This window comes from Zonotrichia leucophrys, chromosome 2, assembly GCF_028769735.1.
Source record: "Zonotrichia leucophrys gambelii isolate GWCS_2022_RI chromosome 2, RI_Zleu_2.0, whole genome shotgun sequence".
NCBI classification, from domain to species: domain Eukaryota; kingdom Metazoa; phylum Chordata; class Aves; order Passeriformes; family Passerellidae; genus Zonotrichia; species Zonotrichia leucophrys.
In genome coordinates this window covers 149,606,100-149,676,778 of record NC_088171.1, presented here as the reverse complement: position 1 = coordinate 149,676,778, position 70,679 = coordinate 149,606,100, and the positions used below count along the sequence as shown (strand labels likewise).

General features: G+C 49.0%; 1 protein-coding gene across 3 annotated transcripts; it reads left to right on the top strand.

Moving 5' to 3' along the window:
- Nucleotides 1-28,528: 28,528 nt before the first annotated feature.
- Nucleotides 28,529-70,320, top strand: PTP4A3 (protein tyrosine phosphatase 4A3). 3 transcript variants are annotated; one of them, XM_064706748.1, is made up of 6 exons: nucleotides 28,529-28,658; nucleotides 59,437-60,252; nucleotides 61,528-61,620; nucleotides 64,836-64,966; nucleotides 65,322-65,396; nucleotides 65,725-70,320. In XM_064706748.1, exons 2-6 carry the CDS (start codon nucleotides 60,148-60,150, stop codon nucleotides 65,840-65,842), a joined length of 522 nt encoding a protein of 173 aa, XP_064562818.1. In that variant the 5' UTR covers nucleotides 28,529-28,658; nucleotides 59,437-60,147; the 3' UTR covers nucleotides 65,843-70,320. The 3 variants fall into 3 exon arrangements, with proteins under 3 accessions (XP_064562818.1, XP_064562819.1, XP_064562820.1); XM_064706749.1 differs by lacking the exon at nucleotides 28,529-28,658 and adding an exon at nucleotides 32,360-32,521; XM_064706750.1 differs by lacking the exon at nucleotides 28,529-28,658 and adding an exon at nucleotides 32,360-32,548.
- Nucleotides 70,321-70,679: the final 359 nt, after the last annotated feature.

Genomic DNA, 70,679 nt, shown 5'->3' with positions numbered 1-70,679 from the left:
TGTTGAAGAAATATTAAGCAGAATTCTGCTCACTCCTACAAGGAGGACAAGGACACAGGGATCTGAGCCATTCCTGTTACAGGGAATTCCTGTGCCTGGCAAAGCAGAGCCTCTGTGAAGGCTAAATAAATCCTGAAGTACATGAAGAAAGCAGGACTAAGAGGTGGTTTTAACTTCTGTGATCTCATGCACAGTCTGGGATCAACTGGGCTGAAAAATATTTACAGGCCTAAATTAAACACTACTCACATTGCTAAAGAACTAAAGAAAGATACTTTGGGGAAGGTTTTGAGGAGCTGAGCACACAGAGGATGAGGCTGATTTGGTTCTTACAGAGCAAACTGAAGATATTATTTCACAAAGCACAGAAAGAAATGGCAACAAGCTGGTTTGTCAGTCAATGTGCCATTTCCTCTTCAACCCTGCCTCTAGAATTCAAGGAGAATCACTATCCAAGGAACCTGTGTACCTCCATTTAAAAATTAAAACTAATCCTCTACTGTATTTTCACCAGCAAAAAATATGATTAAACCACCATTCTTCTGATCCTGGGGAGCATTCAGAGCTCTGATAGGACAGAAATAACTGCAGAGCAAGTGATGGAGAGTCAGGACCCTCGAGGGGAAGGGTTTGGAAAATACCTCTGGGATTCAGAAGGGTGAGCAGCTCTTGAGCATGTGGCTGAAGTAATTGCTCTCACTTCCTTGCTTCACAGAGCAGTTCAGGATAACCCAGCATGGCTCCCAGCACAGGGGGGGAGAAGTCAGAACATAAAAACCATATTTCTCTTCTATCTTAGTAAAGAAGAGCACGTGATTTGCAAATTCAGCATCAAATGGGCATCAGTGACATGAAAACCAGGTTATTGGCAGGATATGCTGGAGGTTAAGGTGAACTTGAGGGAATGCTGGATGATGGACATAAAAAAAAAACAACTTGAAATCTAATGTCTGGTATTGTTGAATTTCTCTATCTTGGGAAAAAACAGTTCCTGGCAGGAAAAAGTTTTCCAATGTATAACCCCTCCCTCTGGAAATCATTTTGTCTTATAAGTGAAAAATTATCAGTTCTATGGCTGTAGTGATGCCAAAATCCACTTTAATGACAGGTAAAAAAATTAGCAGGAAAAAAATATCTCCATCATATACAGAGGAAAATGGTGGCAAGGAAAGGGACTGCTGGGAGCACAGAGGGGCAGGAGCTGGAGCCCAGGGCTTTGTGGCAGCTTTTCTGCCTGCCTGTGAATCCCTCATGGCCCAGAAACTTATGGTATATTCTACACTTCCAATAAAAAGAAGAAAAGCAGTTAAGAATCTTTCATCAAAAAGCTCAAGAAGGGGACAGAGCCCAGAGATCTGAGCCAATAAAAAAAACAAAAAAGCCATCTATAAAAGTTGAATCTTCAGAGATGACCCCACAACTCCCCATGGATCTGCTGAAATGTGGCAATTTTTATTTTTTTTTTTTTATAGAGGAGGTGGGAACCACAGAGAAGAGGGAGAAGGGAAATTCCTGACTGTGAGTCTCTCACTAATGCCAAGCAGTGCAGTGGGGTCACCCACCATCCCCCCTGAGCTGACTCCCCACTGCTCCACACTGGGAGGACAGCCCAGATCTCCAGGACATGAGCTCCAGCTCCCTTACATGGCAAAAAGAGCAATCACACTGACTAAACATTTGTATGATTTTTTATTGGATCATAGATCAGCTTTTTGGGTGTGGAAATCTATATCAAAGGTGGTTTGTGATTTCATTGCAAAGGTTTATTTGGCTAATTAAAAGAGGAAAAGGAGGGTACACTCCCTCTTACTGGGCAATTAATAGGTGGTAGTGAGTTAATAAAAAATAACTATCATGGGGGATAGAGATGGTATTTTTTCAGCTTTCCACATTCATCTCAGAAAAAGGCAAGACTATGCACTGCTGGGTAACCAGAATTCACCAAAGGATGATAGATGGCTATACACTTCCCATATTTCTTCTTTTGAACATGTCCAGTAAGCTTCACAAGAGAAACTTCAGCAAACATCCCCTGTATGCCACTCATCAAATCCATCCTACAGCTGCTGTGCCTTTCCCCATCCCTTCAATACTCTGAGCCATGACCACCAACACCTGGCAGAGGAGCAAAAGGAGCTGTGCCTGCAGTGAAACCTACTGGAAAACAGGTGAAAATGGAAATCAAACCAGCAGGCACCTCATGGATTCTTTGCTTCTTTCCTGCCAAGGTCAGGATTAAATCATGAGAAGGTGTTTCTTGCTTGGACTCAGATGTTCACCAGTTCCCATCCACGTCTCACAAGCTGTGAGCTCTACTTTAGCAAGGTAAAAAATGCCAATGTATCTCTATCTACAAGGTCTTTTAAAGATAAACTGTCCAACTAGGAAATGACACCTAAATTATTTTTACTTTTAACCCAATAACCAATCACCTGAGGCCCGAAATGTGGACTTTTCTACCCAATTACACAATAACATTCAAACCCATGAAGAAGGTGAAGAAGAAGGTGAAGAAGAAGAACCAATCTCCTCCCTAAAACCTCCATCTTGCTTTATATATTTTACTATATTTTAAAACCTTAAACTCTAATTTTTCCACCATGTGATATTACACAATTCTGTTCAAGCTCCACACTCATAATCCCAGTTCTATCATTCCATTTTGGAAGCCTTCTCCATGGCCTCAGGTCGAATGCAGTGTTCTCTTGGGGGTCAGTGCCTGGCAGCACAGAAAATATAAAATTCTCAGCATCCAAGGTTCCAACAGGCACCCACACAGTGCTGTGAAGCTGAAGGGGCAAATATCCTCCTGAGGAGGGCAGAGGCTGTGCAGGACCACCTGAGAGCCCCCGTGCCCCAGAGAGGTTCTCAATCAAAGCCCTAAAACAGCTCTGCCCATGCTCTGTGGGGTGACAACCCCACACCCCGGGCACCAGCAGCTCTCCCTGCCCAGAGCAGGCTCCCAGGGGAGGATGTAAATCCCAGGCAGGGCACGGGTGAGGCTCTGCCCTTGGCTCCAGGTCCTTGGCTTCGGCCGCAGACGGCAGCCAGGGTGGGCAGAGCAGTTTCACACGACCTTCCTCCCTGAACCAAAGCTGCTGACGTCCACCCAGCCCCAGTCCTGGGCACGGGGCCAGGGCCTGCCTGCCAAGGGCTGTCCCCCTTCCAAAACACATCAGCTGGAATTGCTGAACCTGCTCCGGGAACAGCCCCGGGCTGTGGTTTCATCTACACATGAGCACAGCCTGGTGCACAGTGCTCCAGCAATAACCTGCAAACCTCCTCTACACCTCTGAAATAGGGCTGTGGAGACAAAAAAATCACCTTGCAGATTCACTAGGGCAATCCATAAATGAGACTTAAAATTAAGTACTGGCAACCTCATTTTATAGCCCAAACTCTGTCTGTCCTACAGAGTTGGGTTTTTATCTTTATTTTTTTTTTCTTCTGTTATTCTTATTTTTCCCCTAAAATAAATAAGGAAATTATTTATTTGAGAGTTGTCCTTATCTCTAACAAGATACCTGGATTTCCATATCAGGGATTGTTTCTCATTTCTTGGAGATAACAAAAAAAAATGTGCTCTGGGGAATTCTGATTTACATTCAGCAGCTTGTGAGAAACCTATTGATAAAAATATTCAAGGAAGAATTGAACAGATTGTGTCTGAGGATTATCTCTACACCCAAATGTATGTGTAAAAAATAAATAAAAGCAATAAAAGCCATTCCATCTGCACAGAGATAGAAGCAGGCTTCTCTTGCAGTAAGAAAAGCCATTATTTAAGTTATTATTTACAGAATCAGACAGGTTTGTGTTGGAAGGGACCTTAAAGGTCATCTCATTCCAATCTTCTGCCATGGGCAGGGACACCTTCCACTAGACCAGGTTGCTGTCTCTGGGACAGTGGAGGAGAAAAATAAACAAATAGTGAATTGCAGAATAACTTTGCAAAATAACATTAAAAAAAAAAAAAAGTGGTTTAGCCTCTCTCTGCTTATGGGCTGGAAGGAAATGAGTTTAAAGAAACCTGATCAGCTGATAACTGCATTATGCCAATTCATTCCTCCCTCCAGCACAGGTCCTTTGATGAGACGTTTTTGCATTGCAGCTGCCATCCCTTGGCTGACAGGCCAAACCCTCTTCTCAGTGAGGTGTTCAGTCCCAGATCATCTCCCTTATAGAGCTGCAAGATTAAACAATTTCTGGGGGAGATTTTCTGAGAGAAACTAATTTTCTTGGACCATAATTTGTCCTTGGGAAGATCAGCCTAGTCTGGGGGCCTTTCCAGTGGAGAGGGCAGAGACAAAGATATCCCAGTGGAGAAGGCCTGAAGAGCAGCATTCAAATGGCTGAAGTACTTATTGAAAGTCATAGAATCAAAGAATGGCTTGGGTTGGACGGGACCTTCAAACACCATCTCATGCCAATCTGCTCCCTTGGACAGGGATACCTTCCACTATCCCAGGTTGTTCCAAGTCCTGTCCAACTTGGCTTTGAGCTCTTCCAGGGATGGCACAGCCTTAGCTTCTCTGGGAAACCTGTGCCAGGGCCTCAAGACCCTCACAGGAAAGAATTTCTTCCTAACATCCAATCTAAATCTCTCCTCTTTCAGTTTAAAACCATTCCCCTTGTTCTATCAATAACTGCCCTTGTAAATACACGTCTGCACTGACAGCCTTGGAAACCCGCAACCTCTGGTCATGCACCAGAAAAGAAAGCATTTAATTGATATCTTCCCCCATCAGCCCTGCAGCTCAGCCCTGGGAGTAGGAAAAGATTCAGAGAACAGATTTTCCCAGGTGTTCATGCACTGCAGAGCATCCCAGCAGCAGCAGCAGCTCCTTCCAGTCCTCCTGCTCAGCAGATGAGCGGTGGCTGAACCCATCAGGACCGTGGTCCTAAAAAGTGGCATCAGCAATGAGAATCCATCAGCAAGGAGAAAAGGTCTTGGAAATCTGGGAAGACACAGAGGGAGGCATGTCCAGAGAGGCCTGCTGGCACTCCAGAGGGGTACAGGGGTGGTGTTGAGTGAGGATGAAGGCAGACAGGATTCATAACATCACAGCCACGAGCTGTGACCTCTTCCCCTGAACAGGCAAATACCAAAGCACTTGGGACAAACTGGGAAAATTACCTCAACTCCAGCCAGAAGCTTGAATGGGAGAGGGAGGAGAAGGAGCAAAAGATGCAGGATGTTTTCAAGGCTGGAGAAGCCCCATCTCTTGAGGAGCCAGGGGCATGCCAGCTCTCCAGTGGGACAGCTCTGCATCTTCCTTGTTTTCCCTGGATTTTACCAGCACAAACCTTCCAACCCCTCTATGATGTCAACTGAGAGGATTCAGGACTAAAGTCATGATTTGGGGCTGCACCATGAAGATGTTCAAGTCTAAAAAGAGATGGATCTTTTACCTGAAATGGAAAATGAAACAACTGTCTCCCTGCTTGGCCTTGGAGTTCCTCAGGGAGGCAGATGTTTGATTCCAGGATTTTGGCAGACGTTAGTGCACCCGAGACATGAAGACCACAGAAGGGAGTGAGCAGAAAGACAGACATTTACACTGAATCCCAAGTATATTTGCCTGATGGGGGTGTAAGACATACAAGAATTTCAGCAAAATGCCGTTAATTAACTGAAAAACTAATTTTATAGAAAATATTTCATACTTTTGGAAATCAGTAGCAGCCCTATTTAAGGTTGCCTGTTCATAAACAAACCCATGTCAGTGGAAAATTTTCAGATTTACATAAATCCTAGCATATTCATGTTTTATTAATGATCAGTAATGTCATATTTATCAACCTATGGGCCAAGAAAGAAATTATCTAATGGAAGCTAAAGCCTGTGTTCGGTTGTGCTGACTGCTCCCACTGTGGTGGCTGGCATTCCAGTCAGCCCCAGACACTGAAAAATCCTGAGTCAGGCCTTAAAACCCACATGCCCCACTTGAAAACCACAAGAGAATTTGACATTTATGAATAATAACAACAAAAACAGCAGCAGCAACAACCTTGGTATCTCACCCTTGGCATTCTGCTGTATTTCCAGCTTGTATTTCTCAGCTAGAACTTATTTTTGATCATGAAGCCTGAGAATATAATGGGTTAGAAGGTCCTAGAAGTTGGATGCATCAGAAAAAAACCTCATCTATTGCAAAACAAACAGTAAAATTACACAACAGCATTGTACTTGGCATCTTTACAAAGCAGGAATATTCCTATTTTCTGCACTTACCTAGACAAATCTACCAGACATCTTTCCTTACCAGCATCTAAGGGACTTTATGGGACAGTAAAAACTGAATGAATAAACCCAGATAAGAAGTAATACATTATTGGCTTGGGAAAAAAAAAAGAACATGCTTGTCTTTCGAAATATTTGATCTGTTAAAACCATCAGGGAAGAATTAGGTAACTTTATTGCTGATTTCAGTCTGTGGGCATTGGGAGAACAGGGGCTTGCATCCCAATGACCTTCTGCACATGAAACATTTACAGACTCCTTTTTGTGTATGTGCATTTGGACATTTTTAGTTGTGTCCTTCTCTCAATTTATTCAGTTTTACATTGAAAAGACAGAATAAGAGAGCAGCAATGCAAAAGCCAAAAATACCCTTGATTTTCATTTTCCAAAAATGGCCAGTTTGGAGGGGAACAAAACAAAAAAAAAAAGAAGTTTTATTTGGTGGGTTAAGGCAAATGGCCCATTTTGAAATAAAAAAAAATGCTGTTTCCAATGCAAACAAACCTTCTGGCATTAGGAATTATGTGATTGGATTGTGCAAGTCAAATGGGTCTCAGTGGACTGAGGGGCAAAGGGAGCGGCTTTGGGCATGTTCAGGGTGCAGTCACAGTGCTGGCCTCTGTCCTCTTCTCCTTCCCTCCTTCAACAACCTTCAGAGTGCTGCCTCAGTTTCCCTCGGTGTAAAACACGCTAAAAATAGCAACTCTCCTCGTGGAAGAAGCTCTGAGGAGTAATTAACTAATGCTAGCAAAGTGCCAGCCAGCACTAATTGCTGTCATCATGCAGGAGAGGAGCAGTGGGGTTTGCTTTGGTCCTAGTGGTGCTTGTTTTCCTGGACTCGATGAGCCACAGCATCAATGAGCCACTGATGGGGCTCTGAGTGACTCCTCAAGGCACTGCAGCAGGTTCTGAAAATATAAACATCCACAAATTAATTTGGCTCTCCAACAGCCTCCGGGAAAGTGAAACCTCCCTCACAATGTGGAATGCTGAGGAAAAAGGAAAGAAAAGTTATTCCTGCTATTCCAGGCTGATGAAGTGCCTGGGTTGAGCTGTAGATCCCCATTCACCCTTTGATTTGGCCACACCAGCACTGTGGTGGCCCTGGTGCAGCACCTGGAGCCGTGCCCTGGGAGCAGGAAATTGGGAATGGGGCCAGGATGGTGCAGGAAGGACGGGGGAAAGCAGCTGGGTTTCAAAGCAGGGGAAGAGAAAGAAGAACTTAGCCTGAGGAGCAAGAGTCAAGGTGTTCCTTGCGCCTTCTGGTCAAAAATCTGACCAAAAACTGGGAATGGTTTGTGGAAGAATCAGAGATAGGGACAGTATCAAATTCATCTATGGAACAGGAACTTCTGGTGCAGACAGGCCTTTCATGAACATGGAGGTTTTACAAAATAGAGGATCCAAGCTATGATGTATCCACATAAACACTTCTCTGCCTGGGAACAGCCTGCAACAGCTTCTCTGCCATCCTCAGTTTTCACATCAGCAGAGGCTGCTGGGTCAATATCAACTAGAAATTGTTGATCCCATGGCAGGGGGAGGGGTTGTGACTAAATTATCTTTAAGGTCTCTTCCAGCCCAAACTATTCTATGATTCTATGAAATTACAGGAGGGTCCAGAACAAAGCTGTTGTTTGCAATCTGCAGAGATCAAATCTCTGCAGGGACTTTCCCAAAGGATGCTCCAGGGATGGGCATCCCCCATGGCCATGGCACCACCAGAGCCTGCAGACTGAGAAGAGACTTTCTTCAGGTTTGAAAGAGGAATAACCAAGTGCAGAGGTCAAATTTAATTGCACTCCCCCATTTACACAATTGAAGGGAAATAGTTTTGCTGACTGCTGTCCATCTGTGAAGATCTAACAAAGCAGGGAGATGGGAATAGTCCTAGGTCTGGACATGTTCCAAGGTGGTAGCAGCAAAAACAAGGAGCTATTCCCACAGGAAGAAACAGTGTGAAGGAATCTTCTTTCACAGTTCTTTGGTCTCTGGCAACAGTTTCTCAAGTTAAATATTTATATAATGTATATATGCATTCATGTACATACACTAACAAAGCAAGGCAAGAAGTCGAATCTTACTGTCTGAAAAGTGGATCTAATCAAGTAAACAATCTTCAGTCTTGAAATTCCTCTTACAAGACTCTAAAATGTTTTATTTCAAAGTATAACCTCAGCTTTCCAAGTACAGAGTCATTTATAGATTAACATTTTAAGCAAAAAGCCTTTGAAGTCCCTTTTAAACTTCCCAAAATTCTTTGAAGATGGAATGGTTCAAACTTACAAACCTCTGGGAAAGAAGGTGCCCCTTTAGAGCCAGGTGGGCCTGATCATCCCGTTCACTCCAAAACCCCTACAATTGGTAGGATAATTTGGAAAACCCAGCATGTGTTACCCCAATATGACATTAGGTGTCACCCATGCACTGCATTTACTGCCTGTCCCCCTCTCCGGTCCCCACCTGGGAAAGCAGCAGCTCATTCCCCCCTCACCCCAGGGCTGGTGATTCACGCTGGGGGGATTTCAGGATATCACACCAGGGAGGCCCATGGAGGGCCAGGAGAAATGCCCACAGCCTGGACCTCATACCTCAGCCTGGAAGAGGTGGGATCGGAGCAGTATCCATGTCCCCATGCCTTGCAGGACAGGAGTGGGTCCTTGGACTCAGAAAAAGGTTCAAGATGCAGATGTTTAACTCTGTACTGTCCCTGACCCGTGACAGCCAGCCCTGCCCATGTCTGGGCAGCTTTGAGGGGCTGAAGGGCTTGGAGATAAGTCTCCACTGGGATGCTCCCCTAATTTAGCAAGAGCTGTGTGGAATTTAGATGCTCTGTGTCACACACATGTCCATGGCAGGAAATGGGTCCCCAGAGGAGCCAGGATGGCACAGAGGTACAGGGAACATGTAAGGCAGCCAGGGTGCTCTGCAGCCCCCATTCCCCTGGCTCAAGGTCTCCTTCACACACCCTCTCCTCCAAGGACTGCTTCGCTCCTGTTCCCTTGCTAAAGGAGGGGAACCAGAGCCCTGCGAAGGTGGAACCAGGCTGGAAAGCTGGGAGGGAGCCAGCTGAGCAGCCCCACGCTGGGAGCCACCCCTGGTGCCATTTGGGCACTGTCCCAGCCCTCCACCAAGTGGGGCAGGATCTCCCTGAGGGCTGACAGGAGCCGGCAGGAGGAATCCCATGGACTGGAGAAGGAGGCCGACCTCATTAAAGCCATGGAAATCCCCTTCCACATTCCCGGCTGCGGTGTTTCCTCTCTTGCAAGAGCGTGAGGCGGTGGCAGGAGGGGGGAGGCACTTTGGGGAACATGTTTACAGAACTCCTGCCAAACCACAGGAAGTCCCAGCTCCTGGAGATGGAGAATGGGCGGAGGAGGAGGCAGATGTGGCCAAGGCTCTGTCAACTCCTCTCCACTGCCACTGGCAAACAAAAGCCAGAGCACTGCAGCGCTGTTGTGCCTGGCCATGTGGGATGCAGGAGGGCCTGGAGTCGTCTCCCTTTGCTGTTTTATCTCAGAGCAGCTCAGCAAGTGAAGTCCTCCAGCAAAGGGGGAAAAAAGTACCTGAGAGATGGGTAATTTTTCTGCACACTAGAGTTAAGTACACCTCGCTGTGCTTCTGGCTGTGGCAACTGAGAACAGACTCAGAAATGGGATCCAACAGCTCACCGTGCAGAAAGCTGATACTCAGTTGTATTAATTTTTTTTTTATTATTTCTAAACAGCATTCATCTGCTGCACCCTGTTTACCCACCCAAGGAATGTCACCTTGTGGGGTTCTGGCTTCTCCTTGAAGGGCTGACAGCTGAGCTGTCCATGCATACCAGGAATCTAGAGGAAGGTTTTCCTTCCCATGGCACAAGATCTTGAACTTCACAATCTTCAATGGTCCCTTCCAATCCAAACCATTCCATGATTTTATGAATCTGCTGCCTCTGCCACCACTCACAGCTGTGACATGCCACTCGTCCAGTGAGGCTATCAAAGGTTTGGGCAACAGCCTGAAGATGCTCCTTGATCAGAAGGTCTTGGACACCCCTACAAATACATCCTAGAACGGCAATGAGCTCTTGAGTCTGGGGACCACGAGGGTCTCCTCTGCTGACACCAGCTGAGCAGGATTTGGGCAGCAGGTCCACAACTCAGCACATGTTCCACATTCCTTTTAATTTCATTAGGGTCAACAGCCTTACAGCAGTCAAGGATGTTTCTCCATCTCACACAATCTCACACTCCCGGTGGCTTTGGCTGCATCCTTGGTAAAGACCTTGCACTCATAATGGCTTTAACCTGAAGGTGGGTAGGTTTTGATTAAATATTAGGAAGAAATTCTTTACTGTGAGGGTGGTGAGACACTGGAACAGGTTTGCCCAGAGAAGCTGTGGCTGCCCCATCCCAGGAAGTGTTCAAGGCCAGAATGGATGTGGCTTGGAGTAACCTGGTCTAGTGGAAGGTGTCCCTGCCCATGGGAGGGCCTTGGAATGAGATGATTTTTAAGGAATCTTCTGACCCAAACCATTCTGGGATTCTATGATAGGTATCTACACAGAAGCCACCATTCCCCAAATTACTCAGCACAGCCCTGTCCTCACCATTTCACTTGTTTGATGAGGAGAGACACTCCACATCCTGATTTATCTATCAACACCTGCAGGGGTACAGACAGGCAGAAAAACAACCTACCTACCAAAACATTGCCTCATATTGCTCAAGCCAGTCAGAACTGCAAATTAATTCATAACAGACTGAATTTAAGACCTAAAGAAAAATACAAGTTCATTTATTGGACATGCTATTTCAAAATGAATAATATAGTTCTTGTTTAAAAGCCACTAAAGAGACAGATTTAATAAAAGAGCAAAGTTTCCAAGAGGTTTCATCTGACAGTGAATATCATATTGAACATAGTCAGGAAGAAAAGTAATTGTAGTCTATATAATTAGTCCTTCCCTCCACCCCTGTTTGGCAATCACTTTATCAAATTACAGATGTCCAGACTGGATTAAGTGTTGCTGAAATACCTTGCAGTCAAAATCTTTGCGCAGTGTTCATTATCATTAATTAAGTGTATGCGATCCCAGTTCCCAGAAGAATGTCCTTTTCTGTTAGCTGAGCTATATTTAAACTCAGGAGAATTCAGCATACATTTTTAATAGAAATTCAACAGACAGTATTGACATTTCTGTTTACAGCAGCCTTTTAACATCACAAAAAATATCACAATGACCCAGGGAGATTGTGCTTCTCCTTTTCAGCTAAAACCCCAGTTCTTTAAACCAATTTCTGAGATCTTTCCATCACCCTATTCTGGTCTTAGATCCAGAAATGCCTTGCCCCACTTCTAAGTAGTAAACTCTGAGTTTCCTGCTAGATGATGTGCTTGTTTACACCTCCCAGTGCTCTCTCTGCTCTCTCCAGAGGGTGGATTTCCTGACTCACAGTGCCTCTAACCCATTGCCCAAACCGGTTGCTCTCCATCCTGTTTTTGTGCAGCTGAATGTTCCTCCTTATTCCATCCCACATGCCTCCCAACTGAATCTCACCCTACTTTGGAAAGACCATTATTCCACAAACTGAGGGTCCCCCTCCTTCCCAATCTCATCCTCCAGTGCTTTTCTCAGTTCTTCCTGACTCTGCATGTACAGTGGATTGAATGATCCTCCTCAGGATTCATCCACCCATCCTGCAGACCCATGTTCACCATCACCATCCTTCTCAGAAGCCCTGTTAAAAAGCATCTGAGTTGTGCTTCAGCTGTATTAGAAGATTGCTGATGAAAGCCCTGCTGGAGCCAAGGCAGCTACTGCATCTCTCCTTTGCAGAACAACTCCTGCAAATGGAATTTGATTGATCCAAAAGTTTTCTCTTGACCAGTCCCTAATGGCTGATATTAATTTCTTTCATTACCTGTCATGTGTTTGTAAAATGGTCATTTAATTACCTATCCTTCACTTGTCTTTTTAAGAGTGTGTGTTTCCTACCCTGTTGACTCTCCCACTTTACTGCACAGGTCTGAACACCCAGTCTTGCTCTGCCTCACCATCCCTGATCCTCAGCATGAAACAGCCCTGTTGCAGGTCACTAAGGGGAGAAAAGCCCCTCCAAAACTTATCTGCTAAACATTCCCAATGCCTTCAGTGAATGTGTGGGTGCCATTCTTAATATCAGTCCATTAAATAACACTTTAAGTACACAACACATCACCAGCTTCCCCACAGGTCTGCAGAGCTTTGGCTCTGGTTCATGACATTGTGGAGACTAAATGTCTCCATCCGTGGGTTAAAAAAATGCTGGTGATGTTTATCTGTTCCAAGGAACACCTGTGAAATGGATTCACACATTGAAACAAGTTGTGTTCACCTCGTTGGAGAAATGAGAACCCAGGATTTCTTCAGTGCTTCCCAGCCAAGCCCATACCCCTGTCCTCCTGGGAAGGAAAACATTCCCATGAAGGCTGGGCTGAGAAGCAAGGAAAAAATCCACATTGAATGAAGAATTTTCTCCCCCAGCAGCATCCCAGAGGGTTTTTGTGCAGGAGCTCGTTCGTACCTGATGATGCGACTGAGACCTGTGCTAAGGTGGCCTCAGGGGACTTTAAAACACACTTGACTGAAGCACCTCCACTAAAAGCTGCTCCCTGGAGTCCTTATACAACCAAAGAAGTGGCAGAACATCACTCCTGGGGTCTTTAGGGATCCTCAAGGTAGCAAGCATGAATCCCTGCTATTGGGGATAGGGATTCTCTACCATTTGGGGGCAAGTTGCTCACAGTTACAACAGGGAATAATCAGAGCTTGCCTTTCTCTCACTGCTCAGCTGAGACCATCTTCAGGCTGCTCATCTCTCCCGTGTGAGATAAAATTTATCACAAAGCCAGTCCCTCCTTGCCAGAAAATGGAAGTGGTCCAATGAAAACAGGACAAATACACCACCTAATGCCAGCTCTCTGTCAGTCAGCCTTCCCTCTGAAATGAAAAGCAAAGCAAGTCCCAGAGGTCTCTCCTGCTCTGAGCATGGCTTTACAATTATAAATTATCCCAAGATTATCTCTGTCCCCAGCAGTGCTGAATTCACCTCTGCTGTGTTTGCTGGGGGATTAATTGCTGCTGCATTAGCTGCAGTGCAAAACAAAAGCTGGTGATGCAGCAAGCTCCTGATTGCCACCATCATTCAGCAAGGGGTGACAAATTTACAGCCAAATACACAGGAAACACTCTTTGATTTAGCACAGCCTGCAATTAGCCAGCACAGACCACTGCTGGGGAGGAAATCAAGGTAAACAAGACCAGGCATCCAAAGGATGTGAGCAAGGACACGGATTAGGGTGGCACTGGTAAAACAGCAATGCCCAGAGCTGACCATCCTGGCTCCAGGAGGCACCATCCAAGGATGAACAGAGGCTTCTTCTTCTTCCCACATCCTAGCATGATGTCTGACAGTGCCTGGATACAACATCCAACTCATTCCTTGATGTCCTCTCCCACACTGTCAGGAGATTGCAGTGGTGCCAATTTCTAGGACTCTGCATTCAAAAGAGATGCTCCAGGACAGCCCTTCCATCCCACCTCTTCCCTTGATGGACCACACATCTCACATGGGGAAATGTGGAGATATCTGAGGAGAGAAGATACCCAGAGGTCTGGTGCTATTGCAGAGCACTGGGCTTGCTTTCCAGATCAAAGCCTCTGGTTCCATCCTGGATATCCTGCCTGAGTGTGAGGAAAGGAGGAGCTTCATTTCCAGCAGAAAAATCTCCCACTTGCAGAGGTCACCCACAGCCTCACCATCCTTGTCATGGTGGGAACAAGCAGCAAACACATCGTTCCTCACTGAATCTGGGATGGATCAGAGGAAAGCTGAGATCCATGGGATTGCAGGAGGACCCTGGACATCAGCTCTGCTGTCATCCCCCTCTGGTGCTGCGGGACTTCCAGGCACATGGAAATGTGGTGAGAGCTCTGGGCCCAGAGGCTCAGATGAAACACCAGAAGCTCCACAGCTCTGAGTGGGACTGGGCTGAAAATCTGTCAAGCTTTCTCATGAGATTTCCTCTCTCCCTCCTGGTTCTGTTTGGACTGGAAACACCATGAGAATAACTTTCCTCCTTGCATTTCAGCAGTTTTGCTTCCGGGCCTGGGCTAAACAAGGAAGTGCAGAGGCGTGGGAACCGAGGGGAGACACAAACACATGGGAGCACAGGATGAATGGCTCCAAATCCCTGCATTCAACTCACTGCCTCCATCAGGGCTTCTCCTGCCAGCTGAACTCCTCTGCACGGGCTGGCACTTTCAGGTGGAGGTGGTTATCTGTGGTTCAGATCCTTCTCTCCCTCAGGCAGCAAAGCACTCCCAGGAATAACTCAACTTTTACTGCTGTGAGACAAGAACATTTGGATCTTGGTGCCTTTTAAAGACACATCACCCAGCCAGCAGCAGAGCACTTGGACACAGAGCCCAGACCTCCAAACCTTTGTCCTCCTGTGGTAAAAGGGTTTGACTTCTTGATGCATTCATCATCTCAGCACCCCGAAAACAGAGTCCATTTCAGGTGTGGAGTACCACAAACCACTTCATAGGAGGCTGACCCATTCCTCCAGGATCCAAACTTCTTCACTGCTCCACGCCTTCAGCATCCACTGACAAAACAAGTTGTGCCCACAGGAGCAGGTATGGCATGCAGGGATGAATAATGATCCTATCACCACATACATATTTCAGGATAAAATTCCAGCTTCACCACAGCCTAATGCACCACCCAACATGTGTTTACACCAAACAATCAATAACTCAAAGCTACAAAGAATGAGGAAATGGGAAGGAGTTTTTCCCATACCAAGCAGCTTGCAATTTGAGGCATTGCTCTTTCCCATAAGTCTCTACCAGCTTGGCATGGAAATCTCTTTGGGATTATGTGAATCTATTCAGCAGTTCAAAGGTTAATTGGAGCTACACCAGCATATGAGCAGAAAGGAAGAGACAATTTCTAGCAGCAAGGTCATGTATCTACTGAGCACTTCCCTCTGGAGCATTCATCATTATTTAATTATCACTGTACTAATAGCTAGCATGAATTAAAGTATTCTGGGTCTCTTAGGCTTTGTGGAAGAAGAAAAGGTTCTGGGTTTTTTAAGAACCTCACAACAGAAGCCAGTGGAACATCCTCCTGGCCCAGCTGGCCCTGTCTCTGAGCACTTAGGGCAAACAACTGAACTTACTTGACTCTACAACTTTTAGGCAGGACTGGCCTAGATCTTGAGCAAAGAAGTTCCAGGTGGGTCTCAAGGACCTGCAGAAAGAACTGGCACAAGCCAGGAGAGGACTCAGTGACTAGAGAGGCCATTTAAGGGACTTTAATTTGAACCAGAATAGGTTTAGATTAGGCACTAGGAAATCTTTACAGTGAGGGTGGTAAGGCCCTGGCACAGGTTGCACAGAGAAGTTGTGGATCCCTGATCCCTGGAGGTGTTCCAAGGCCGGGTTGGATGGGGCTTGGAGCAACCTGGGATAGAGGAAAGTGTCCCCTCCATCCCGCCAGAGGCTCCTCACTGAACAGGTTACATCTGATTTTGAGCCCCTTAATACCTGTTGCAAAACCACCTTCCCCTCCTGGGTGCTAGCTGGTAGCAGCACCTAGACAGGTTCTGCTGTCCCCTTGTCTGTCATGTTCCTGCTCTGAACACATCCCCAGAGGCACAAGCACAGCTCCTCCATGGCCTTGGCTCTGACAGAGAAGCACAGCCCTGAGCCATGTCCTCCTCTCCCTGTCAGAAGCAGCAAGAGAGGCAGAAATGAGAAATGCACCCAAGAGACACCCTGTGACTCTGGTCCCTGCCAGCTCTCTCCAATCTGCCCTGCCCAAGGCACTTTTCCCTGTCACAGTCTGGCACATCTATTTCAAATGCTGAGGATTGCCACATATCACAGGGAACAAGAAACAGATTCCCACCAGGGAAGCAGGGCCCTGGAGCAGAGTGGCGTCAATGACATACCCTTGAGGTTCAGAGAAGGAGGACACAACTGCTTGTTAATCCTGCTTCCCAGCTGGTGATTTCTAGGGATAACCTAGCCAGGGAATTCTAGGGAAAATGTTAAAAGAGCTTCTAGTAATGCACTGTGAGAATAAAATCCCCATCGCTGCTGCTTGCACAATAAACCATGTGAACCACTGGACACAGATCCAAGGATCAGGAAACAAGCAGCAAAGACTCCAGCAAAATCACCTCTTTCATTATTTGGTTTTAGGAACCCAGATGTGACCCCCTGTGTTAGGGTAGGTTACATGGTGGTCCCAAGCCTGCCTTTCAGCCCCACTTTTCATGAGTCCAATATTTTCTCATGTGCCTTTAATTATTCATGTTCACATGTTCACCCCTACCACATTCACCTCCTTGCCCTTATCCCAGGCCCTCTCCCCAGCTTCCCCAGACACCATGAGCCCTCAACCTGTTCTTGACCTCTCATTGTGGCAGTCTTGAGCTCCTCAGACCTTGCCTGTGACTTTATGTTTCAGCACTTTTATTAATTCACAGATGCCTTGTCTTAGAGGACAGAGTATGTAGCAACCTGAAGGCACGAGGTAAGGCCACATGGTTGCAGCCCCAGAAGACAAGCACATGCTCTGTGCCCAGCTAGGTGCTACTGGCACAGTCCTACCTCTGAGGACCAAGAAATGAATCAACAGCACAGTGCTGCACCTTTACACAGGCAGGGCAAAAAGGCAGAGATGAAGAAAAGTCACAAAATCAGAGCTGCATTACTCAGCACGGTCAGTTTGTCATTGCAGCACGATCTACCACCTGAGTCAGAGGAGCAGAATTCATTCCACTTAAATTTAGACCTCTAAAATGTAGAATCCTATGTCTGGCCACACAGATTCAGCTTCCTTTGCAGTCTGTGATTCATCTGACCTCTCTAAGACACTGTTGTAGATTGAATCACACTCTGGTTCTTCCTATTTTTCTGCATTGGCAGTGAAGGGAGCCGACAGTGACTAGTTCATCCAAAGCCAGACATCTCAACTCTATATGCCAAAATAAGAGCAAAGGAATCCCACTCTGGGTATTGTCATTTCTCCCTAATTGAAGGGCTTAAAACTTTCAAAGCAGAAGGACAATGACAGCTGAATTTGTGGTGGGCTTTTCATGCCAACATTCAGAGACTGCTTCTTCCCTGCCAGCTCACTCAATTTAATTCATGGGAATGTCCAGAAACAGGAACCCCTGGAGCACAGCAAAAAAAAAAAATGAGCCAGGCTCTGGCATTTCTTTGAGCAACCAGTTCTTAATTATTTGACTAATACAAGCATTGTGCAGCAACCATATGCACTGAGCAGTTTGTGGAGGTTTCTTTGTCACCCATGTACAAACCTCCACAAGGGTCTAGAGTTTCTGCAGAGGTTTGGGTACAAGAGCACAATGGCAAACTGCAACTCTTCTAAGGGTGTTTGAGGAATTTATAATGAAACTGACCTTAAATGTAATTTGGGTCAGGAATGATCAGAGCACCAAGAAAGGCAGGCTAATGCTGGTCAAGTAGGAAATGTATCATGAGCATGAGGCAAACCCTCCCAAGTTCTGGAAGGGGCAGGAGCATGCTGGGAAAACCACAGGAATGGGGGTTTCTGCACAGAAGGGACACAACTACCCTGGGAGGAGGCTGCAGAGAAGCTCTCTGAGCCATGAAAATGGAGACAAAATCACTCACAAGCCCCTGGATGCTGGATACCTGTGGAGATCTGGGATTTCTCCCTTCACTAGGAAATAGGTCAAATATGGTTAGAAATTAAGATTTTTATTATTTCAGCTCTCCAGCCCCAGAAGTGTTGCTAGTTGAGGGTTCTGAGGCAGAGCAGAGCCAGGAGGGAAGGAAATGTCTTGGGCTGTGCCCAGGGGCTGCACCCAGACCCCACAGGACTGTGGCAGGGCCAGGAGGAGAGCATGGGGGAAGGAAGTCTTACGGCAAGGTCGGACAGCAGCTGTCTCCAGGAATGAATCCAGGAGCAGCATCCTCCTGGGATGGGCCAGGAGGATCTTGCATTGACTGACTGCCCTTCCTGAGTTCGGGAGGAAATTAATCTCCCACCGTGGGCTCCAGTTTATTTTTACATTGCAAGTTAGCCCAAAGGGAAAAAAAAGAAAATCATAAAAAACGTTCTATTCCCTAAAAGGAATCACAAATTTCACAGCGACCTAAGGAGATTAGTCAAATCCCTGTGACCGTCAGCAGTTTCACTTAGGTCAAAGCCTGGCATAACAATCTCTGTGAGAAGGGAGGAGTGGCAACGTGGACTGCCCAGCTCTGCAGGCTGGCCAGCCTCTCCAAGAGGGCCCTTCTGCAATATCTGGAGGGAAATATCCCTTTTGCAGTCCCACAGCAAGCAGTCAGGCTGACCCGGAGTGCAGACTGCGAAAGGGAGCGTTATCTCTTGCAGATACCACAGTGAGACCTTCCAAGCTGGGAAGCAGGAGGAGGACAAATTTCCCAGGCTGGGAGACATCAAAGGCTGTGTGAAACCTTCCGAAAATGCTCACCCTGAATTTCTCATGCATGGGTGGGCATATGGGATAACTCTCCATAGGGTCAGGGAAATGTGGAAAGTGGAGCAGTTGGGTTCTGATTCGCCTCTTGCTTTGAGGGAGAAAATGAAGAGAATTTAGCTCAAAACCTAAAAATAAATATGACACCCATAGGTTTGGCTTTGCACAAAAAACTGGCCTGAGTTAGGTAACCTAAGGCATTTTTTGGAGGAATTAATTTCCATCCCCTGCCAAACATGTCTGTGTTAATGGGCTCACAGAAGCATCAGCCCTTCAAGCTATGCCTCAGACTTCACCCAGAGGATCAGTAATGTGGTGCTGCTGCTGCTGCAATGCACTCAGTGAGCAGAGAGGTGTTGGAGAAATAAACTGAGAATAAACTTTCAGATTTGGAAATGTTCAGGACCAGGTTGGATGGGGCTTTGAGTAACCTGGTCTAGTGGAAGGTGTCCTTGCCCCCGGCACAGAGGTCTGAACAAGATAATCTTTAGTGACCCTTCCAACTCAAATCATTCTATGCTTCTATGATTACTCTAAGGAGAAATAGGGCTTTCAGCTCATAATCCACAGCTTTAAAAATAATCTGCCTCCTTTTCAGTGAGAGGAAGGGGCCTCTTGATAGAAACCCAACAGAAAGTCTCCCCCTCTGTTGTGCAAATACAGAATTAGCTTTACATGGTATTAGAAAGCCAAAAAGGATAGAAGTTCCAGGGTCCTTCTTCCACTACAGAGAGGCAGGAGGCTTTTGCAACTGTTTGTCTCTCTCTGATCAAGTTGTTGGTGTAGTTCTTAAAAGAAATAACAACTTCTGCAATTCTTAGCTCTCCTCCCTTGCTCTCTCTTCGTGGCTTCTCCATCATTTGAACTCTTCCAATAGTACCAGACCTGAAATTTTCAAAATTACGAGTCAGGAACTAGAAAATCCTTACACTGATTTAGAAACTAAAAGATTAAAAACAAAACAGTGAGAGAGACCTCAACTGCAGGGACTTTTGAGTTGCTTCTGGTCTTTGAGGTTCTGAAACCAAGAGTGGGACAGTCCCATTGCAATTTTTCCAAGTATCATCACACCTGCTCCTCTGTGTGCTGTTTCTCTACTTCTGTTGAGTTCTCTTCAGACCAGAAAGCATCTTTGTATCCTATGAATGTGCAGCATTCAGCACAAGGTGGTCTTCAGGCAGGATGCATCTTCTGGGCATGGGAAAAATGAAGGTGAATTGTTATTATCAGCTGTTTTACCTATGAAATACATAAACCCAGAGTAAACATTTGAGAAGTGAAGGGAGCAGCTAGGATAAGGAAGACAGACAGCATCATTGTCCACCACAGCTGGAAGCACTCTCACTCTTCAGTATTTGCTCCTGACCCAGTGAAAGCTTTCCTGTGGGGGAAAAGAAGCAATAAATAATAGGGAATCATGGAGTTATAGAATGGTTTGGGTTGGAAGGAACCATCTGGTTCCAACCCCTGCCATGGACAGGGACACAAATCCACTAAACCAGATTGCTCAGGGTCTTATCCAACTTGGCCTTGAACCCTTCCAGGGATGGGGCAACCATGTAATCATCACCATCATGATCATGATCAAAAATATTACTCATCCTCAACACATCAGAATATCCTCTGCTATTCCTCTAACATCTGGGTGACCAAAAGCATGAGTTTGCACTAAGTGGGTTCAGATTAGTCAGAGGTAACGTGGCCTTTTGCTTCTGATGATTTCACCAACACAACATTTGTTCTCATGCCCTTCTCCAGCCTCCATCTCCCTCAAAAAACCTGGAAATGCATTTTCCCTAACTGGAAACACACATTTCATAGTAACATTTTCCAGACCACTTTGCAAGAGGTAAAGTGAGACGAATTTTTTCAGCACAGCTTTGTAGAAGCTCACAGCTCTTACCTGGCCCTTCCTGTCTGTATCCTGACATATTCCTTCAGTAATCCCCAAGTCCTCTTGGCTTTGTCTTTTAGTGGTGTTTGTTTCTTTGCCCTTCTTAAATAAACTATTGCCAGTTCCTATGGTAACACACCTCATTCTTTCTTTCTCCTCCCTAAAAGTCTCTTCCCATTTAACAGGCTTTTAAAAAGGCTCTATTTATACTTTCTTTTGTTATCCTGCCCCTGCTCCCTTGCAGCCAGACAAGGGCAGGCACGGAGCAGTGCATGCACTACCCAGTGTTACTAATAATGGCCATCCATAAACACGAGAGCGAGCCGTGGGGATCAAAGCTGTGACCTTCAACAGGAGATGCTCTGCTTCTTCGAGCAAAAAGAAAGGAAACCTGAGACACGGCTGGCTCGGGAGGGAAGCGCTGTTTGCAGGGGCCATCCCCACCCCTCCCACTCTCCAGCAATGCGCTGCGGGGATGCAAGCCCCCCAAACCAGCCAGCATATGGAAAACAGCCTCGCTGTCTCTGCAGGCAGATTCCACCTCCCCTCTTTGCTCAGTGTCAGACATTCATCTATATTACCAGTAATTGGATAAAGAGAAAAATATGAACTGTGCTTCTTTTTCCTTCCAATTCTGTGAAAAGCTCCCCTCCTCTCTGAGCTTTTTTGTTTTAAATCTCGAGGCTATTACCAAGGATCAAGGTTTATTTCCTTAAGGTTCATAATATAATTTAAATGCAGATTACAACTTATTTTAACCCTTAGCTGAAGCAGTAGGTGGATTTTTATGATGACAACTCATTGTTTCTCAAGCATTTCTCCTAATGGAAAACAAAAGGGTCTGAAACAGTACAAGTACAATTTGGTTCCTTTCTCCATCGAGAGGTTTCACTTGCACAGTCAGGCTGGTGCCAGAAACCACACGTTTTTTGGTCATCTTTAGGGTGTTCCAGGAAACATATTGTCAACAGATCTCAATTTTTCAGTAGGAAAAGCAAGTAGAAGAATGACTCCCCAGCCTTCCCCCTTCTTTTTCCACATAAAGACAGCTTTCAGGGCTTCTTTACTGATGAAGAATGACCCCCAACAGTTGTAAATCCATTCTTTTTTCTTGATTGTGATCTCTCTTCCTTGGCTAGCACAAGAAACTGTGATGCCCTCCAAGTGTCACTGCAGAAAGGGTTAAGGTATCTCCAGCTACAGCCTCAATAAGCAGCAAAAGTGTCCTGTCCCCAGGGTAGGATCAGTGTATGAGAATTTGCTCAGATCATTTAATGTTTGTAACTTGATTTCCTGCCGGAAAGCTTCAGTGGGCGGAGTTTCTGCTGAACCAGACAGAACTAGAGCTATTTCCTTTTCCAGATTGCTTGTGCATGTCCAGTCAAGCTCAACTGAATTAATGGTAATCGGCTTGTTTCCCCCACACACCCCTTCCCATTCACCTTTTGCAGTGCAAATACGGGAAGTGAGTGATAATCCTGCTGTCAGGGCCTCAGGAGATAGGATGGTTCCACAACCTTGGGCAAGTCCTGCTCATTCTCTGCACCTCTGGCCCACTTCTTGTTAAATTCTGGAGAAAGGATGCTCTGATGACCCGGCTCCTGCCCTACTGATTTCCTACATGACCTTAGGAAAGTCACTTAACATTTGCCTGCCTCCACCTTCCATGAAATGGAGAGGAAATCATCAGAAGGCTTTGCTCACTCTGCTGCCACTACCAGTATTAAACCATGGCCCATGAGGACTGAGAGTAGAATTCTTTCCAATTTAAGAGTAAAGACAAGTTGCTAGTTTCTCCTGAACAGTGCAAGTCTGTGTTGGATCACCTGCAGCACTTCTGCAAGGAAAAAACAGCCCTGTTACTCCCCACCATGCTCCCAAGTGCAAATTGAGTCATTCATCCCCTGCCTTGGCCATCCCAGGAACCATGAGTATCTTTCACATTCATCACTGAATGCAACCAAACCTCCTGGGAAAGGCCAGATCCTGCTCCAGGTGCTTGTTTTTTGTATCAAAGTTTTAGGTTTCATTGAAGTAGTCTGAGCTAACCCCCATCAAAGATGTTTTCATCAACACTGAGATCATCTACAGAGAGGTGAATGAAGACCAGCCCAGTGGGATCCTATGGATCTCATAGAAGGACAAATGGCTGGGGCCAGAGATCTACCCCTTGTACATCCTCGGGCTCTACTAGTTTGAATGGTGCCAGGTCAATTTATTTGAGGTTCAGTTGGTAATCCAGACACTTCATTACTGAGGTGAAGGTGGGCAAGCCCCTTCCCTCAGTCAATTTTCAGCAGCACCATTCGAAAATCCTCCCCAGAGTAAACAGCAAAGTCACCCCAAACAAAAGAGACGAAGCATTGTGGGTTTTTTTTTCTCTAACAGGACCAAAGAGAAATTTCTGACTGCTGTGTTTCTCACCCTTTTCAAATTGCTGTCTCCACACCAGCCTGTGAGCCCCAGTGCTGGATGCCTGGAGCAGCACCCTCTCCCCCCATCCAGATAGTATCATGTCCTTAGGACGTGTCTACACTTCCAGGTGGAGCTGGTTACACAGAATAGTCCTTTCCTTAGGCCTGGCTCAGTCTGGAGGCCTGGGCGTGAGACAGAAAGTAGGCACTGTTCCTTATCATCCAAGGGAGATTATGCAAGAATGTCCTGTAATGAGGATAAGGAAGGTGCTTTGAATAGGTATGTGGGGTTGGCTGCAGGTTCCTTCTGGCAGCAGCAGGGCTCTTGCAGCATGGGCCAGCCCTGGTTTCCAGTGCCAGATGAAGTGGGGCAACCAGCTGCTCCCTAAACCAAATGATCAATTCTGTTTCCTTCACAAAAAAATAGCACAAAATTTGAGAACAACATCAATGAAGGAACCATCACCAGGACCTAACATTCAAAATCTTTATCTGCTATTGTTACTTCATCCTCCTTTCTGATTGTTGCTCACGTGCATGGGAATGCAACGTGTATGGTTTCATTTTCTTAATTGCAATCATCCTGCAGACCACCTTCAGGCACGCTGGGGACCACCAGTAGTGCAGGGACCGCATGTGAAGAAGCCCTGCCCTGGGAGATCCGTCCCTCCTTCCCTGATGTGGTTAAAATGCCATTCCAGATTGTGGTGCCTGCAAGGATTTAACGATGTTCTCAGCCCAGAGGAGAGTCCTGGACTATGCCCAGTGCCTGAGAAAGCAGGACTGAGCTTCAGCTGTGTAGGAGGGCAGCTGTAAGAAACCAGGATATCTACAGGCGTGGTAGAGTTCCCTTCATAGCCTACCCCATCTCTTCCACATGCAAGTGCAACCTTGGAGTCTCTGGACCTCTTGAGGTCTTTCTGTTCTGAAGCCTTCAGTGGCTATTAATACCTGGGGAATCTGTGAAGCAGGCAAACAAGGTTTTGATGAGTGTGGGAAAAAGAAAGGCGTTACCACGTATGAGTGAACTTCAGTTTCGCTCATGTGCTGAATTAGTCAGTGCCTTCAAGTGAATTCCAAGTGCTGGTCTAGCTATTAAATGACTCTTCTTGAAGAGCCTAAGTGCTCCATTTTTAGCCTCTACTGGAGGAAAACTAAATTTAAAAAATAATATTTGAATGTGAACTATTGCAAAGGCTTTGGGGTTGGGTTTTTTGGTGTGCTGTTTTGGGGCGGTTTTTTCGCATTTTTCAACTTTTTTATCTCTCCCAGAAATAAAAAGTAACCAGTAGTCAACACACAGCAGTTGCTGGCTGGAGAAATCCGGGTCACTTGTTATGCCCATGAATATGATATCTGAGTCAGGAAACCTCACTGAGATGTTGCAGCCCCAGAGGAACACGATGTGATAATTGCCTCAGCAAAGGACCAGAAATACCTGGTGTAGAGGGTCAAGACACAAGCTCCAGTGGCTGAGAAATTCAGTGGAGGACATGCTCAATTTGAACATTTAGTGGATGGAAAGGAGGTCGGAACATCAACACTGACATCTCAAGAATTCATGTTTCACTTCCTACCCTGGAGGAGTGGTTCCCCCTGCAATCTCTTCAACCCAGAGTTATCACTTCTCTGCTGCTTCCCCCTCTAACACAGTGGCTGTGAGAAGTGCTGTCTGCAGGTGGCAAAAAGCAGAGCTGTTTTTTCCATCAGTTCACTGTTAATGGTGTCCTGGCTTGAAGAAAGTTGAGTTTGGCTGAAGTTAAAATGACAAAAGGGGCAGGGGGAAAAAACATTACAGAAATTTAGACAAAGCAGGTATATGGATTGCATGTCTATCCTTTCTGCAAACACAGAGGCTGCATGGGCTAGATCCAGGAAAGTGTCCCAGCTGTAATACAAGCACTTTGACAAGCACACATTAAAACATAGCCAGGCTTTGTACTAACACTAAGGCAAACACAGCCCACTGGGATTAGCATCTGTGCAGAGGTTACAATCCTTCCACATTGCTTTTCAGTGCATTAGGTTGAAAAACATGCTCAAGGATGCTCACGTGCACAGGAGATTGTCGATATTTGTGCTGAAAATCCATTCAAATTCAGAAATTACAGCTAACATGAAGCCTACTTGATCCTCTTAAGGCTGTGACCTGATTGTGGAAACATTTCTCTTTGCTTGATTTTCTAAAATACAAAGAAGCATGGCAGAGGCTTGACTGAAGATGGATTCAGGCTTGCCAGGAGGCCTGAAGGTGTTCCCCAGTTGCATCGCCCATCAATTTTTAATGCCTCAATTTCCCCTCCAGCTCACAATGGACAAAAGCTCCCCTAGTCAGGATATTCTCTGATTCTGTGGTGCCCAAGAGCATCAGCCAAACTGGTATGAATTTACACCCCAGGCCAAGAAGCAACACTCCCAGGCACAGCAGCCCTTCAGCCTCACCCATGCAAGAGGGATCACACTGGGTTTGACAGCACTTCTGAGGGAATGTGGTGGAGCCCCATGCTGTTGGCCCTTTTTCTTCTGCCAGGGCTGTCAAGCTGAGGTTGTGCTTGAGCGCTACAATTTGCCATGTGACATTTCAGATGGGAAGCAAAAAGAATGGCTGTGCCAACCACCACTCTCAGGTTCTCTGCTAAATAAAAACCAGATTCCTGACATTTGCTGTGTCTGAGAGAAAGGCGGGTCTGTCGTTTTTACAAACAATAAAAGATGCAGAAAAACAAACATATTCCCTCAGAGCCAAGTGCAGTTCCCCATCGTGCCTGGGAATCCCCGTGGAAGGGAAATGCTGTTCTAACGAGAAAAGATTTGACCAAAAATACCCAACCAAATGCAGCAACAGCAACATTTTTCTTTGTATTTTTTTGTTTGTTTGTTTCACTTCACGGGTTTTTTGGGGTTTTGAAGAAAGCAGTCACAGGCAGACTTCTCCATGGGTCCCACCATCACCAGTGTTAGCAGAGGGACCTCTGCCCCCCAGAGCTTTCCCCGGGCTTTGCCAGACTGATTTTAGCACCTCCAAAAGTCACACTCTGAGTTTTCATTAAAAAAACGTCGATGTGAAAACCAGCTAATTTTCTCACTTTGAAAAAGTAGCAGGGAGTCAGACAGCAGAACCTAAATGTCAATAGCAAGGGAAATCACAGGTTTTTTTCTGTTCTCAGCAGACTTCTTTGCAAGGTGTGAATTTGCTGATGCCTAACCAAGGTTAAACTTATGCTCTGCCTTGAGAGGGGAAGGGGAAGGAGAGAATGAAAATCCCTTTCATCCAGCAGCATGTTTCAAACTTGCAGACACCAAATGTGCTGAATATCCTTTGAATCAATCAATCAACAGAGTCCAAAGTTTTCATCCAAGGATCCATTTTACACATTTACACATGTAACACTGTAGTTGCATAAGAATCATGTGTTAAGAGATTTTTGGTAAATTTGGTAAATTTTTGGTAATATTTGGTAATTTTTTTATTTCCTTTACTCTTTTGAAACAGTCATATGCCAAATCGGCCCTTCTCAAGTCCTGCTGGAGGACTTGCTGTAGGTCCTAAGAGGTTGGGATGTCAAGGCTTTGTTGTGTAACAGCCTGAAGTTGTGTCAGGGGATGTTTAGGTTGGATATTTGGGAAATGTTCTTCACTCAGAGTATGGAATGGGATCCCCAGGGCAGTGGTCACAGCACCAAGCCTGACAGAGCTCAAGAAGCATTTTGACAACACTCTCAGGAGAGATTTTTGGGGTTGTCCTCTGCAGGGCCAGGAGTTGAACTCGATGATCCCTGTGGGTGACTTCCAACTGAGGATATTCTATGATCTCTGCTCCCAGGCCATCCCTTAACCAGAGAGGAGGACTGCAGCCTTTGAATAATGTTCTCAGAAACATAAAGCACCCTCAGACTCTTCTGGTTTAGAGGACACCAGTTTAGTGCCTTTCAGGGAAGAGGTAAAAATAGCCTTTAAATGCAAAAACATCTGAGGGTCTCCTGATATTCATCTCTACGTGTTTGTGTCTCCTGAGGACACAAGGTCTCCTGTGACCCCAAGCCCCCTATTATTCTTTCATTTTTTGAAGCCCTTGGCTGCCTCTGTGGTGACTTCTGCTAAGAGAGTCCACAGCAAGTTAGAAATAAAAGAAAACCTGTGATGGCATCAGGTGCTCTGCTCCTGTTCCTTTGAATTTATGGTGGTTCTTTACATCACAGATCTAGACACGGGCTGTGGACACAAAGGTTGACAGCCTGAGGTGAGGTCCTTGGCTGTAATGTGACAGCAGCTCCTGAATTGTGTCAGCTTGAGTCTGTGACACACTGGGTGACCCTGTGCCTCACATGTACTCAGAACCACTGATGGGAGATGTTAAATATATCCTGTACAGCCTCAGGAATGGGCAGCCTCCGCCCTTCATCGGTCAGAGGATAAGGGCATCTCACCCAGAGGACAGGGGACACTGCTGCACTGAGCCCAGGCCTTGCTGTGTCCCCTTGACTCTGTCCTCGGGCTCTTCCTCAGCTTCCTCTTTGTCATCTTTGTTTCCTCCTTCTTATTTTCTTCTTATTCTTATTCTTCCTCCTTCTTTTCTCTTTTCCTTCTTCCTCTTCTTTCTTCTCCTTCTTTCTCCTCTTCCTCTTTCTCATCACTTTTTTCATATTTATCTTCTTCCTTCCTCTTCTTCTTCCTCCTTTTCCTTCTTATTTCTTCTTCTTCTCCTCTTCCTCCTTGTCATCACCATTTTCTTTCTTCTTCCTCTTCTTCCTCCTCCTCTTCCTCCTCATCATCCTCATTTTCTTCTTCTTAGAATCACAGAATCATAGAATCACAGAATATTTTGGGTTGCAAGTGATCTCAAAGCTCATCCAGTTCCAACCCCTGTCATGGGCAGGGACACCTTCCACTATCCCAGGTTGCTCCAAACCCCATCCAGCCTGGCCTTGAACTCTTCCAGGAATGGGGCATCCACAGCTTCTTTGGGCAACCTGTGCCTCACCACTCTCACAGGGAAGAGTTTTTTCCTAATATCCCATCTAAACCTGCCCTCTGCAGTTTAAGGCAGATCCTGTCACTCCAGCCCTTTGTCCAAAGTCTCTCTCCAGCTCTCTTGGAGACCCTTTAGACAACCTAAGGGGCTCTAAGTTCTCTCCGGAGCCTTCTGTTCTCCAGGCTGACCAAGCCCAGCTCTCTCAGCCTGTTTTCACAGCAGAGCTGCTCCAATGCCTCTGGTTCCATTTCTTTCCTTTTTCCCTTTTCCTTTTCCCTTTCCCCTTCCCTTACGCTCCCCTCACCCCATTGACCCCGCCCACTCTCACAACCCGCCCCTTTTCAAGCCCCGCCCACATCCTATAGACCACGCCCCCTCCGCCGTCCGTTCCCTCCCCATTGGCTCCTGCGGGCGCCACGTGACGCGGCGGCGGCGCGCGCGGGGGCGGGGCCGGGTGCGCGGGTGCGCTCGGGGCGGCGGCGGCGGCGGCTGCATGTGCGGGCGGGGGGCGGCGGCGAGCGGGGCCGGTCGGGCGGCGAGCGGAGCCGGGCGCGGGGCGAGCGCAGCCCAGAGGAGCCGAGCGGAGCCGGCGGGCAGGTCAGTGCTCGGGCGCGGAGGCGGGCGGGCGGGCGAGGGGAAACGGCGGCGGCGGTGGCCGCACGTGGGTCCGCCCGCTCAACAATGCGGGCGGGAGGGGTCCGTGCGCCGCCGGCTGCGGGGCCACCGCGGCGTGCGGAGGAGGCTGCGCCGTGCCATGTCCCCCACCGGAGCGGAGTGATGGCTCCGCTGCAGCTCTCCTGGGGCCCTGGTGGTGGGGCAGCAGCGTGCGTGCCCCCCCGGCCCCAGCGTGGCTGCGGCACCTTCAGATTGAACCCAGAATGAAGGGAGGGGAGCCGCAGCCCCGGTGTGCGGGGGGCACACGCTGCTTCCTCCCCCCTGGGAGCCCAGGCGCGGTGCCGCAGTCCCCCACCCCGTGTGCGGGCACAGAGCATCCCGGCAGAGCCCATCTCCGTGGGTGGGATGCAGCGTGGGCACTGTCAGGGCTCCGCGGGGCCTCTCCAGCCCTGTCCGGGCCGGACGCAGCGATCGGTGTCACAGGGGGCCCGAGGGGGAAGCGCCGTGCTCCCGGCTGTCCGGTCTCGTCGTCCCTCAGGATGTTTCCGTCAAACGGATGGGGAAATGGGGCTGCCCTGCATCGGTAGCTGGGGCGGGGGTGGCGTCTCCTGGCTCGTGTTTAGAGCAGGCTGCCGAGGGAAGTGGTGGAATCACCACCCGGGGGTGTTCAGAAAACGCGTGGCTGTGGCACTTGGTGACACGGTTCACTGTGGACATGGTGGTGGTGGTGCATTGATGGTTGCACTTGGTGATCTTGGAGGTCTTTTCCAGCCCGGATGATTCAGTGATTCTGTATTTTAACGTGTCTTGTAAGGCTGACAAGCCATTCCTGGCCTTGCTATGGCGTGGGGGCTTGGGAATACCAGTGGTTCCCATTCCATGGGCAGGCAGGTCGCGTAGCTGGAGAACATCCCATGCCATGCCTTTCTCTGCCGTAGGTAAAGTGGATTTTTGCGTGCCACTGGAATTACTAATCCAAGCAATTAGCTGGAATCTGTCAAGTTTGTGCTGCTGCCAATTTCTCTGGTTCATTTGGTTACAGCTTCATCTTTCTGCTCAAAGGAACTGAAATGTAAGCAGGGCAACTGAGTGTCTGGAGCTGTTGGGTTGGGTTTATGTTCATCCTTCTGGCCAAAGGAGGATCAGCAAGAAAACTGAGCCTTAATGAAGTCGTATATTTATTGGCAGCAGTGGAAAAAGAGTAAAGTGGATAAATGGGGCTAGTGGCTTCTTTGTATACGAAATGTCATGAATCTCCCTACCAGGTTGTGAGCTGGATTTAAATTCCACTGTTATAAAGATCACTGATTTTTTTTATCACATCATTGCTAATAGCTTAAGTTAAAAATGCTGCAGGTGGATTTAAAGCTGAGGGCCTTGTGGGCTCAGCAATGTTCTGCACCAATATTTATATACATCCAGGGGCTTAACAGTGTGTTGTCACTTGGCTTCAGAGTGAACTGGCAGTGGCTGATGCAGCATGGTCCCTGACACAGCCACTTTCTGGGGATCTCAGTTGCCACCAAATTTGCCAGTTGGGCAAGTGAAGCAACTTTTAGTCTTTGGTTAGTGCTTCAACCTGAAATTTGTTCCTTTTGGGAACATTAAAACTTTAACTTTGGTTAACTTGTGTCAAAGATATGTGCCATGAGCCATCGCCCTGTTGGGTGTGCTTAGGGAGATGGCTGCTTGCAGAAGCAAAAAGCTTTTGTTACAGCTATTTTATTTTTATGTGTGCTTTGATGGCTCAAAAATCACTCAGCTTCCAGTCAAGGCAGTCCTGGGTGAGAAGCATCCACTGGGATTGGCCTGTTAAGTGAGTTTCTTTGATTTGACAGCAGAAGTGCCCAGAGAGACATCAAAAACCCCAACATCAGGGCGTGTTTCCTGCTTCATCATCCCCTGCAAGCCATGGAAATCAGTGGCTTGAAATACAACAGCACTTGATGTTAAAATAGCAAACAGTAAACATCGTCTCCTATCAATAACTTCAATTATGGTTTGGGTTTTGTCTTAAATAGACACACATTGTCATAGGGAATCAAAGTTTAGAATCCAGACGTGCTCAGTGGGGTGGTAGCGTCTTTGGACAGGGTGTAACACGCTTTTATAGCATAAATTAAAATAAAAAAGGGGTTTAGCAGCGTAGCATGCTGTTGTGTAAGAAAACTGCCAACTTTTGAGCTGAGACTCCCTGGTTTCTGGGCATCGTGTGCTGCGGCGAGTTGGCGGGTGGCGTTCCTGGGCAGCTTTGGACGGGGAGAGCGAGTTTTACCACTCTGCAGCTGAACCCTGACAGGGTTTTTCAACCATAAAACCAAGTGCAGAGGAGGCTTTGTGTGTGCCACGGGTAGCCAAACCGAAAGCAAAAATAAACACCCGCGAAAGCTGGGTTTTTTTGGTCATTGACAGAAAAGGAAAGTGCCGGTCTAGGGGAGGGTGTGAAGTCCCGTGTTCGTTACGCTCCTAATCTGGAAAATACAGACTGTGGCACATGGCAGCAGCGTGTGTGGCTAATTTTACATCTTGTCCTTTTCCCTTTCTCTTAATTTAACCCAAAATTAAGGAAGGGAAGCAGCACCCATTGGCCTATTAAATGTTCATTTTTGCCAAGTTACGCCACTTTGCGAACACGAGACACGACCGGATTCCTGTGGCAAGGAGCCCTTAAAATTTCAACAGCTCTACCTATAAATATAGCCACCGTGAAAGGCAATCCGGCTTTAAAAGAAAAAAAAAAAAGTAACCATGCTCTTTTTTTAGTCCCACTGTATCTGCCTGACTTTAGTGCCATGCGATGCATCTCCAGCCGGGCGATGAAGCCGAGGCGGTGTGGAACATTCAGTCTCCTGATTCCTCTTGCTAATTTGTGTGAAGAATGGGTGCAAGCAGAGAAAAAAATAATCATTTTAGTTGTTTTGAAGATTTTAGGGGATGGGATGGTGGGGCTGGATCTCTGCATCCGCATCATGGCCTCTTGCAGAGTGATGGTGGTGATTTGCAGTGTGGCTTTTGGTGATGGCTTGGTCCTGCTGAGTTCCCAGGAGCCGCTGCACTGTGGGGCAGTGCAGGATGGAGCCTGAAGCATCCCTTGGCTCTAAAGCAATGTCCCAGATGAAAATTAAAGGGAAGAAAAAGAAAAAGAAGCTGGCTGCCACCTCACCCCAGAGGTGTCTGGGCTCACCCACTGCTCTCTGATGCAAGCACAGCAGCTCAGGGAGCTCCAGGGCTGTTTTTGGACATGCCCGGGGTTGCCCAGGGACAGGCTGGCCTCGGGAGCAGGTACAGCATGTTCTGGGCACTCCTCCAGGCCAGTGGGACCCCCCACCATCCCTAGATGATGTAGTGGGGTGATGGCCACTGACCCATCCTGGTGGAGAAGACAGCACTGCCTGCAGGGCTGCGATTCAGGTGGTTTTGCAGCTTAGTGATGCTTTTCAGCGTGCCCTGCGCTTGCATGGCAGAAATCCACCTTTGTGGCCAGAGCAGCTGGGTCACCTTGCAGTGCCAAAACCTGCTGGGTATGGTTGGGATGGGGCACGGGCTGGGGAGCGTGTGGGAGTGGGGCGGGAGAGCTCGGCACGGGGAATTGCTGCGTGTGCACTTGGGCGAAGTGCTGAGCCTGGGCTGCGCGGGAGCTGCAGACAGAACCCACACGTGACGTCTGAATTTCAGATGATTGCTGGACCACTTTGCCAACAGCCTCTCGCAGCTCATCAGCTGCAATATCGCTGCTTCTTTTCCCCGTTTTTTTTTATTTCCTTTCCCCTTCCCCACCCTGCCTGTTTTCTAAGCCGAAGCAAGAGGGATGAATCCGACACCGAGGGTGGCTGCAGCTGCGCAGGGTTTGTATCCAAATGGTTTCCTGGAAGGCAAGTTTTTTTGTTGTTTTTCGATCTTAAAAATATTTTTACAGCAAGCGTCTCGTATCGGGGCTGTTTGGATGTCAGGTTTAGTTTCCCATGACATGGAGTGATTAGAGGAGGGAGGGGAAGGAGGGGCTGGGTGCTGCTTTATGTGCAGATCTCTCTGCAGCGGTATCATTGCCTATTGATGGTAAATGTGTTCCCTCTCATCTCTGTGATAGTTCTCGGAGATTTCCTCTTTTACGTCACTGCAGTTAATAAGATGTTTAACTTGGGAGCTGGGGGCGATGTGCTGTGCTATCATGTTGCAAGGAACGGGGGGATGACGAGTTCCTGCGCAGACTTGTGCTGGGAAGATCGTATCAATGCTGGGGAGAACAGCTGGCTTTGGAGTCAAACCATTGCCTTTCACCCTTAATGAACCTGACCTGGCTGCATCTCTTTTTTTTTTTTTTTTTTTGTGACAATGATTATTTTCCTTCTAATGCTGAGAGAGGCAACTCAGTCCTCTCTATCTGCTGCACTGCTGGAGTCAAGGGTGCAACTTGATTTTTTAAGCAGCTTGTGTCTGCCTGGCTGGACTTTGCTCTTTTTTTGCTCTTTTTTGGGGGACCGCTGAAGCATTTCATGAAAGCACCTGATGGCTTTTTGTGGTGAAGCTGCAGGTGCAGTAGCTGCAGAGCCAGAGCCCTCTCCAGGAAAGTCCTTGACTGTGTGTTTTGTGTGTCACTGGTTGATTATAGAGTTAAGAGAGTGTTGCTGCTGTACATGCCTTGACCAGGAATAGCCTCCCTCCTGCCACAGTTTGCAAGGCCAGCTCATCGAGGGCAGGCGAGTTGGTCAATAAACGCTCCAAGCGGCACCCTAGGGAGTTGGGAACCAAAATGGGAACACTTGTGTCCTTCGGCTCCTCCTTTCTTGCCAAGTTGTTTTCTTCCCCCAGCTCCTTCTCCAGCTTGCCACTCAAACCCTCTTCGTACTGCTGTGTTTTTCCACAAATGTTTTTCAAGCGTGACAGCAGGGAGAAGAAAGCCACGAGTGCTGCAGGGGGTTGATGCCTATCAGGCTAACTTTGCCTGTGGCTTTGGGGGCCCCTTCACTTCAGTGACTTGGTGGCTGCAGGTGGGTTCACATCTGGCAGCTGTTGGGGTTGGAGTCGCTTCTGTCTGCCACCAGACCCAAACCAGCCACCTGCACCTATTCCAAGGCTCCCAGCTCATCCCCAGGGCTTGAGTCAGGCAGGGTGGCCATGGTGTCCCTATGTTGGTGTGGAGGGGAGAAGGGCTCTGTAACCCTTTCAGGGAAATAGGGACATGGAAGGTTTGCAGGAGGAGCAACCACAGCTCTGGTGGTAGCATTTTCCAGCCTTCCATCAGGACCTGTCACTCGCAGTCCTGATGACATTTATCTGCTGACTTACTGTCACTGATTTTGCTCAGTACCCCTTTTCTTTTTAAGACTAAAATGCTGCTTAAAAAACAACATCCCATCAGCACGTTGGGCTGTTATTTAGTTTTTGGGAGGCTCACAGCCTCCCAGTTCTGCTTTTGCTCTGGGGAGGAAGCAACATGGTTGGTTGCAATTTTCAGCCCTCATGGGAACAGGGGCTTAAAAGATAACTCTACCACATCACAGCTCACACCCTCACTGCTGGATGTGGGAGTTAATTTTTCTCACTGCTGCCATGTACAACAACCCCTCTCTCTGTGCTTTTGCTGGGACAAGGGGAATTTTGGGTGCAACTCCAGGCGGTGCTGGCTCGGCACATGTCCCCAAGCGTCCCAGCTGGGTGGCTGCCCGGGGCCCCCTTGATGCGAACGGGGTCAGCAGCTGGGAAATAGCAGAGCAAAGTGCCTCCCTGGTAATTCCCAGCTGCCGTTAAAGCGGCTTTAAAATAAATTCGCTCAAAGAGCAATTCCAAGTATTTGCGGGTTTGAACTTTTCCGGAGAAGGGTTTGGGAGCTGCTGGCTACCGCACTGCACCCTGGCATGCCGGGGAAAGGCGCCAGGGCAATTGCCCTGATTATCCTAACATCTAAAAAACACTTTTTTGATGTCTATATGTTTATTTATTAGCTGCATGTGCAGCACAACTGTTGGAAATGGGGCACTGCTGGAAGCAGAGTTGTGCTGAACTGGGAAGGTGGGTGGCTGGGCAATGTCCTGGGCTGGAGGCAGTGCCCAAGGCTCAGTGACCCTCACTGTGCCATCCTACCTGGCCACCAGCCTTACCCAGGGGTGCAGCACAGCTGGGTGCCCCTGGCCGCACATTCCATGGCCAGCTCTGCTTGGTAACGTGGGCACAACAGAAAACAAACTTTGCAGCAAACTTTGCTCTCCCAGAGCCCCCGAAGCTTGCTTAAAAAAAAAGCTTTGGAGCAATGTGGTCTTTCTTTTTCTCATGCTCATGAAAATTCTCATACCAAGCCGGTAACCTCCACTGCCCCCAGTTCATTATTTTTTAAGGTGGCGTTAGGGGGCATTTAAGGGAAGGCTTGTCTCATCCTCTGTGTCCCCTCCTCTCCTACGTCCCGTCATGGCAAATTACGGCTTCATCCATGCTCGTGTGGCAGACACTAAAAGGGGGAGGTTTGGTCAACATACTGCAAAGTTGGTCTCATCCCTGAAAGGCTCTGGGTGTCCCTGTGCTGGTGCTCCCCAGGGTGATGTGTTGCTGCATCCAGACTGGTGCAACTTCTTGGTCACGGGACTGTCCCCATGAGGCTGAGTACCCCGAGCTGGGGACAGCCAAGCTTCTCCCTGCAGAGACAGTTCTGGGCTCTTGCCCAAGTCCCCTCTCCAGGGCCCTGGCACCAGTGCAAGTGCAGCCAGGCTGAAGGCTGATGATTAAACCCATGATCCAGGTCACTCCTGCCCCTCTCAGTGCCCCAAAAACTAAGGATGCTGATAGCAAGACTACATCCACTTGGGGATATTGCACTTCTCTGCACAGTTCAGTAGGTTTGGGGGTGAACGGAGCTAATTTGGGGTATAACCACCCTAAAAAAAACATTGCATCACGGGGTTCTTCCCACACACCCTTCATTGCCATGGCTAAGTTGCTTCCAACTCAAACTGACTTCATTCATGGGCTGACCTTTAATCTGGCAGCTTCTTACTGAACTTTCTATTGTATATGTAGTTTTTAAATAATTTTTTTTTCTGTGTGGGCATGACAACAGAGCTGTCTCCTGGGGTGGCAGAAAACACATCTTGCCTCTTAAGGACAGGTAGGGAAACCTGCACATGGCACAGGGTGATTTGCTGTGGATGGGGTACAACCTAATGCTGTCCCAACCCAAAGTCACATCCACTGGACCACACACTTAGCTCTTTTTTTTTTTTTTTTTTTCTCCTCCCAGACTAATCCCTCCAGCCCCTCAGGCTTTTTTGTTGTTGTTGTCGTTGCTCCTCTCTGAATTCCTTCTAATTTGCAGGCTCTCTGCCAGCATCCAACGCACTATAAAAAGGGGACTTGTTCTTCAAGCTTCCCTCTGGTACAGAGCGTTTGCACAAATAGCAACACGCTTGACAAGTAGGTCTGATTCCCCCTGCTATTACCGAAATGCTCGTAGGGTGCTCGGGGAGTAGAGCTGCTGTCTCAAGACAAGCCAAGCTGAATTTCACGCAGGGCCCTAAGCCCAATTCCCAGCCGGTGTTTAAGCTCCTGTCAGCTGGAAAAACGGAGCTGTGCATTTTTATTTTCCTCTCCGAGAGCGAGCGGATGCGCTCGCATCCCTCCGTGTCCCCCGGCACAGGTGGGATGTGGGCTGTGCCTGCAGACCCAGGTCCTGCTGGAGGCAGCCCCAGGGCCACCAGCAATTTTTGGCTGGTCCCCCCCCTGCTGTTACAAGCAGCCATGACACAAACCCCCTGCCAGCTTCCTTCTTAAAACTAATGAGCTGTTTGACCCTGGCAAGTCCTCTGGGAAAGCTGTTGCCAGAGCCTTGCTGCTCACACAGATACAAACTGCTCCCATTTCCAGCTTAAATTTATTTGTGGATGACTCGTACCCATTTGGCCTTGTTCTTCTTGTACCCACACTGGCTTTTAGCTTGGATGGCTCCTTTCCCTGCTCTGGTATTTATCCTCTGGCAGGCTTTGCCAAGTGCTCTGGGTCTGCCAACCTAAATAACCCCAGAACTCCTGGTGGAGCATGGCTGGGAGGGGTGTAGGGGCATCTAGGCTTCCTCATTCCTGCAGTGGAGGCAGCCCCAGCAACTTGATTTGCAGCTCACCCATTGAAAAGGAAAATCCACCATGCTGCCTCTTGACATCCTCACTGGGGATGGTCCCAGCCTGCAGAAGGACAGCCCCAACCACCCTCTCCACTGACAATGGCTCTCTGATTTGAAGGCATTATCTAATTTCATGAGCACACTTCTCTTTTGCAATGCAAACACCATTTTGGCAGAAGATGAGCTTTCTTTTTCCCTCCTGCAGCCTTCAGGAGCACCTTTCCCTCTCCTTTCTGGTAGTGCCAGGGCTCATGTTCCTGGCCTTGCTAATCTCAGCCCTGGTGTTGTGAAGCTGACATTTCCCATGCACAGCTGTGCCAGGCGCTTTGCTCAAAGGCTGAAGTGGATTTAAAATGTGAAAGTTCATCTGGTCAAAATACAGACATGGCTCCTTACCACTGGCCCCTTTTGGAGCTGTAGGACTATGCAGGATGATATGGAAAGAGCTGCAAGGTGTTTGCTTTTCCCCCAGGATGATAATTTTTCACCATACTTTTCAATGCTGCATCTTTGCTGTGGGTTTTCTTTGCCTTTTATGTGCTTTCTTTGGGATCTCTGTGCTTATTCCTGGTGGTGCTGAGATGCTGGCTAATCCATCCCAATTTAGACTTCTGCCTTCACCTTGGCAGGTAGAACCTGTACCTTTGATGGAAGGAAGGATGCTCCCGGTGCCCACTCAGCAGCTCCTTATTTCCTCCAAGTTTCCCTTTAGTTAAGAACCTTTTTTGTTTTCCTTTTTTTCCTTCTCTCCAATCTAAACTGCACCAGCATGTGTCCATTTGAGGCAGGATTTCATGTTCCCCTGCAGTGTCCTTCCATCGTTCTGTGCCCTCGTTAAACCACGCAGAAATTGGCATCATCGAGGAGGAGCTGGCCTCTGCAGTGATTAGCAGGATTATTCTCATCTCCTGGTTTCCAGTGAAGCTGCTGGGCTGGTGTAACACAATTCCCACTAAAGCTCATCTCCACTGTCAGGGAGAGTGATGCTGATGGGGCACTGAGCATCAGCAGCAGATACCAGGAGGAAACCAGCAGATCCCATCGCATCTTTCCACATTAAGTGATTTTTGACCTTCAGCTCCTCTCCTCCAGGCCATGGTTGTTTAGCACATCATATTGGGCATTAACTTCCCCTCCTGAATCTTTTCTGAGCAGCCTGTGGGCTCCTTCACAGCTGCAGCTCCAGCACAGGAGTGCATCACACCCTGCTCTCATCGCTAGGTTTGCTTTGTGCATCGCGTTTTCTCGCTGCCTAAATCAGCATCTACAGCCTCCAGCACTCAGAGTGGGTACAGCTGGGCATTTTCTGCCTGCAGTGGATTTTCCTTGTTCCTCTCTCCCTATTTGTTTGATTTCTCACTGTATTTAAAGGAGAGGTCAGTGTGTGTTTTGCAACCTTCTCCTCCTGTTATTAATTTCTTAGAAACAAAGGGGAAGGAACCACAAGCAATAAAGAGCCTGAGGTTTGAGGACTGGCTGTTTATTTGTCAAAGCTAGAAATGCAGTGACTGAAGAGGACAAGAGAAAATCCTCAATGCAGATGTACCTCATTTAAGTTTAGGCTTGTGTAGGTCAGATTTGGTGGGGGGTGTGGATTTCCTCCTGCTGCAGTTTTATATGGAGCTGTTATCACTGCCATTACTGCAAATAGCATCTTGGTTTTGCCTTCTGCACCTCATTTCTTCACCCCCAGCCTGAATTTCGTGCACCATGCCCATCTGATAGTGGTGCCCATCTCAGTGGCATCATGGCACCCCATGCAGTGGGATTGGATTGCATGTGGCTGATAGCAAGTGGGTAGCAATAAATCAGTCCTAAGGGGGCAAATGCTGCCAGGAAAAGGGGATGAGGAGAAGCAGAGTGCCTCAGATGCCCAAGCCAAAGATGCTCAGAAGCCCAAAAGGGACAAAAATAGGTGTCTGGGTCACTCAAGAGGGTTTGAGGACCACTTAAAATCTTTTCTCTCGGAAGCAGCAATTACCAGATAAAAGGGAATGTCTTCAAGCAGGCATTTTGGACCATCTGGTTTGTATTTGGCATGATCACTGGGGGAAGCAGGGAAGGCTGGAAGGCTGCTGGGTCGGTTAGTGGCTGGGCGAGGCAGAGGGTGTCCTTCAGGGGATGAATCTGGTCTCTTACAAAATGCATTTTGGCACCAGGAGCATTCCCACATCTCTCCTCCTTTTTGGACTGTGCTGTCAATAACTTTTCAAAGTGTTAATGCTGAGTATGAGCTGGATTTCTGCTCATGGGAGGTTAAGGGGTGTCCCCACATGAAGTGGCAAACAGGGGGATGACAGATTTTTCTTTTTAGGTTTCGCCCTTCCTCGCTACAGAGGAGGCATTGGCATGTAATTACCACCAGCTTTAATCCAGCCACACCAACTGCCTTTCTGGCAGACCCAAATCCAATAGGAGCCAAAGGTTATTGCCTGCCCTAAATAAAACCATTACAGCTCTGAGGCCTCACCCAAGCCCAGACCACAAAGCATCCAGGACCGGCTCCATTCAGTTTTTCTGAGTCTGGAAGATTTGGTTTGATGGTAATGACCCATAACTTTTTTTTCTTTTACTTTTTTTTTATTTTTTTTACTTTCCCCCTGCAAAGCCACCTGCACACTTGCAACCACTGTGGCACCTGCCAGGAGCAGCACATCTGGCCAGTGTTAGCGAGCCTGCCAGGGATGCACTTGGTTCAGTCTTTTCTTGCTAAAATCATTAGTGGCTTTAATTGAAAGCAGAGGTGGATGAAGGCATGTCACACAGACACACCACAGCGTGCACAGCTCAGCCCAGCACGTGGCTGTGAGCAGTGTCCTCTCAAACTGCTGCCAGATACAGCCCAGTGTTCTGCACATCCATGGGATGGACTGAGATTTCAGGCACCACATAAGGCCCCTTGTGCCCTGGAGTAGCCACCCAGGAGCCAGTGCATCCCACACTGTGCTCTTCTCCCAGTTACTGCTCCAAACTGGGATTTACTCTGAAACCTGAAGGGTTTTGCTCTCTATCTATAAGCAAATACAGCCCAAAGTGATGCAAATGCGTGACCTCACCCAGATCTCAAGAGGTAAATATTGCATCATGATGAGCACACCCTGTATCCTTTCACCCAGTCTGAGACACTCTTAAGTCCATCCTGATGCAGGGGCAAGCCAGGCCAGGGAGGAGCTGTATGATGGGAAAGGCTTTCTCCTCACCTCCCAGTTTAATTATCAGTGTCTCATGTTTGCAGCATGATGGACACTGGTCCTGCCTCTGTGCAAGGCTGCTCTGGCTCCTGGCATCCCCACAGAGCTGCCAGCAGGGAGAAATTGCATTTCACAACCCGTCTTTCCAGGCTCCCACAAGATTACTGGAGGGAGAGGAATGTGCTGAAGAAAATATCCCAACTGCTGTTAAAAGGCACAGCTTTCTCTACCCCTTTCTGGGATGGCCATTCCTTCACTGAACCAGACACCCTCCTCCAGCTGGCAGCACCCACTGGAGCCAGCACTGTGTCACCTCCCCATATTACCCTGGGGTCCTTTTGCCCTCCTGGTCTCCCCTTCATGTGCAAATAATTGAAATTGTGATAAGCAGGCTTTTATGAATAAATTCTGCTTTTCCCTCGTGGTGCTCCTGGGACAGAGCTCAGTCACTTTATATCTGGGCAATAAATCTCCAGGCTCTCTAGGGCACACCCGCCACACAAGGCAGTAATGGGCCTGCCAGATGCTGTTCTGTCTGGGTGAAGAGCTCCCCGGCCAGTGCAGCATCTGTTAATCATTTGCCAGGAGAGCCCAGGCAGTGAAGGAGTCCCAAGTTGAATCCCTTTTGGCCAATCCTTTTGAATCACAGTGAAGGTTTCTGGGCTACCTGGAGCTGAAACACCCTGTAAGCTGCAGCAGCCTGTGATCCTGGGCTGAGAGATGCATCCCACACATCTCAGGAGGAAGGTGAGAAATTTTTCTCCTTGGTCCTTCTTCTGAGAGGCATCAAATCCTCACCAGGCCAAGGCTAAGACAGCCTTTTTCCTTCATCCCTCTCCTGCTTTTGCTTGAAAATCCAGTGAGCATGAGATGATGAGATGTGGTCCTGGGCAGTGAAAAGTAGTGGGGAATCTTGAACTGGTTTGGTGTTGAGTCATCTCCTTCTGGGAGATGGCATGTGGACAAGGCTGAAAGCAGGGATGGCTTTCTCTGATGTTTCTTCTCTGTTGAGTCTCCTTTCAATATTCCACAATCCCAGACCACGCATTTTGCCTCCAGCAAGTCAAACACCTCCAGGTTCTTCGCAGAAGATACTGTTGCATCTGGGGGCGATGGTCGGGCTGTTGCACTCATTCTGATTTCTCTCCTGAGCTAATTACAAGCCTCTTGGACTCTCTCAGGTGGCTTTGGCAAGTGCTCTGCTTTTCTAGTGCCAGTGCCAGGGAGCCCTGGCCACATCCATCAAATCTTTCCCCAACTATTAGAAAGCAGTTACGCTCCTTGTGTGTCTTTTCATTGCCGGAAGCTGGTAAGTGGATGGATCCTACACAAATAAACTTCTCGAGGGCAGAGAGTCAAAATATCCCTGGGCTTGTTTGGTGGGAAAAGGTTAACCAGCGTGAAGTCTATGAATTGCTGCTGACCTGACTTTGTTGACAAAATATAGTTATTAATTGGACTTGCAGGCAAACTGCCTGGGGATGTTTGGAAGGAACTTGTCCATCGCAAGGGCTGAGATCTCCCTGGGAGAAGATCTGTCTGGGCTCTTTGGAGATGAGCCTAGGCCTTGGCCATGGCTCTGGTTTGGGGCTTTGTTGTTGAGGATAAGATATGTCAGGGTCTCAGTCTTCCACACTGGCTGTGGGGCCACACAGATTCACCAACAGCAGAGCTGTAGCAGAGGACAGGAGGAACTTGTCAGGAATCCTGGGACCAGGTGACTGAAATGGTCTCTTGATCTACTGGAAGGTCTCCTTGCAGGAGTAAATACTGTTGGGCTAGACAACATTTGAAATTCTTTCCAACCCAAACCATTCTGTGATTTTTGTGATGATTCTAATGCGGCTCCTGCATCCCTAAATTCAGGTTTCTGCTCTCAAGCGGAATCCTGTACAAAGTATCATTACCTGGACAGGAGCAGAAGCTTCATGATGAAGGTGAAATTCCAGAGTGTGACCTATGCTGTTCCCAGCGTGCTTCTAAATCCCAGCAGCAGTTCACTGCTGCGATGACACTGGTGACACTCACTGTCACCCTACCCTCAGCCCGGTGGCTCATTTTTGACAGTGGCAGGGCAGTGGTCAGTGCATGTCCCTGGGTGCCACCACAACCTTTCAGCCACCATCATGGCAGCTCCAGAGCTGCTGCTTCTTTCATGGCTGGTGAGTTCCTTCACAGCATCTCACAGCCCTGTGTGAGGAACAGCTTGCTTCCCTCGGCCTGGGAGTGAGCTCAACACCCACACTGGCACTGGCCCAAGACAGAAGCTTTGGGAATCCTCCTTGACAGCGTGACAGCAAATGCTCCTCTCCGGCAGGGCCAGTGCTGGGAGGCTCCCAGCAGCAAAGCCCATCCTTGGTGCAGGAAGAGCTCGCTGTGGGCTGAGAGGTTTCCTGTACCTGCGTGACTGAATGTGCTGGAAAGCACCTTCCATGTGTGCCAGAGTGGTGGGAATCCAGCTGCCAGCAGATAAACGTGTCTGTGCCTGTCCTGCCGTGCTTTGAGGAGGGGGGTGGCATCTCATGGAGGTGGGCAAAGGAGTTCACCTCCTCAGTTTCCCTGAAAAGCTGGCAGTTCCCACCTAGGTGAGGTCAGCTACATCCAGGTGGAGCTTCATACAGGTTAACAGTGCTCCTCAAAGGCGACCATGTGCCTGTAGCCCACAGATGAAAACACCTCTCTGGGATGCTCAGCCTTGTCTAATTCAAGTTGGGCCATGCAAACATGACATGGAAGAGCCAACAGGAGCAAGATCCTTTTGCCTGTTCCTCTTGTGGAGCCTCTGGACGTGGTCTTCTCCAGGCTGAAGTGGCCCCAGGGATGAAATGGTCCATCCAGGCTGGAGTTCAGAGCAGCCTGACCGTTCCCTGAGAGCAGCCATGGCAAGCAGCCCACATTTCACAAGTGGGGTTTTCCCATCAGGCTCTCCAGCTGCTATAAATAACAGGAAACGTTTTGTCGTTTTCTGCTCTGGGGAAGGTCAGGAGCTGGATTCTGTGGTCTTTGGAGCTTTAATAAGGTTGGAGATTTATGCAGTGTACCCAGAACTCCCCCAGGACAGCTTGCCTGAGGCTGTTTGGCTCCTTGGATGAAGAAGTCCTGAATGCCAGCCTTTGACAAAGTTACCATAGCTGCCCTTTATGAGCTGTCAGGTCCTGCTAAATCCTTAATGTGCTCTTCATCTCCAGGCCAGATGCTAACTCTTGGGTTGCTGCCAAACCAGCTCACGAGAGGTTTGAACCATCTTCTGTCAGTGGTAGGAAAAGCTTCCACCATGGATCCCAGGATGGATGGATCTAGGGATACCTAGATCTCATGAGCTTGCTGGGAGCTCATCTTCACAGAATCACAGAATGTGCCCTTGTGAGACCCCACCTGGAGAACTGTGCCCATGTCTGGGGTCCTCAGCACAAGAAAAACATGGACCTGTCAGAGCAGGTCCAGAGGAGACCATAAAAATGATCAGAGGGCTGGAGCTCTCCTCATGTTTGTGTTTGCAGCAGGATGGAAACCCAGCAAACCAAGTGGGAAGATCCATCCTCAGGGGGTTGCTCAGACCTCTAGACAGCTTTTCTGGGTCCTGGAGAGCCCCAGGCTCAGGTCTGTGCTGCCTGAAGCCCCAGCAGCCGTGCAGAGAGGAGGCAGGGCTCTGTCTGCTGCCTCTCCCATTTCCCCAGCAGATGCAGGAATGCTTTGATGTCCACTTCCTCAGCCCCAGTGCCCAGCACCAGGATTAACCACCCATCAGATGTCTCCATCGACTCCACATAAATCTTCTAAACTCAGACAAGCACCACTCAGAGGGGTCGCAGCATTCCCCTCTTGCAGAATGAGGGTTAAAAGTAGTTTTTCCCCCTGCACCTGCCTCTCTGAAGCCAAGGCTATGTTTTATTTTTAAAACCCAAGTTTCTTGATGGTTGGCTCCCCTCCTGGGATGTACAGGCCAGGGACAAATAGAAAAATTGCCCATCTCAGTGGTACAAAGAAGGTGAGCAGTGTGGAACGTGCTCACATGGGTTGGGAGAAACTCTTCCCCCCTCCCCAATCTCTTCTTCCTATAACCAAGACAGAAATGCAGCTCCAGGGATGATCCTTCAGAAAAATACTGAATTTTGCTCCTTTTTGCATGTTTATGAAAGTGTTCTATTTGTCTCTAAGGGGTTTTTGGGTCAAAGTTAGCATGCCCTGTGCAGATCTCTGAAGCCTGGCTCAGTCCCACTTAAATGGTTTCAGTGAGGCTGAATTATTTTTTGTTAAAGCCCATGTGTTTACATTTCATAAGCTTATTTTAAAACACATGTGTATACAAGAGCAGACTTATTTATATGGCAGATTGGCCTGCTGTGTCCTTACCTGACTTAAGTGTCAAGGAAGCATCTTTTTTTAACTTTTTACAAGCACAGTTTAAAATAAAATACTAGTTTGCTGTGCGCCAGTGAATCTGCCCAAGAGGGGAGGTCAGGACAAGGTCTTGTTTTCCAACTGTAAAATGTTATTTTGCGTATTTACAGAGCTTCCTCTCACCAGCCATCATTTTAGGTTAGTATGTTAACAACAGCTATAGGTAAAAGAAAATAAAAATTGTGTTCCCTGGAGTCTTGGCAAGCCAAAATCCCCAAGTAGCCAGGCTTCCCAGTGAAACAGCTTTTGGGAACTTTCCATCAGTAAAGCAGGATTTGCTGGGTGACCCATTCTACCCAGGCTCTTGGCAAGATTTCTGATTTCAAGTACCCCAGGGAAATACTTGAGAAAAGCCTTTGTGGAGAGATCTTGGCATTTTCTACTTGCCCTAGAGGAAGGATTTTATTCTTAATTTTAATCATATGAACTGGTAACACACCAGTCCAGCTGCAGGAAGGTGAGGAGCAGTTATGGTGGTGCAGTTCAGTGCTGGAGTGTGAGGAAATGTGTGTGGACCTTAAAACAGGATGGGGAGGGTGAGGAGAGCCCCAGGTAGGTACAAATTTACACAAAAGCAAAGAGAAGCTTTGACTGTAGGACATAAAATTCATTTTTCACAAAGAATGAGAAGCCCACATGTGTTTTTATGCCTGTGCTTGGAACACTTTTCCTGCTTCTATCAAGCTTCCACGTGGGGCTGGTGGACATGGACATGAAGACCTAGGAGGTAATGAGAGAAGTGTTGACATTTACACCCAGGAGAGAGCTGGAGCAGACACAGAGTGAGGGATGGTTTCCATCCAGAGCAGCTGTAAACCAAAGCCCTGACCACTGGTGGTTATTTAAAGACTCCAGCAGCGTTTCCTGCCATGGGAAGGTGCTTGGCCCACGTTCAGCCTGGGCGACTGCTCTCTGCAAAGCCAAATAAACAACAACCACTTGAACTTTCCACCTTGCAGGCTCAGCCAGATGCCTCATCCTGGGCCATGACCAGGCACCACACCTCAGATGGGCCTTGTGGATGAGCCTGTTTGGAGGATCCAGAGTGATCACCACATTTTGGGGTTGAGGGTGCATTTCCTGTCTCTGAAGGACCCTAGTGAAAGAGTTTGGTGCTGTTTGGAGCTGAGAGAGGGCATTTGGGAAGGGAGATCTGTGTCTCCACGCAGGTCAATGTCCTTCAGTGACCTTGGGCAGGGCAAAGGGAGGAAATTATATCCTTTAGCTCTAAAAGTGTGCTTTAGATGCTCCATCTCCTCAGAGGAGCACAGTTCATTGGCCAGGACCAGGAATCTCATCCATCAATCCAGACATGGTGGTGATGTGTGACTGCAGTGACCATCTGATCCACAGGATGTCCATGAGACTGCCAAGGCATCAAGGGTGAGATGCCCATAGCAATGCTTCACCCCTTGGGGAGGCTGGAGGTGGTTCAGCCCTCCTGTGACAGTCAATATGAGATATCACACAACCCTTTGTAGGCATTTTGTTGCTTTTATTGAGTTGTAGTCAACACCATGCACGTCCTTCCCCACTCTGACCCTTCCCCATGAGCTGAGATGTTTCAGCAACTCACATGAACCCTGCAGTGGATGCTCCTCAAGTCCAGCTCCTCAGCCTGGGAACTTTTGCAAGACTTGGCAGCGGGGCTGTTGCAGGAGTGTTGCACACAGGACCCAAAAATCTTCTTGTCAGTGCAGCGTCAGCCGGCCCGGGCGCGGGGTCAGGTCCCTCCGAAATCAGACTGTTGACGAACAAGCTTGAGCACATTCAAATGCTTCGTCTGATTTTCTTGGACTGCAGAGCTTCCAAGGGAGCCAAAAAGCTGGCTGCTCCTCTTGTTGACTCTGCAGGCCAGAAATACAGCTGGGTTCAGTGAAATAAGGAAGCTCACAATTCTCGTACTGGTGCAGCAGAGAGGGGAAAAGCTCAATTTGGAAAAGCTCCAATGTCTTTCTGGAGATAAAAACAAGTCCAAGGTGGTGCTCTCTCCTGCCTGACATCCCTCTGAATTTCTGGCAAAGAAGCAAATCCAGGGGCATTTCACTTGATCAAGCTTGAAAAGTTTGTCCACACAGGCTTTGGGGAGTGCAGACAGCAGCTGTGCCAGCACTGAGCTGGGATGAGAGCACAGGAGACTTCAGGCAAGAGGAGAGCATCACTTTAAACTGCAAATGAACCCTGAAATGACAAAAAACTTGAAGCAAGCCCACATTTCGGGTCAGGCTGGCCGTGAATCAGCTCTAGAAAACGAAAGACAAAACTTTCTGACTTCAGTTCAAGTTATGAACTTACAAACTCTCATTTATCTGGTTTAATGGATGCGAGCCAGAGACATTTTTTGAGGTTAGTGGATGGGACAGCTTCCTGAAAATGAACTCATTGAGAAAGGCGTGATTAGGAGACAAAGTTTGCCTCAAATTCTCATCTTGTACAAGGCTGGGTTAATGTGACATGGAAATACCTTTTGTATATCCCAGAGCTGCTCTAGAGCACCCTCCATCCATTTAGGGCTCTCTGCTAAATGCAGAGGCATGATAAATCACTTCCAAAAATGAAAGTTGAAAAAAAAACAAATCAGATTTTGTACTCATCTGAATGACAACAAATGTGTAAAAAGCTTTTGCACAGGACAACCATGTAACCTCACTCCATTCCCCCAAGATAACAAGCACAGAGTGGCAGTGAGCTGTGGACAGGTGGGGCAGTCCATGGTCCAGCTTTGTGATTTCATGGCTCAGAGATGGGGATCAGAATAGGAGTCTCTCACATGTTGGTGGTTTTTGTCAGCAAATCTTAGTAGGGTTGTTGGTTTTTTTTTCAGAACAAGGATATTTTTCCCCCCTCTGTTTCCCTTTAAAACACTGTTTTATTTTTGCCATTGCGTTAAAAATGGCTGTGTATTCCCCACAACTGTCTTCAGGCATTACAAAAATCAGAATATTGCCTGAAGCTAGGCATAAAAATGCAGCAGAGGCGTCATGCAGGCAGCTGGGCTAAAATTGATATCTGCTAAAGTTAGGGGAGATTTCATGGAGCTGTTGTTTTATTGAAGGGGACAGGTTGAAGACCAGAGTTTTATCAATACCCTGGCATCAGAGGGATGCACTACTGGTCCTGCATGGTGTGAACCTTCCTCATGCTGGGTGCTGTGGCTGCAAGCTGGGATGTGCTCCTGGTGAGGAGTTGGAGGTGTTGTCACCAGCTTTGGAGGCAGCGATGCCACAATGATGCTCCTGCCTTGCTGGAGAATTGGATGAGCTCAGAGCTGATCCTTAGTGTTAACTAAAGCCTCCTATTCTTACACTGTGCCAGTCTCCTGGGAGCAGATTTGGGGCAGGAGTTCCCCTGTGCCTGAGTTATTGATGGCTCCATGGGTGCCAGATCACCACAGTCCTGCCAGCTTGTGAGGCTCAGACAGGGAGGCTGTGTCCACATGGGACAGGTTGGTTGGAATTTCCAGACCTTGCAGGGAGGTTTCTTGCTGAGGTCCCCACAACCTTCCAGGTGCCACTATCTGGTGGAGCTTGAGGGAAGTCCCTCTGTTTCTAGTAAATGCTAGCCCAGGACGTGCTAATGACAGCAGAGAGGATGTGCTCCATCTGCGTGACAAATGACGCTTACAGGAGATCTGGAAACAGGATGGGGATGTTTAATTGACCAGCTGATAAAAGAAAATGCCAGAGAAATTCCCCTGTGGGAACACAGGGCAGAGTTTCACCCCATGGCTCAGCATTGAATTACAGTGCTCATTTAGCAACCCTTGGCTGCCTGTGCCAGTGCTGCCCACAGTGCCCTGCCTGTACAGCTGCCTGTTTGTAGAGACATGGGCTGGGAACGGATCAAGCTGAAAATAAACTTTTAAAATTTATTTTTTAACTCCCCCAAGGCATGATCAACTCCATGGTGCCTTTGCCAAGACAGCCTCGTGCTGGTAGAACTGAGCCAAACCAGTACCTGCTGATTTTTCACTGGAGCAGATGAACCCCATGTCCTATGGCTAGAAGGGACATCTTCAGTGTCCCTTGTGTCTACTCCCTCTGTCCCACTGTGATCCAGCCCACACCAGGCTTGTTTTGCTCTTGGTTGACATGTGCAATGCCAAATTTAAATTATTTGTGAAGCAGCAAAACATCCTTAGTGCTGGCTGCTGAAGTACTGTGTACACATCTGTGTCTGTAGGGTTTTTCTTCTAGGATAGTGAAACAGTATGGATTTCAGCGTGGAGCCAGGTATATTAATAGGAATGCCCTAATTTTGCTTTTTCTCTGTACCAAAGGAGCTTACAATGGGGGAATTAATTGAGCCTTAACTCAGCACTGGGTGTTCTGCAAAGTCTCCATAGATATTCCTCAATGTTTTGTTTTCTGTTTGCAGCAGCCTGGCTCTTTAGGAAGCAGCATGAAAAAGAGGTGGAGAAAAACCCTCCTAGGATACACTCATGGCCAACAGAACAGGGAATGTCTGTCTGCCTCCTCCCCAGGCTGAAAAACCCTCTTGTGTGCCCCTGGGAGCACAGGGACAGGGATCATTCTGGATGGATTTCAAAGCCAGTATTTAACCCAGACAGCTTCTTACTGGTGTTGCTTTTCCATTCACCTCCTTTCCCTTTTTCCCTGCTGAGAGGCAGAGCATGTGCGTGTGCATCCCCAGAAACATTTACTATCATCAGTCACCTTCATGATAAATGATGAATTTGAGCTTGCAGCTTCCTTTACCCAGGGAAGCTCATTTGCTTTCAGCTTGATTAGAGCCTGCTCCAGCACAGCAAGGGTGGCTTGGAAATGCCACCCACGCCAGGGTGTCAAAAATGCCGCAGAAACCATCCGGGAGCCAGGGAGCCAAGCGGAGCCGGGAAACCAAGCAGAGCCTTGCGTGTCTCCAGGCCATTAAAGCTCACCCCTGGGGCTGGGGAGGATGTGCAGAGCGCGGATGAAACGCTGCATCCTGCCTGGTGTCCCATCTCTGCTGGATCCGGCCCTAGGAGCTGAGGAAGTTTTCCTGCTTAGCAGGGTGGGGAGGCTTCACATCTCAGCCTTTATTTAATGTTCAGGTGATAAAAGCGTCGCTTCCTTGCCTGGCGCGTCAGAGCAGCCAGCACCTTGAAACATTCCCCTTTTTCTGGGGAATTTGCATTTCCCTAAAGGCAGCACCAGATTTATGCAAAAATCTAGATGAAAGAGAGTCAAAGGCAAAGCCTGCTCGTGAGTAAGCTTTCCTGGGTACTTCCTGAACAATCAGACCCTCTCCTTCCAACCTTTTGGGATTTTGGGGAGAAGTGATGCTGACTGCACGTTCCTCCAGCCCCAAAAACACTTGGTGATGACCACTTCACCTCCATGTCGTCCAATGGTGGTGTCAGTCTGGAAAGGAGCTTTGAGGTTGCAACCCACAGTTGGATTTGCTTTTCCTGGGTGCACCATTCCTTCTTGTTATGGTGTTCAGGTGGTGTTTCCTCTCTAGACAGGATGGATTTCTTTCTCATCCTGCCATTCTCCTGAGGATGTGGTCCTTCTTCAGTGATCTCCAAAATCACCTGGGCACAGTCCATCAAAGCCAGCTGGCTGTGCTGCATGACCTTCTCCTTGCTTTCCCTGACAGGATGGGAAGAGCACCAAGTATCATCATCCCACAGTGGCTCTAACATGAGCTTTTTGCTCATGCAAATCATTGCAATTTCCCTTCCTGAAATACCAGGGCGTTTGCTGGCTTTTACAAAGCCACTGCTGGAAATCCTTCCTGTGAATGACAGGAACAGGATTGGATGACTCTTCATCTTCTGTATCAAAAGACAGTTTATTTAAGTTCAAGAAGTGCCAGGATCTGTATAGTTTGCCATCTTTTTTTAGCTGGTTTCGCCTCCAACAGTGGCTGGGAGCAGCCTTGGCATGCCAGAGCATCTCTTGTGTGACAAGTGAGGATGTGATTTAAAATCTGCTCATCTGGGGCTGCAGCAGCTGCTCCCTGCTTCTGGTGTGCAGCCCAGAAAGGGACAGGCTTGGTGGTAATTGGGGAGCCCATTTCTGCAGTCCAAAACCACCAAGTCCCAAGCTGCAGCATTTTAGGGCTCCAGCCCAAAGGGTTTTTCATCCCATTTTCCTAATTCTGAGCGTGCTGTTCCAGCAAGGTTTTTATTAGTACCTTGGTTAAACTTGAATCCAGTTTGAACCCCATTTGGTGAAGTTGCAGGTGGGAAGCTGGGTGGGAGCTGATGTGGAGAAACCAGGGGAAGGGTCATGGTGACTTCCAACCACTCTGGCCATCAGACACTTAGAGAAACATGCAGTGGTTTGGGATGGAAAGGACCTTTAAAGATTATCTAGTTTCAACCGTGCTGCCATGGACAGGGACACCTTCCATTGCAACCAGCTGCAATGGAGTTGAGTTGGTTTCTCAAGGCCTCATCCAGCCTGGCCTTGAACACTTTCAGGGCTGGTGCAGCCACAGCTTCTGGGGACAACCTGTTTCAGTGTGTCACCACTCCCATCATAGCAAATTTCCTCCTTATGTTCAATATGAACCTGCCCTCTTTCAATTTAAAGCTGTTGCTTTTTGTACTATCACTACAGCCCAATGTAAAAGTCTTTTTGAATCTTTTTTTTTTCAACCTCTTTAATGCATTGAAGGCCTGCAGTGAGGTCTCCCTGACCACCAATTCCTGAGCTGCAGAAAGAGCCACTGCCACATCCTCACCTTTTTATGCCCATTTGAGCTCAGCTGCAAGGTGCATTTCCAAGGAGCTTTGGGGTTCAGAAGTTCTGTAGTTGGGGAAAGATCTCAAGTTGCACCAAGGGAGATTCGAGTTGGATATCAGGAAGAGTTTCTTCACTGAAGGAGCAACTCAGCATTGGAATGGACTGCTCAGGGAACTGGTGGAAAAAATCCCTGAAGTGTTCAAAAATGGGTAGACATGGTAGTCAGGAATGTGGTTTGGTGGGTAGGATGGTACTTGGTTGAAGGATGGACTTGATGAGCTTGGAGATCCTTTCCAACCTGAATGATTTTACAGTTCTGTCTACAATTCTGTTATTCTGGTTTGTAGACCCTGAGCAATCTGAGCTCCCACTGCCTTAATCTCCTCCCTCCAAAGTGATGCTTGATTCTTCTTCCTCCTCCTTCCAGTTTATTCCCCATCTCCCATGTGGACAAGGTGCAAATCAGGCTGAGGACATGAGGCAGTGTTTACACACCAGGCAGGCTTGGCAGAGGGAGTGGAGACATTGCTGTCCCTCCAGCAAGAACAGCTGTGACTTTCAGCATTTCATGCCCTTTGATCTTTTATTTGAAAGAAAACCACCTTCATTTGCTCTGTGAGCTCCCACAGGTGTGGGACAACTCTTGGCACAGCTTTGAGGTTTTGCACAAGGACCATAGGATTTTGTCCCTGTTGCTGAGGATGGCTGGGTCCAGAAGGGTAGGAGAGGATGCAGGGGAACAGGAGAGGGTACAGGATCAGGCCCTGCTGTAGCCATGCATCCAAATCTGGCAGCTTGGAACTACCCACCTTTGTCAACATGTTGCTTTTGCAGATCATTTGTCCTGTGGCAACCACAGAGCTCTGCTGTGTCTTTCTGCTGGAGCTAAGGAGTTTTCTGGAAGAGGGTTTTAGGGAAAACCATCTCTGCAGGACCTGGGCTTAATGGGAGGAGCCAGGAGTGTGATGTCTTCTGGGGTCTTGATAACACTGCCAGACCTTGACACATCCTACCCAGGAGCAGCCTCTTTTCCCATCTCCCTTCACTTCCTCCATGGCTTTTAATTATCCTGGCTGACACTCAGTTGTGTTTCCCCAGGACCTTTCTGTGTTGTTGATACTCCTGAGGGGACACTTCTCACCTACACGGAGCAGCTCTGTCCCATCCTGCTGGAAAAGGGACATCCCTGGAGGGGCTGTTTCAAGGGGCAGTTTCTGCTGTTAAAGTGACAGTAGCCATGGCTGGAGAGGATGAGGAGGAGACAACCCAGGGGGTTACTGTCCCCATGGGCTTGGTGGCTGCCTTCAGAAGTGCTTTGGTGTCCCTCACACAGGAGAGGGCTGGTGGTGCTGCCACCTCCCAGCAGCCTGTTAGGATCTGTGTGACCCTGTCTTGGGGTGAAATGTATAAAACAAAAAGTGCAGAGCAACAGCAAGATGGTTTGGGAGGACAACCCCAAGCAGCACAGAGTCTGGATGGTGGAGGAAGCTGAGAGACCCACAAACACCATCTAAACCTGGTGCCATTGACTTGGAAGAGCTGCCTTTCTCCAGAGCTTGGCTTCTCTGCACAATCCTGACCATAGCTTGATGCCACCAGAGATCTTTCCATGGGACCCATCACAGGCAGAGCATGTTCTGTCCTGTGTTGCATCCCCAGCATGTCACAGAACACTATTTCAACATTGTCTGCAGGTCAAAATCCATCCTTTGGGTAGATTTGAGTCCCTTGGAGCCCCGTCCATCAGCAAACTTCCATCAAAGCCACCGCAGCCTGCCTGGGCTGGGGCTTGTGCAAGAGGCGCCAGTGACGCAGGCAGGGCTCTGGTGGCCTTGGCTCAGGGCTCCTGGTGGCCTGACCAGGTAATGTAGGGACAATTCCCATCAGAATCCCCCCACTGAGGAGGGACATTGCAAATAGCAAAGTTCAGGTCTCGTGGGACAGAGGTTCAGGCTCCAACTGCACCTCAAAGGGGAGGTCGTGGCAGCTCCTCCCTGCCCTACCCAGGAGTGTGCTGCTGTTTCTCATGTTTCCCCCAAAAACCACATAATTCTGCACCCCCAAGCTTTGCCACCTGCCACAAGTATTAAATTTGCTCAAAATACCGTGAGAAACCACAAGAAAAAGCTGAACAGATGTTCAGCTGCACCAGAGTTCCAGGGTGGGAGAGACACGTGGCAGTGGCACTTGTTGGGGGGGAGCACTGGGGTCAGTTTGCCCCCAGTGTGTGTTTTGGGGCAAGGATGCTGCTTTGGGATTCTTTTCTTTCCAAAGATACTGTTGGACAAGGCTTGAAGCCTGGAAATGCGCAATCACACACAGATTTGCTTTTTTTTCCCCTGATTCTTCTGGCCAAAAGAAATCCCTGAAGGATGGGGGGAGCTGGCCCCCAGTATTTGGGGTGCCTGACATCCCTGTGCATTGGCCACCAGAGCGTGGGGACCATCTATCCCCAAAGGACCAAACCTTTCACCCCTCCCCAAAAAAACCCTCTAGGGCACACCCTCTGCAGATTTGGGAGGCAGCCAGCCCCAAGCCTGTTATTACTTTTCCCCATGGAGTTGGCCTCTCTTCTTCCCCACTCTTTTTTCTTTTTTTTCCTCCTTTCCCTTCAAATCCAAGCCAGGAAAAACCTCTGACGTGGGCACACGGCTGCGAGCTCCTTGGGGCTGCTGGGGGAAGGCAGTGGAGGGGATATCCCAGACCATAAAACCAGGATCTCACTGTGAGTTGTCCTCTGCTGAGGACAGGGTGGGAGGGATGGATGGGGGGCTGTGTTCAGCTAGGGGGTTCCTTTTCCCCACAGCATGGAAGGTTTAGTGCCTTTTTGTGGTTTTTATGATTCTCTGATGGCTGAATCTCTTCTGGTTCAAGAAGGAATTGGGTTAAAAAGCTGTCCATGGAGACCTCAAATTCGAGTTGCTTGGGGGCTGCGTGAGAAGGGAAGAGCTGAAATTCCAGCTAAGGGGCTGTTGAAGGGGTGCTTGAAGCATCGTGTTTCCTCCAGGGCATTGCCCTGTGAGCTCTGGGCAGGAGAGGCAGCCCTGACACTGGTGGCATCACAGGAATTCCAGTGTGAGCACAGGGTCGCTGTCCAGGGGTTGTGAATCTGGGTGAGAGGGAAAAACAACTCCCAAAGGACCTTTGTAGGCACTTTCCACTCTGTGCCTCAGCCTCTCTTCAAAGACAAAAGGTGCAAATACAAGATAAGAAAGGGTTGATCATGTTACCAGTGCCTCCGGTGCATTCCCAGCTTGCACAGTACTGGGAAGAGTTTGCTCTTCTTTTTATCTGGCTGGCTCTCTGCCTCAGTTTCCCCATTCCTCCCTCTTTCCTGGTGTCCTGAGTGCCTCCTGCTTGCAAATGCTGTCATCTTTCCCTGCTCTCTAAGTGCTACCAAACTCCTTAAGTCCAACTGGAGCTGTAAAATCAAGGGCTGCACAGATCTCTTTGGCAAAAGTTCGTGTTAGCCAGTATTTACTGCACACCAAGAAGGATGTGGGGAAAGACGCATGACTTGGTTTATCTTGCAGGTGTGTTTTCATGGGCTGCCAAGAGTCCCCCATCCCTCTCCCTCTACACCTGTGCATTTTTAATCCTCCTTGTTGTGTTTTGCTCAGAAAACATAACGTGCAGCAAGAGAAACAACCTAAAAATTAACCCCTTGGAGGAAGAACCCCACGATGCTGCCCTGGCAGATGGTGCTGGGCACTGCTTTGCCCCTGGCAGCAGGTACCCACAGCCACCATGGTACCCAGCATGGCTTTTCCAGGACATCCCATCTGCTCTGTGCAGCTCTGCCTCCCCTGGAGCAGGATGTGCTGGTGCTGCTTGCACCTCTCCCCACAGATGCCGGCTCCTGCTGGGTGTTTTGTTTCCGTCGCTCTCCTCCTGGACCTTTCCTGTTTCCTTCCGTGCGGATGCAACTGGAGGAAATCTTAGCACACTGGCTGTGTCCCAGCTGCAGTCACAGGCTGGGGACAGCTCTGTGGCTCTCTGTGTCCTGGGACCTGTTCTCCCTGGCAGTGATGGTGATGGTAGCAGTGGTGACACTGGTGGCAATGCTTGGAATGGTGGCACCATGAAATGGTGGTGCTGGTGATGCTGGTGGCAATGGTGGTGTTGGTGGCAGTGGTGTTGGTCATGTTGGTGGCAGTGGTGTTCCTCCTACTGATGGCAGTGGTGACACTGGTGGCAGTAGTAGTGCTCATGGTCATTGTGGTGGTTGTGGTGGCATTGGTGACAGTGGGGGTGCTGCTGATTCTGGTTTCAGTGGTGGTGGTGGCAGTGGTAACACTGGGGGCAGTGGTGTCAGTAGTGATGCTTCTGACGTCATTGCTCATGCTGGTGGCAATGGTGACAGTGGTGGTACTGCTGGTACAGATCTTACATCTGCAGCTGAGCCTCAGAGACCTGCTCCCCGTGGTCACTCATGTCAGTGGCAACGGATGTGTGCAGAAACTTCTGCAGGGTGATAATTGCAAATACTCAGAAACTTGGATTCAGTTCTCGGGGTGATGGAAGTGCTTGTTGGGAGCAGGGAGAGCAAGACTTCATCAGCCTAAAGGGGAAAGGGCTGGTCGGTGTCTTGCTACGTGAGCTGAAAGCAGGAGAGAGGTCAAGAAAGTGTGACACAGCTGGGTGTTTTGTTGGATTTCTCTGAAGATGAACTTTGAACAGGAGATGTGCTCACTCTGAGATCTATATTTATGCATGGGTGAGATACACATTGTTTAGGTGAGTGAGAGCCTTTGTTCCGAGTCCCGCTGCTAAGGCTCATGTGGAGCGACACTTTGGCTCTGCACAGCTTCCTTTTCCTTCTCTTGGGGATGTGCTGTGTTTAGGAAAACCTGACTCCACCATCTGTGTTCTGCTAGCCAGGTACCAGCAGCACAGCCGTCAGATCAGGCAGCTGCTCACTGCTCCAACCGAGCTCTTCCAGTCACTGGGTGAAGAAGATCTGACCTTTATTTTCCATCAAGTTGCCATGAGGAAGATCAGCCTCATTCCTTTGTTGCAGGCTCAGTCCCTGGACATCTGGGATGAGGTCAAGACATTTGTAATGGTCTTGCCACCCTGCAAAGGAATATTTCAGAGACCCCTGTGATCCCCTCAGCTGGGGGGTTTAAGACAAGGAGATGATGGCTCAGTTGTCCCCATCCCCAAGAGCAGCAGCCTTCACTGCTGTCTTGCCACACTGGTGTGTGTTCATACTGGATCCTCAGTGTGCTCTTGGCTGCAGAATTCTTGTGTAAGAAGCAGAAATTCTCACAGCCATGGTGAAAAGAAAATCATAGAATCATTAAAGCTGGAAAAGATCTCTGAGATCAGTTGTTAACACTGCCAGGTCCAGCACTAAACCATGTGCCACATCCATGCCTCTTGAACACTTCCAGGGATACTTATTCCACCCCTTCCCTGGGCAGCCTGCTCCAATGTCTGAGCACCCTTTTAGTGAAGACATTTTTCCTTATACCCAATCTAAACCTCCCCTGACACAATTTGAGGCTGTTTCATCTTGTCCTCTCTGTGGAAGAAGAGACCGACCCCCACCTGGCTACAGCCTCCTTTCATCGAGGTTCCCCAAGACGGGTTTGAGCCTGACAGGCCATTGCTGCATTGCTGAGCATCCTCATCCAGGGCTTGTTCACTGTGTCCTCACATGCTTCCTCTACATCCCCCGGAGCGCTCAAATGAGAAGGATTTATATTCCACTTGGCAGGTTATTAATATTAGCTGAAATTCCCTTTTCCACATTGTTCTGCCACGCTTAATATGGAGATCAGCATCTCAGCCTGAACCGCCGGGGATGATTTGTGATTGAATACCCATTAGGGATTTATGGGCTTCAGGACTGAATTGCTGGGATGTGTGATTGCCAAAATACTTGAAACGCTTCCACTGGAGAGAGGAGACCTTGTGGGAAAGGAGCACTCGCTGTTCTCGTAGGCAGGCGGTTCCCACTGAGCCTCCCTTACTGGCAGCGAGCACGCCCAAGCCAATAAAAAATTGTCCAGGATCCAGAGCACTGATGGAGCATGAACTGTGTGCTGGATGGTGACAGGGGGCAGCGCTGGCATTGGTGCTGGCAGCAGCTCCAGCCCCACGGGGCTGCTCAGCAGGTGGGATTTAATCCAGGACATGGGTAAACATGGGCACAGTTTGTATTGATGTCCCTGGCAGCCGGTTAAAACGAGGTATGAGGTTGTTTGAAGGGAGAAAAGTATTTTTTTTTGATGCTTTCCCTTGTGCACCTCTGGTGCTGGTGTGTCAAATCAGATTGATCATCAGGATCAGATCAAATCATTAGGACAGATGGCATTAAACACACTGGAAGCCCGAAGAGCAAAGGCATGAAAAGTGAAAGCAAAATATCCTCAAGTCCTTTGTTTCACTGGGCTTTCAAGCTGATGGTTTGGGGCAATTCCTACTTTGCATCAGCTCTTCCCTTTGAGCAGGCAACTGTGGCTGCCCATCTCTCCCACCTCCCGTCCCTTTTTGTGGTTGTGCTGGCCAGCACATTGGCAGCTGGGATATGTAGGAGCCAAAACCACCCCAGAATTATCCTCCAGAAATAACAAATTGGCTCTTACTCAGCCATGGTGAGATTGTTTTGGGAAGAAGCAGACCCCACAGACAAAGTGATAGGTGGGATCGTCACCAAAAAAAACACAGTGAACACTGTGGGGGAAGCAGGTTTCCCAGCCCATCTTGCAGGATCATTGCAAGCTTTGAGCAAAAATTCCAGCTGCTGTGGTCCAGGTGGGGAGGATCAGCTACCCTGGGGGGTTCAGCATCATCTGTGGGCTGAGCTGCTCTGAATCACACCTAAATTGCTGCAGAGAGGCAGCTCTCACCTCACTCCCGTGCCTCAGCCAAGCTCCGAGCCTCCATCAGCCTCTAAACTCTGATTTCTCAATGGGGACTGGAAAGTCATCCCCCCTGAATGTCCCACTCATCCCCTGCAGCCCAGGTAGGGTTTGAACTTTCCAGAACATCCTTGCAGGACTCTGAGATAGCATTATCCCCTTCTTTACAGGCAAAAAAAATTAGTCAGGTGTGATGGAACCTGGTTGTTGGGAAGAGTCTGTGATTTTAGCAGCCAAACTGGGCACATTCAGCAGAGCAGCTCTGCTTCCCCCGACACCTCACCTGGCATTTTCCTGTTGCTATTTAACTTTTTCATTCCTGGCCACCACTGGAGAAGCAGGAGGCGTTAAACACGTTGTAAATGATGCTCAGGCCTGGACAAACCCGTTGTCAGCAGCCAGGTGCTGTCATGGGCTGGTCAGGGCTCAGCTCATCTCCCTACTCCCACCTTGCCTCCTTGCATAAGGGTGAGACAATCCAGAGGGGAAAGTTTATGGCTGCTGTGAGGAGAGCCAAGGGGGTGCCTGCTGGCCTGGCTCGTGTTACTTATGTGCTTATAGTCTATTTTGAGGCTCTGGCTACCCAGCACTAAGCAGCTGCTGACCTGGGGAAGGACCAGCTTCAAAACAAGAGTCCAGTGGGGAACAACCTGGGGAGGCTCTGGCTGGGTTTCCCTCAGCTCTGAGTGGGGCTGGCAGAGCCCTTGCCTCCCTGCTGGGCCCATCATCTCATGGATTTGAGTATTTACACAGTGGGAGTTGATTTTCTTTCTTAATCCTTCCCATTGCCATCCTTGAAAGCAAAGATGCCACGGGTGGAGGGGCCGGGCTCCGTTACTTGGAGCAGTGTGCCGGCGGTGTGGGAATGTGGATGAGCAGGCAGGGAGACACATCCATCACCAACCCTGGCAAAACCACACACACACAACCCCCTCCTCGGCCCCCCTCCCCAAGATAGCTCATTTGCAGGCAGCTTAATTCTCCTAAGAGCATTAGAGGTGCATTTAGTGGACATGAGCCCAGCACCAGGAGCATGTGGCCGATTAGCGGCAGCGGCAGCTGGGTTCGAGCACAGCGTGCATTTGGGGTGGAGATACTCAACGTGCTTTTTGGGGACACAAAGGTGAGGTCTGGGGGGTCTGGAGGGGTGTCAGGGGGGTCAGCTGGCATGAATTGGGTGCTTAAATCCACCAGCAGGTGCAGATATTGGGTGGCATAGGGGAGCAAGGCCTTCCCTGTCATGTGCTTTCTGTTCTGCAGGTGAAATGTGAGTTACCCTCTCTGGCTTTCCAGTGCCATTCCAGCTCTCCAGACAATATTTCAGCTTTAGCTTTAAATACCACCCCACTTTCTAATTTGTGATCTCCTGTTAAGATGAGAATGGTCAGGGATGCTCGCAGGGGATGTAGAAAGTGATGATGCTTTCAGGAGTACCCACACCAGCCAGGGGCTTCCTTGGGGAGGAGCAAGGAATCACATTTCCATTTCTCTCCCCCGCAGCCTCGCTCTGCACTGGGATTTATGGAGGTGCTGAGGCGCAGCTGTGAGCCCCACAACCCCCTGCAGCCCGCCCTGTGAAGCAGCAGCCCCCGGCCGCCTCTCCTCGTCCCGCCCAGCACCCCGACCCTCGGACTCAACCATTCAAGGCTCCTGTGCATGGATCTCCCCAGCGAGGCTCCGCTGCCCGACGCCGCCGACGCCGCCCCGTAGGCTCCCGGCCCCCCGTGCCGCCCCCAAGTACTCCACATACCCCGATGGGGTAACGTGACGGGGGCCACCCTCCCGCCACCACCCAGCACCCCCCATATGCAGAGGCCTTTCTAGAGCGCCCGGGAGCGCGCGGCACCAGAGGCGGCAGCCGCTCGCCGTCGCACACACGCAGAGGACGCCAACACTACAGCAAAGGGATTCTTTTTAATTATTATTATTATTATTATTTCATTAATATTATTTCCCCCCCCCCCATCTGGCTTTTTTTTTCCCCCTGGGAGGCTTGTGGTGTGTCAAGGAAGCCGGTGCGCTCCCAGGAGTTGGGATTATTTGCACAACGTCTGTATATTGAGTTCTTGATCCTGTTTTATTTTTATTTTTGAAGCGCAGAGGGGTCGTGGGGTTTTTGTTTGGTTTTTTTTTGCCCCTCCACACCACTCTTTTTTTTGGGTTTTTCCCCTGCCACTGTCAGCACCACCTCACCTTCCCACTGTCCCCACCATGGCCCGGATGAACCGCCCTGCACCTGTGGAGGTCTGCTACAAAAACATGAGGTTCCTCATCACCCACAACCCCACCAATGCCACGCTCAGCACCTTTTTGGAGGTAAGGAGGGGAGACTGGAAGGTGGGCACCAGGGTCCAGTTGCATCTTCTGGGGCTAAAAGATGATGTGGATGAGAGGGCAGCACATCCCCTTTGGTACCACAGCCCCTGGTGGCATCCTGGGGCAGTGGGTCCAATCCTTGCCAGCTTTTTGGGATGGGATGTTTTTCAGGACCCCAAGTGTGATGTTTGGGCACAGTAGAGATGGAGTAGAGTTTCCCCATCCCCATTGCATCCCCTGCCAGATCCAGCAGCACATCATGTCACAGGGTTTTGGAGTGATGCACATGGGTGCACAAAACCTGCTCTGTCCCTCCCAGCACCTCAATAATGGCTTTTGATCCCAAAAGCTGTAGTGCCTAGAGTGTGTTGGGTAGTGCTGGAGAGCTTGGTGTTGAAGAGCCGGCACTAGTAGCAGCTGTGTGAGTGCCACTGCCTCAGGGTGACAGGAAGGTGGCTGTGATTTGGGGACAGCCACCCCTACTCGCTGCAGAGAGCGATGGGGACCACACCAGTGAGAAGTGAGAAAACCTCCCCTTTCCTCCAGTCTATTAGACTTTTGGCCAGGCTGCTGAGCATGTGGGGCTCACCACGGTCTGGTGAGCAGCCATGGGGAACAAAGGAGGTGGATCTCTGGGGATGATCTCATGGTTCCCGGCGAGGCCGGCGCACCAGGCGCGTAATCCAGGGGCAATCCTCGCGCCGGGCACTGAGCCACGCTGGAAGCGTCCCAAGGCCCACGCCTGAGCCTGCAGCGGGTTGGAGTGATGATGGGATACAGCAGCGAGGTGGAGAAGGAGCCCCTGAGCCATCTGTGAGATGCTGAGCTCTGCTGGTGGGGCATGCTCAAACTCCCCCACTGCTGCCTCCATGCATTTGTGCTCCAGGAGTGTGACCTCAGCAGGCACAAACAGTTTCTCCTTCAGAGGACTGGCACCCATGTCAGGGATGTTTCTTTGCCTGAGGTATAAAATCCCTGCTGATGAGGCTGGCAGGGCTTAAAAATAAATGGCCCCATTGGTACTCGTGACTGAGGAGTCATGAAGATGCTGGTTAAAAATCCTACAAGTCCACGTGGCTTCAGTGTCCTGGGATTTCATGATTCCTTGTGCCTGCCAGGGATGGACCATGAGTCAAGGGTTCAGAGAAGGGGCACAGCACTGTTTAAGGGTCCATACTGCTCCACATGGTCACAGCAGGGCTTGGATGTGTTGGGGTTAGCTGGGGTGCATCTGGCAGGGTCTGTTCAGACCTCTCCTTCTCCTTCCCTGCCCAGGACCTGAAGAAGTACGGTGCCACCACGGTCGTGCGAGTGTGTGAAGTGACCTATGACAAGACCCCCCTGGAGAAGGACGGCATCACTGTCATGGTAGGTGGGCAGCAGGATGGGCACAGGGGGGCTGCCCCAACACCACCCTTAAAAATCCCATCCCTGGGGGCTGTTAAACACCCTGGCAGCCCAGCACAGCATCACACTGAGGCAGGAGCAGAGCTGGAAGCCCAGCTGAGCTGAGCTGAGGCTGGTGCTTTAAAAAGAGCCGTGCTGCCCACGCAGCCGAAACTGTGACTCACTGCCTGAGTCGGCAGCTGCCTCCCTGCCTGTTGCTCAGGCTCTGAAGCATCCAGGGATGAGAGCTCCTGATCCCACGAGGAAGATGCACGTGGTTCCCATTCCCCCCCAGTGTTATCTTGTCCTGGGGGGTGCTGTGAGCTCTTCCAGCAGCTGGCTGGTGCAGCTGGGGGGGATGAAAGGGAGCAGGCAGCAAGCTGGGAAAGGCAGAGCATGCAGCTGCCTGGGCTGTATCTTGGCTGATAGGTAATTGGAGATGATGTCAGATGTGATAGTCCTGCCAGGGAGTTCAGCTCCAGCTGGGAAGTGAGGCTCTGCTTATTATTTAGGGAAGGGTTTGGAAAGGCCTTGTGTCTCCTGGGGTGGTCCTCTGTGTGTAGGACCTCTTAACTTAGCTCTGTCTGTATAATGTATATCCTAGAGAGAGGAGGCTCTTAGATCCTCAGGGATATGGGTGGATAATCCCATGGCTCTCTAGATACAGATCCTCCAGATGCAGATGTCTAGATAGAGATGCAATCTGTGTCTCTACTGGATATATCTTGGAAAGATCACTGTATCCTGCATATATAGAATCTGTGTGTTGTAGATCATAGCTGCTCACTTACACACCAAATTCATGAGCAGTTTACCCCATTTCTAACTGGAGCCTCTAGTCTGAGTTTCTATATCTAGGATATACATACCTCTTTACATCTCTTATATCTCTCTTATGTGGAGAGATACATATCTAGGATGTATTTTATATAGAGAGTTAGAGAAACTATACAAGATACTGTATAGAAACTAAATAGCTTCTATATCATTGTTGTATAACCATATAGAAATCGAGAGGTGTCTATAACCTGGTTTTCTACAGATAGATGTATCTCTGCAGATATAGAAATATCTCTATAATTATATCAAATCTCTGTATATTTTTGAGATATCATGGTATATATTTTTATTTGATATACACAGTTTGGTATATTTTTATCTGTATCCTCATTTATTTATCTGTATCCTCATAGATAGATCAGGCATATAAATATATCTTGGTGCACAAGTCTGATGAGGAGCAGCTGAGGGTGTTTAGCCTGAAGAAAAGGAGACTTGGGGAAGATCTTTCCTCTCTACAACTTCTGAAAGGGCAGGAGTTCGTCTCTTCTCACAGATAATAAGCAACAGGACAGGAGGGAATGACCTTCAGTTGCTCCAGGGGAGGTTTAGATTGGATATTAGGAAAAATTTCTTCACTGAAAGGGTTGTCAAGAATTGAACCAGCCTGCCCAGGAAAATTGTGGAGTCACCATCCCGGAGGGGTTTAGAAGAGCTGTAGATGTGGCACTTGGAGTGGTGGCCTTGCCAGTGCTGGGATAACACTTGGACTTGATGATCCTAGAGGCCTTTTCCAACCTAAACAATTCTGTGCTTCTGTATATAGACCATATATAGGTCTGTGTATGGAGAAGTGAAGGCTCTGGGGAGACCTTAAAGCCCCTTCCAGTCCCTAAAGGGGCTGCAGGAGAGCTGGACCATTTACACAGGCATGTAGTGATAGACCAAGGGAGAATATCTTTAAACTGGCAGAGAGCAGATTTAGAGGAGACATAAGGAAAAAGGTTTTTATCATGAGAGTGGTGAGACACTGGCACAGGTTGCCCAGAGAAGCTGAGGCTGCCCCGTCTCTGGAAGTGTTCATGGCCAGGTTGCAGCAGCCTGGAATGGTGGAAGGTGTTCCTGCCAGGGCAGAGGGTTGGACCAGATGATATTTGAAGGTGCCTTCCATCCCAGACCATTCCATCAGGGGATGATTCTGTAGGGTGCTGTGTCATCCCTGGTGTGAGCCCCTGACCTGCACTCGTGGCTGCAGGGAGGACATGGCCCTGCAGGAGGAGATGGCCTTGCAGCACAGGGCTGGCTCAAACACTGCAAATACCCTGAAGCCCAGCGTGCTCCTTTGCCATCAGATCCCAACAGAAATCTCACCACCTGTTCAAACACTGAAGTGAAGCAGCTTATTTTGCCTTCTCACACTAAGGGTGACTCCAGCACAGCAGCTTAGTGACTCACTCCTCAACATCTAGGATTAGGGCCCAGTACCCCCCACCCTTCAAGGCTCACCAAGCCACATCCTCTCCAAGTGATGCTTCCCTTCCTGTCTCTCTCTGCCAGTGCTGCATAGCCAGTGGCCATGCTCTTCCTGACAAATGTGTTTTGGGAAAGAAATCCCCATTTTGGGACACTTACCCCTCATAACTGAGCCCAGGGCTGAGGGGTATCAAATGCAGAATCCATTTGACGAACTTCCTCACCATGCTCCAATTTTGAACCCCTGCAATTTGAGGATGAAGCTCAGAAGGAGATGGGATTTTTTTTGTCCCTTAGTAGCCTTTCCTGAAGGATGATATTTAGATAGCCTCATTTGGAGTGATCTCCCTCCCTCTGACTCTCTCTCCAGGGTTGTGTGAGTGGTCCCCAGACCATTCTTCTGGTCTTCCCCTCCATGTGTTGCAGGAAGCTGAATTTCAACACCTCATCAAGCTCTGAGATTTCAACCATCTTCAAGCCACCTTTGCTCAAATCCCCTACAGTGTGATCCCAAACTCTGGAATTAGGAGCTGGCAGGAGGGAGGATGAGAACTGCATCACCCCAAAGCTCAGTGAGCTCATCTGGATGGGGATGGAGCATGGGGTGACCATCCTGGTCTGCAGAAGCAGGAGGTCCTGGGAACCATGTTGCAGATCCTACAGGTTCTCCTGTAGGCTGAACCTGTCCATAGGAGGCCAGAGGACTCCAGACCTAGATTTGTGTGGCTTCAAACCCTGAGCCAGAGCAGCCAGGGAATTCCTGTTTGCCAGATGATGCCACAAAACCACCTGTGTCCCTACAGAGCTACACTGTGAGCCCAGTTCTGGCACTCTTCTATCTCCCCGCGCATGAGGCCCCAAACACCATCACCCCAAGTAAAAACCAACCCCTAAAAGGTTTTCCCCAGAGACTTGACAACGTTTCTCTCTTCCCAACCGTGTAGGATTGGCCATTTGATGATGGAGCACCTCCTCCCAGCAAGATTGTGGAAGATTGGCTCAACTTGTTGAAGACCAAGTTCTGCGAGGACCCCGGGTGCTGCGTGGCTGTGCACTGCGTGGCCGGCCTGGGCCGGTGAGTCCGAGCCCAGCCCCTCAGCTGCCACCCCTCATGAGTGCAGGAGAGGGAAAACCATGCCAACTCTCCTCTTCCCCTTCCCCAGCCCCACTCTGAGCAGGATTTTATCCCAGCTGCCACCTCTCCATGAAGGCAAGAGAGGGACAACCATGCCAGTACTCCTCCTTCCTTTTCCCAGTCCCTCTTTCAGCAGGGTTTTGTGAAACCTTAGTGGGAATAGGTGTTGATGGGGAGGATCTGCTACCTGAGCTTCTCCTTGAACTTTAAATGATGGATATTGAACTTTAGATGATGGATATCAGCCTCTGGGCTGTGTGACTGGGGAGTGCCAGCCACTGCTTCTGCCTTTCAGAGCTCCCGTCCTTGTCGCGCTGGCCTTGATCGAGAGTGGGATGAAGTATGAAGATGCCATCCAGTTCATCCGACAGTAAGTGGAGCAGTGTTGTGGTGTTAGGGCAGAAAACCCCTCTCTGAGGGAATGGGTTTTGTGACACTGGGGTTGGTTTTCTCTCCTTTGGGAGTGGGAAAACAAGGCATTGGTGTGGAGCATCCCTGAGGGGCTTGTGGCAGTCACCCCACCTCTGCCCCACATTTCCTCCCCAGCTCTCCATCCCTGGAGGGTGCACCTGGCTTCAGCCTCCAAAATCCCTTTCTGCTCCAGGAAGGAGTGCTCAGCACCCTGACAAGAGTGGTTTGGGGTAGGAGGGATCTCATGCCACACCTCTGACTGTTCTGGCATTTCTCTGTCCCCCCAGGAAGCGCAGAGGAGCCATCAACAGCAAGCAGCTGACGTACTTGGAAAAATACCGACCAAAGCAGAGACTCCGATTTAAGGACCCTCATAACCACAAGAACAAATGCTGCATCATGTAACCTCAATGACCTCTTGCCAAAATCCGTGCACAGACCCCCAGGCACTCGCACACATCCCACCCCTCACCTCCTGGCCCAGCCCTGCACTCCCCAATGCTGCCCCTCTGCCAGGGCTGGGCTGGGGACATGGAGCATCTCCAGTGTGTTCCAGCACTCACAGCACACTCGTCTTGCTGGATCCCAAAAAAGTCTGCTCTCTCCAGCTGCAGCCTCAAGGAGGGAAGGCAGCACTGCCCATAGACTCTTGGTGTTGGCAGGCAATGAGCTCATGTGACTGTTCTTCATCACCATCCTCCTCCTCCCTTTCCCCTCCCATTGCACTCAGAGGGGTGGGCAAAGAGTGCTTGGTTTGGGGTGGTGCAGGCAGGGCTCTGCCAGCTGAGAAGGGATGGGGTGCAGAAGGGCCAGAGCACTCCCAGAAAAGCCTTTCCCCACCTCTTCCCCATCAATAAGGGCTGCAGCAGCAGGGATGGAGGTGGGGATAGCACAGTGGCCTCAGGGGGGAAGGTGGTGATAGCAGGGAGAGGTGACAGGGGCTCTTAGCTCAGTGACCCTTGTGACCAGGGGAAGAGCTGAGCTAAGACCCCCAGCACCATTCCCTTTCTCCTGGCCCCTCTATCAGCTCACCACCTCCCTGTTGCCTCAGTGCCAGCCAGGATGCTGCAGATGGGGCTCGCTGGGGACTCACTCCAGTGAAGGCAGAGCTGCTGAGAGCCTCGGGGACCACAGCAGGGCTTTGAGGCCCTCAGCTTTGCTGGGGTGCTGGATCAGCACTGGGTCCCCCAAAGTGTGGGGTGCTCTTATTTACAGCTTCCAAATTCAGTGCCCAGGGTGGTGGGTTCTCTGCTGTGCTGTCCCCACCCCTGAGCTGTGGCACAAACCCCAATTCTGGCTGCGGTGCCCTGGGGACACAGTGTGCCTCTCAAGGCACATCCATGTCCTCCACCACCACTGCATTTGCTGGCCAAGGGGCTGGGCTGCAGCTCTCCATGGGGATTTGGGGCGTTCCTGGCAAGAGCACATCACCTAATTTTGCACCTGCCTTTTCCATATCTGTACCAGGGCACCTGGCACACACCCAGCTGTGGTGGGCTCAGAGCTGCCCTGAGCTGGGACATGAAACATCTCTCAACTTTCTGCCTTTGAACGCTTGCAGCAGCTGGAGCAGTGGGCACCTAGGGGGTGTGGGGGTGGGTTTTTTTCTTTTAATGAGGATAACAAGAAATTTGCTAATTAAAGGAAAAAAAAACTTTAAAAAATACCCTGTTTGTCTTCCGCACATCCTCTGGCCATTCTTTCTCCTGCCACTGCCCAGTAGAGCCCAGGAGGTGACCCATGGTCCCCCAGCCTGATCCCCAGCACTGTGTCACAGCTGGCTGCCATCCACTGCCACCAGGACATCCATGGGGCCCAGGGGATGCTCCAGGTGTCCTTTGGGCTGCTCACACCTCAGCTGCAGAGGATCACTGTTGTTGGGACAAGGAGGGCTGATGTCCTTCCACCTCTTGGGGTTTAAGGCTGAGCAGCCTGAGATGCCCTCAGTGTCCTGTTGACCCTGAGTTGGGTCTCTCCAAAGGTTTGTGTGCCTTCCAAATGTAGATATCCAGAGACATTCGCTTCAGGGTGTTCATCCCTGGGACAGGTGGTGAGGAAGGCTGGTTAGACACCTTCAGTACCTGCAGGAGGCTGAGGCTGGCTTTGTACCACCACATGGGTGAGCAGCTGACGTGTTTGGAGCTGTTTCCAGCACCACTTCACCCGTCCTGATAGGGGCCAACCCCACCGCAGGACAGGGAATGTCATCCTTTGGGATAAAATGTGGTGGTGAGTGAGCTGGGGACCCTCCACATGTGGCCCTGGAGTTGTCACACCACACACCTTGGACCTGTCCAACATTGTGGGTCAGCCCTCAATCCTTTGAGTTTGTCCTGCTCTATCCCAGGCTGTTGGTTCCCAAGACGCGTGGAGAAGGCTAAAGGGTCTGTGCTGATTGGGAATAGTGTGGATTGGGCTGATAAAAAGGCCTGACCCTGTATTAGAGCACCGTGCTGGGTGGGTCACCATCCCCTTCCTGCTTGGGTCTGTCCTGCTGCTGCTAAAAGAGGTGCTGCTCCTTCCCCAGGGACATCGGAGGTGGCTTGGCATTGTGGTGGTGACAGCCCCAGTCCCTGCTAGCCAGGAAACCTCCCAGTCCCATGCCCTTCCTTGTGGGAACTGTTGCTTTATGGGCCTGGAGATGTTTCTGCCCTGGCAAGATGAGATTTCCTCAGGCAGCATCACCTGGAATGTTGCCCAGGGCAGGAGGTCCTGGGATTCAGCCACGATGCCTTTGAGCTGGACTCAGGCTGGGGACAGAGGGATTTGAATTCAGCCTCCTTTGGCCACTCTTGAGCAAGACTTCACTTAGGTCTCAGCCTGGGTGGAACATGAAGGGGACAGGCTTTGCTTTATGTAGCATCAACCCAATCACCTTAAAATTAGGGAGCTTCTGGTATAAAAGCAGTCATTGATCTGGCCATGTGGCCAAATCCTGAGGGCATCTGGCTGGCAGAGTGACATCTTGATCCTCCTCAGTTTATGATTCACTGAAAAAAAACCAAACCCCCAACAAACCAAATCATGCTGATTTAATTGTCCTAGATATTTTTCCTTTCTTTTTTTTTTCATGGATATCTCCCCCTTAACCCTAAAATGTGCTGCTTCCATGGAAAGGATACCTTGGCAGCCCAAGAGCTGCTGTTTTGCATGAAGGGCTGAATTCAAAGTTTCTCTGGGCTGGACTGCCAAATATTTGGGTTTTTTTTTTTTTTTTTATATGGACTTGGGCTCCTTCCTCTGAGGTACCAGCTCCTCAAAGTTTCAGCCTAGAGAAGGTTACAGAATCAACAGGCTGGGGAAATTGGGAGGTCTTCCAAGGGGGATTTGGGTTTGAAATCTCAAAAAGAAGAGCTCAAAAGTCTTAAGACAGTTTGGTAATGGGGAAGGTTGAAACACAGTAGACAACACCAGACAAGGGCTCATGGTTTGGGCTGGTGTTGGGTTCTCTCCTTGTACACTAATCCTCATTTCATCTCAAATGCCAAGATGCTGAAAGGACACCCTTAAAAATCTGATGTATTTGCCAACGCTGTCACTGCTCCGGTTGTTTCCGTCGAGTCCTGGCAGATGTCACAGGGAGCAGACACCCCCATGGCTTTGGCTACAAACCTGCCACCTCATCCTGCCCTTTTCTCCACAAGCAAAGGCTCAAACTGGGTTTTAATCATTTCTCACCCCTATCCACCCCCTCACCTTCCATGGGAAGCCACCACAATTTGCAGGGATAAGGCTCCAAATTGGTGCAAGAACTTTGGAGACCCAAGGGATGGCAAAGCTGAAGTGCCCCAACCATCCAACCAAGAGCCTGCAGCCTTTACCCAGGAGTCAGTCATGTCTGAGCCTCGTGTGAGGGAATAAATCTGAGCAGGAACTGTAGCTGTGTCCTCTCACCAGTGGCACACAGCACACATATGCCCTCAAATATCCCTTCTGTTGTTTGTTTTCCAGTCAGATGGAGCACGTGGAGGGGGTGGGATGGTGGGAAGGAAGGAAATGTGGCCATCACCAATGTCCAGCTCTTAATTTCAGAAAGTTCTGGTGACACACATGTAAAGACTGCATTTGTAAATTGATGAGTCTTGCAGTAAGGCTGACACTGTGGTGCTTGCGCTGGGAGCTTCAGAGGTTTATGTGGAACAGATTTCCCGAGAAAGCAGAGTCTGGCTCTACCCACAATAGAACGACTCGTTTCCTTTTTTATTTTTTTTTCATTGGGTTTGTTTGGTTTTTATTAGTCCCAGTGGGAAAGCTCACAGGGAGATTCGTGACTTCCATGCAGTTTCCAAGGTCTTGGATCTGTTTTGCTGCCAGCACGCTGGGTAGGTGCAGCTTGGCGGGTGGCTTTGGATGGGATTCTGTCTGGTGGGAGACAAATGTGGCTGGTTCTTGGCACAGAGGGGAGGCCTGGGCCGGGCTCTCGCAGACATTCCCGGGGAGGGGGCGTTCCGCTGCTTCCCTTCAGACTCTGATCTCCCAATGAACTCTCCACTTCCCTGCTGTTCCTTTCTGTGCAACAAAGAACTGCATATTTTCCTTTTTAACCCCCTGGGCAAGCATAGCAGTGTGTAGATTAAGCCCAGATGATTTTTTTTTTGTTGGGTTTTTTGGTTTTGTTTTTTTGGTGTTTTTTTTTTTTTTTGGTCTGAGCCATAGCTAAATTATTGTACCCAATGCTTTTTGTATCAGATGGCATCACTTTGAATATGCAGATGAGGTATAGGATCTTGACACTTTATAACCTTTTTAAAAAGAAACTTGTCTGTTTACTTAACGTCTTGTGTAAAAAGGAAAAAAAAAATGTATGCCTTCGGTAATCACTTTTTTTTGTTGTTTTTTTGAGTTTTATGAAATTACAGTGGTTACACTCCAGCAGCGAAATAAAAAGCGTTCACTGTTTTGTACATCCCTGTGTGCCTGGTGTTGCTAATGGGAATTATCAGGATGTGGGAGGCAAAGGCAGAGCTGAACTCTGGCCAAGGGTGGAAGTGTATGGGGGAGTTTGTTCTGGCTGGAGAAGAGAGGGCTTCAGGATGGCCTTAGAGCACCTTCAGTGCTACAGGAGAACTGGAGAGAGAATTTCCAAGGGCTTGGAGTGACAGGACAACAGGGAATGGCTTCAGAGGGTGGGTTTAGATTAGGTACAAAGAAAAAATTCTTGCCTGTGAGGGTGGTGAGGCCCTGGCACAGGTTGCCCAGAGAAGCTGTGGCTGCCCCATCCCTGGAAGTGTTTAAGGCCAGC

Coding starts and splice junctions, on each gene's coding strand:
- PTP4A3 (XM_064706748.1), top strand. CDS start 60,148: ATGGCCCGGATGAACCGCCCTGCACCTGTGGAGGTCTGCTACAAAAAC. Junction 64,967..65,321: donor TGCGTGGCCGGCCTGGGCCG/GTGAGTCCGAGC, acceptor TCTGCCTTTCAG/AGCTCCCGTCCTTGTCGCGC. Junction 65,397..65,724: donor GCCATCCAGTTCATCCGACA/GTAAGTGGAGCA, acceptor CTGTCCCCCCAG/GAAGCGCAGAGGAGCCATCA.